At 41.3% G+C, this 52,520-nt stretch overlaps 2 protein-coding genes across 5 annotated transcripts; one reads left to right on the forward strand and one right to left on the reverse strand.

The window, feature by feature from the left end:
• Positions 1-8,113: 8,113 nt before the first annotated feature.
• On the reverse strand, positions 8,114-24,195 carry LOC122741059 (zinc finger protein 665-like). Of its 2 annotated transcripts, none has more exons than XM_043984119.1 (5): positions 24,145-24,195; positions 17,499-17,593; positions 14,164-14,290; positions 12,992-13,087; positions 8,114-11,692 (listed from the first exon to the last, which is right to left on the reverse strand). In XM_043984119.1, the coding sequence occupies exons 2-5, from the start codon at positions 17,529-17,531 to the stop codon at positions 9,498-9,500; spliced, it is 2,451 nt and encodes an 816-aa protein (XP_043840054.1). In that variant the 5' UTR covers positions 17,532-17,593; positions 24,145-24,195; the 3' UTR covers positions 8,114-9,497. The 2 variants fall into 2 exon arrangements, with proteins under 2 accessions (XP_043840054.1, XP_043840055.1); XM_043984120.1 differs by lacking the exon at positions 24,145-24,195 and adding an exon at positions 22,308-22,354.
• Positions 24,196-28,522: 4,327 nt separating this feature from the next.
• Positions 28,523-43,441, forward strand: LOC122741060 (zinc finger protein 665-like). 3 transcript variants are annotated; one of them, XM_043984121.1, is made up of 5 exons: positions 28,523-28,658; positions 35,885-35,979; positions 38,100-38,226; positions 39,300-39,392; positions 40,520-43,441. In XM_043984121.1, exons 2-5 carry the CDS (start codon positions 35,947-35,949, stop codon positions 42,688-42,690), a joined length of 2,424 nt encoding a protein of 807 aa, XP_043840056.1. In that variant the 5' UTR covers positions 28,523-28,658; positions 35,885-35,946; the 3' UTR covers positions 42,691-43,441. The 3 variants fall into 3 exon arrangements, with proteins under 3 accessions (XP_043840056.1, XP_043840059.1, XP_043840058.1); XM_043984123.1 differs by lacking the exon at positions 28,523-28,658 and adding an exon at positions 29,397-30,338; XM_043984124.1 differs by lacking the exon at positions 35,885-35,979 and having other exon boundaries at positions 28,614-28,658.
• Positions 43,442-52,520: the final 9,079 nt, after the last annotated feature.

Raw genomic sequence — 52,520 nt, forward strand, 5'->3', positions numbered from 1 at the left:
AAGAGTTTCTCAGAAGTCTGGTCAAGACCATTAAGAATAGGTTCTCAACACCATATGAAATAGTCTAAGCAGCCATGAAGACAGGCCTGGACTGTCTTTCTTTTTCTTATTTGAATCTCTAGCCCGGTGTCTAGCATGTAGTGGCATTTAATAAATGTTTGTTGACTAACTAAATGGATCTTTCTATAAAATGATAAACAGTATCTTTATAAAACCAAGGGTCAGCATTATTTGTAATGGGAATAAACTAGAAGCCTTTCCAGTAATATCAGGGGTAAAGCAAGGATGTCCATTGTCGCCATTATTCTGCAATATAGTGCTAGAAATGCTAGCTATAGTGATGTGATTTTTTAAAAATAAATTGAGGGAATAAACATAGGCAAGAGTAAATAAAACAATACACTTGTTGCAGGTGATATGATAGTTTACTTAGAGAACCCTAGAAAATTAACTTTTGTTTTTGTTTTGTTTTTGTTTTTGTTTTTTAGTGAGGCAATTGGGGTTAAGTGACTTGCCCAGGGTCACACAGCTAGTAAGTGTTAAGTGTCTGAGGCTAGATTTGAACTCAGGTTCTCCTGACTCCAGGGCCGCTCTATCCGCTGCGCCGCCTAGCTACCCGAAAATTAACTTTTAAAAATTGAAACAACTTCACCAACATTTTAGGTTATAGAATCAATTCACCTATATCATCAGCATTACTTCAGTGTATTACCAACAAAATCTACCAAGAAATAATAAAAAGAGAGATTTCATTAAAAGCAACTACAGAAAGTATTAAATACTTGGTAAACTATTTGTCTGATAGAAATTATATGAATGCAACTTCAAAACAATCTTTATAAAAATAGAGATCAAAATAATTGGAGAAATATTAGTTCTCATGGGTGGCAATATAATAAAAATGACAATTTTACTTAAATTAATTTACTTATTCAGTGTCATATGAATCACATTGCCAAAGTATTACTTTATACAGTTATGAAAAATAATAGCAAAACTCATCTGGAGAAACAAGAGGTCTAGAATCTCAAAGAAAATAATGAGGGGGAAAGTGGGAAAGAGGGGGCCCTAGCAGGACCAGATCTCAAACAATACTACAAAGCAGTAATCATCAAAATGTACTACTGGTTAAGAAACAAAGAGGTCAATCAATGAAACAGTTTAGGTATATGAGGAACAGAAGCAAACAAACACAGTAGCCTAGTGTTTTGCAAAACAAAAGATCCAGTTATTAAGGTAAGAGCTCAATATTCAAGAAAAGCTGTTGGGAAAACTGGAAAGCAGCCAGGAAAAAAACTAGGTATAGACCAACATCTAACAAAATTTCACCAAGAAAAGCTCCAAATAGACACATGACAAATATAAAAGATGACATTATAAACAAATTAAAGGAGCAAAAGAAAAATAATATCTTTTAGATTTATGGATTATGGAAGAGTTCATGATGAAACTAGAAACAGAATCACAGGAAGTAAAATATATGATTTTGATTAATTTTTTAAAAGGCTTTTGCACAAACAAAACCAATGCAGTCATAAATTAAAAGAGAAGGTAGACGGGGAGGTGGGGAACTTTGAAGCAAATTTCTCTGATAAAGATCTAATTTCTAAGATATATAGGGAACTGATTCAAATTTATAAAATTAAGAGCCATTTCCCAATAAGTACAAAGTCAAAGGATATGAATAGGCTGTTTTTCAGAGGAAGAAATACAAACTAACAGTCATAGAAAAAATGCTTTAACTCACTAATAATTAGAAAAATGCAAATTAAAACAACTCTAAAGTTCCACCTCATGACCATCAGACTGGCAGTTGACAAAAAAGGAAAATGACAAATGCTGGAGGTACATTAATGCATTGTTGGTGTTATTGTGTACTGGTACAGCCATTCTGAAAGCAATTTAGAACATGCCAAAAAATTATTTACCTGTGCATAACCTTTGCCACAACAATGTCAATATCAGTTCCATGCCTAAAAATACTGGTTCTACATCTAAAGAGACCCAAAAAATTTTTAAATTAAAAATAAAATAGAAACCAAATAAAGTGGAAAAGGATTCCTATAAACAAAAAAATTTTAATCTTTTTTTTTGGGGGGGGGGTAGTTCTATTTATGGAGTTAGGCTCAGGGCCATTTTTTCTCCAAATTTCCCACCAGTTACACTGTTTTTGAACTTCTTTGGTATTCTCCATCAAGCAAGGTACTCTTTCTCCCCCTCTTCCCTCTTCAGCTTCCTTTTCTATGTAGTCTTCCTATTAGAATGTAACCTCCCTGAAGGCAAGGGCTGTCTGGTTTTATTTGTTATCTGTATCCCCAGAGCTTGGCCCAGAGTGGGCGCTTCATAAATGTTCGCTGGCTGATTGTGGCATTCAAGGCCTGGAAGGGGAGGGGGTGCCCATCAATTGGGCAGATTGTGCGGGGTGGGCAGAACCTGGGGTCCAGTGGCAGCATGGCCACGAAGCAAAGCCAAAGCCCAACCACACTATGCATGGCCTCAGGAGCACAGGATCCAATGGGATGATCTCAGGCCTTTTTAGGGTATGTCCAAGAGGAGAATTCGGGTTGTTTGGGGTTTGTTTTGTTTTGTTTTATCTGTTGTAACAGTTTTGTTTTTCTTTCAGAAAGTGATGGGAAAGCGAAGGAAGCCCAGGTAGGGAGGGATAAGGGAGGAAGGGGAAGTAGGGTTTTCGTTGATTAAAAAATAAAATAAAAATTTAATTTAGAAAAGAAAAAACAAAAGAAGGAAAGGGGCTCAGAGGCTCCCGAGGTCAACCCCCATCACTTTAAAGAAGACCCCAGAAAGGTCTTGGGCAAAGTGACAGAGCTAGGAAACAAGGGAGGGAGGATTTGAACCCACTCTACCTTGCCAGTGGTTTTACATCATATGTCAATATTGTCCCTGCCCCTTTTCCTTTCATCTCCCTCCCCATCCACAGACCTAGGGGTCTGCAGTGCGGTAAAGCCCCCTCACACAATTACACACACTTACGTTCACACTCACCTAGACCACTAGGGACTCAGCAAGAATGAAAAGCGGAAACCCTTAGGCTGCACGCCAAGGACTGCGCTTGCGCAGATAAAAGGCTGAACTACGACTCCCAGAATCCAGCGGGCTCGGGACAATCCTGACCTGTGAACTAAACAAGGAAGGCCGCAGCACGTGCCTAGAGTGTTTACCTCAGGGCTGGGAAAGATTGTTGTCCCTCGGTCACATGGGAAATGTAGTCCAGGGGCTACTTCTGCGCAGGTGCACTACCCAGTTCCTTCAGCAATGGCTTGAGAGGCCTTTATTCTTTGCCTGCTGGGTACCTAGCCCAGCCCAGGGGTTTCCGGGCCTGGGCTGCCCCGGGCGGGGAGTGAGCCGTGCTAGCCTCCGCAGCCGCTTCCACCTTCCCAAGGCCTCCACCATCCTCTTTGCCGAGATGCGCGGGAGGGGTTCTCGGGCTTTCCCGCTCCCACCCACTTCCCCAGGGGTGCCTCCGGCAGTGGCTTAGCTCTGGGAGGTCGCAGCGCCAGAGCTCAGAAGGGGCTGAGGCTGCAGAGGAACCAAGACAACGGAAAGACTAGGGGTGCTTGTTACCCTCTAATAGGGAAAACAATCCGAGTGTGAGCAGGACCACTGCCCAGGGCGGGGAGCTGAGTGCCAGGGGATGATGCCAGAAGGCAGAGCTGCTCGGATCTTCCTTTGTCCCTGTTCCTCCGCCCGGGGGAAGTCAGAACAAAAATGGCCAATAGGAGATTCACACCCGCGGTGAATAGAAAGAAGAGCACGGAGCTGCTCTCATTGAGTTCTGGTCACCAAGCTCAGATGCATGGCCTGGTCCGCTCCTGAATCACCACTGGCAGCCTGGGATGGCGGAACCATGGTTAGTGGTTCGGAAAGATCACGAGAACAGGCATTTCTGCAGCCCAGATTAGCTTCCTGGCCCCTCTTTACCTTAAAAACTTCATTCAATCCTTCCGCATTCCTTACCAAGTAAATTTTTTTTTTTTTTTGCGGGGCACTGAGGGTTAAGTGACTTGCCCAGGGTCACACAGCTAGTGTCAAGTGTCTGAAGTCGAATTTGAACTCAGGTTCTGAATCCAGGGCCAGTGCTTTATCCACTGCGCCACCTAGCTGCCCCCAAGTAAAATTTAAACTCATTAAATTGGCATTCTATAGGAGCTTCATAATCTGGTTCCAATCCACCCTTCCAGCTCTATCTCACACTGTTCTTCATTTTCCCTGGACACTAGTCAAACTGACTCCCCCCACCCCCCACCCCGCCTTCTTTTATTGGTCCTTCTGCCTGGGGATTTCTTCTCAAGTTTCCTTTGCCAGAGAGTCCTTCTGCTCCCATAGGCCAAGTGTGGGCATCTGCCAAAGTTCTACCCTAGGTCCCACTCTCTTCTTGCTCTCCACTCTCTCCCTATGCTTATCTCAGTTGATCTCTTTTGTTCGATTATCATCCCTATGCAGATGGCTTCCAGACTGATAGATCTAGCGCTAATCTACTAAAATCTAGACCCTTGTTACCAAGGGTCTGCTGGGCATCGCCCATAAACATCTCAAACTCAGCATGTCCAAAATGCAACTCACTATGTTTTCTTCCAATCCTTTCCCACCTCCAAACTCATTTCTGTTGAAGGCACCACCATCCTTCTTATCACTAAAGTTCCCAATAAATTATCCTTTACCTATTTGCCTATGTCTGCCTCCTCTGGAATAATGAAATCTACCTAAAGGCAAGGGCCATTTTGTTTTTGGCCCTGTGACCTCAGTCCCCAGCACAGCAACTAGCATCCCTAACATTTAGGAAGTGCTTACTGAGTTGGTTTGATTGTAAGGAACAGTGGATTCTACCTCCACAAAATCTCACCTCTGTTCTATTCTTTTACTCACAAAGCCTCTATTCCGGTTTGTCACCTCTTGCCTGGATAGCAGTAGTCTCTTAGTGGTCTCCCTGCTATCATTCCCCACACCCCCACCTCTGTATTCCACATTGCTGCCAAACTGATATTCTTTAAAAAAAAAAAACAGATATGAATTAAAAGAATACCATGGCCCTATAAAGTCTAAGATGAACTAAGACCCATTGCAATAATTTTTCTTTGTGTGTGTGTGTGTGTGTGTGTGTGTGTGAGTCAATTGGGGTTAAATGACTTGCCCAGGGTCACACGGATAGTGTCAAGTGTCTGAGGCAGGATTTGAACTCAGGTCCTCCTGAATCCAGGGCTGGTACTCTATCCACTGCACCACCTAGCTGCCCCTGTTATGTTTTGGTTTGGTTTTGGTTTTGGTTTTGGTTTGGTTTTTTTGCAATAAATTTTAAAGACAACAACAAAAAATCTCTATTGATCTTCATGGTGAAAAATAGACTAGGTCTAGATACTGTCCACTATCAACGAAAATGAACAACATGGTAGTTAGTCACAATAATAATAGTTAACATTTATACCAGAGCCTACTATACGCCAGGCACTATATTAAGTGATTTAGAAATATTTCTTTTTTAAAGCCTTTATATTTTTAATGATATAATTTGTTTTTATGTCATCTTTGTTTCCAAATATATACTACCCTTTCCACTATCCATTAAGCCATCCCTTTCAAGAAAAAATAAAAAAGGAAAACAAGTTCAGAAAAATCAACACAAAAACTAAGTCTGACAGTATATGTAATATTTCATACCACAAATCTGCCACCAATGCAAGATAAGGAAGAAATCAAATTTTCTTCTCTCTTCTCCTGGGAATATTATTATATACTAAGGAAATATGGACATAAAGAACTGAGAAACATAGGAAGTTATTGTAGGCGCTTTTGGGAAAGGGACTGTCTTTTTCCCCTTTTTGTATCCTTAACACTTAGCACAGTGACTGGTGCTCAGTAAATGTTTACTGATTGATTAAAGTTATAGAATAGAAAAAAATTAAATAATGATGACAATATAAATGAAGAAAATGTCAAAAAGCAACAAAACTAAGGTTATAAGGTACAATGCTGGTCCTGAATTATCAACACTAAAGTACATATCCTTCTTTCTGTTAAACAGAAAGACGCAGAAAGTGGGTATTGCCTGTACAGTCACTTCCAATCATTGTATTTCATGCTTTTATTTAACCATAAAGGGTTTTTTTGTTGTTGTTTTGGTAATGGCCTATGGGAATAGGAGGGAAGGGAGTTCTCTTTTGGAAGTAGCTGGTGTCAAAACAAAATCTTCAGTGGCACCTGCTACCTCTGGAACAAAATGCAAAATTCTTAGCTTGTGTTTTAGAGCACTTCACGGTCTGGCTCTTGCCTTCCTTTCTATAATTTATTTCATATTAACCCTCTTTAATTCAGTCTGTATTCCAACCAAACTCACCAACTGGCTGTTCTCTGAACCCCATGTGGTCTCTGTTCTCCATGCCTTTGGGCAAGTTGTCCCTCATGGCTGGAATGCCCTCCTTATTTCCACTTTCTGAAATCCATGGTTTGCTTCAAAACCTAGCTCAATTGGCAGAAAAGGTTTTAACCTTAGCTCAATTGTCCTATGGGACAATCTTCTGCAATCTTTTTCCTGTCTTGCCCCATATTTGTTAGTGTCATCTCCCTGTATCTACCAGTAAAATATTGGCTCCTTGAGGAAGACTTACTCAGAAAGCACCAAGATTCACTAGGCACTGCAGTAAGTGTTAGGAGTGCCAAGAAAGGCAAAACCCATCTAAATAGTGCACATCTCCAAGGAGCTACCATTCTGAGATGGAAACAATAGGTGCATCAAAGATACATACAGATGTGATGGAAGGCAATCTTAAGAAGACAAGGCTTTAGAAGCTAGGAGGACAACAAAAAACTTCCTGCAGGAGGAACCATTTGAGCTGCTTCTTGAAGGAAGCCAGAGAAGGCTAGGGCTGAGGAAGAAGACTATTTCAGGTACAGGTGTCTAATGCAAAGACAATGATTTGAAGTGAATGTCACCCATGAGAAATGGCAAGTAGTCCAGTATAGATGGATTGTATAGTTCATGGAGAAATGTAAAGTATAAGAAAACTGGAAAAGATTAGGATGGTTGTAAAGAGCTTTCAACAACAGATTGTTTTGTGACAGTGCTCTGGCACAAGGAAATCTCTCCCAAGAGGACATACGAGTCCCCTGTTGATCCTCGATTTCTACATTGTTATATGATTAGACCTGCTGATCTTGAGACCACCATAAGTCACCCCTTAGGGGAAGCTGTAGCTTAGAGAAGCTAGTAATGAAGATTAGTGCACCTGTGTATGCAAAAAATAACATCTTACCAACTTCTGGACTGTTTCTCAATTCTATGTGACTCAAATGGGAACATGCAAATGGCCAGCTCTAGGTCCAGGCTGTAAGTATTCCACCCTCAAAAGGGCATAGAGGACCATACGTACCTGCTGGATCTCTCCTTTCCAAGTAAATGGATGTCTCTCTGTGTTCCCCAATTCAGTGTTGCCCTTAGATGAGTTATACTCTATGTTAGTATGTGTCCATGAGTTGTATATTGGATCCTTTTCTCCTTTTCACTCTTTCCATTTGCTGGCCAATTCCCTGCCAAGGAAAATTTGCCTTGAATTGACTCCATTGTTTTACATATAATTCTTGGCACCTGAACTCATCAAGGGGTTTAGTTTCCTGACATCTCAGGCTGACCCACTGGCCTTTTCTTAGGCATAAACCAGGCACAGGGACAAGGACCTATCCTGTTGACAGCTGCACCTATTCTGGGGAAGTATGATACAGTGAGCCCAGTTATAGAAAGCAAGGATCAATGGGAAACCTATGGCCTCTCAGGAGGAATTCCCTTATGTCAGGGGACTCTCACAAAACACACACCAAGGACTTTATATTTGTTCTATAGGCAATAGGGAGTTACTCAAGTTGCTTGAGCACACAGGTAATGGTCAGACATGTGCTTTAGGAGAATCACTTTGGTACTTGGTTGGTAGATCAAAGGGAGTGGGGAAGTCTTGAGATAGGGAGACTAATTAGCTTACTGCAATAAACTGAGAGATGGTATGGGCCTCAAATATGGTGGTGGCTATGAAAGTAGAGAGGAGACATATTGAGACATGCTGAGAAGGTAGAAACAAGCTTGGGCAAGAGACTGGATATATGGAGTGATTAGCACAGAAGGATTAAGGATGGCATTGAGGTTGTGAACTTGAGCAACTAGGACAGTGGTGGTGTCCTCAAGAGTAATAAGGAAGTTCAGAAGAGAGGAAGACTTACGGACAGGGGTGGAGATAAATGTTTTACTTTTTTTCTTTTTATTTCCAGTGATAAACAAAATGCATAAAGGTGCTTAATGTTTGTTGGGTTGAAATAATGCACCAAGTTTTTAAAAATGTAATTATGTGTGGATGATGTGATAAAAGAAAACTAAGGTGAATCAGGCTGGACTAGATGACCACTAGAGACTCTTCCAGACCTTGCCACAAGTTCAAATAGCCCTTACCCACTGGGCTGGACCACTACTGTTTCTTAGTGCTAGACTTATACACCAGACATTCTAAGGTCTCCATGGCAAAGATGAGGGAAATATGCCCTAACTGGAAAATTTCAAAGGCCAGGTTACCATTTGGCAATATTGTAGAAGGAATTTCTTTCCAAGTATATTTTGGATTACATGAGCTCCTAAGATTCCTTACAATCCTAGAATTCTGTGTACTTTTCTGAAACTTTTATCCAAAAACTACAACTGCACAAAAAATCTGCAATATGTAGTCTTTGATGAGCTCCAAAGTACATTAATAACATTTTTTTTTTGGTGTGGGGCAATGAGGGTTAAGTGACTTGCCCAAGGCCACACAGCTAGTAAGTATTAAGTGTCTGAGGTCAAATTTGAACTCAGGTCCTCCTGAATCCAAGGCCAGTGCTCTATCCACTGCACCACCTAGCTGCCCCAACATTAGTAACATTTAAGGAGATACTTAGTAGTATCCTGTAAGAGAATCCCTCTAGGCTTTCCCAAATATACTAAATATTAACGATCAAAATAAAATAAACACATTTTCTACTCTAAGAATTTTCTTATGTGTAATAAAGATTTGTCTAAGCCTGAAAGTATTCTCGCATTCATTACATTCAAGAAGGGCTTCTCCCAAGAATGCAATCTCTTAGGGTCTTTTATCTTTCTATCTTATTTGAAAGATTGCCCATTCACTGCTTTGAACATATTTCCCTTCAACATGAAAATTCTTTTTTTCCTAAAGGCTATACCAAATTTTTTACATCAAAAAGTTTCTTTCCAGCATGAATTCTAATATTCCTTAAAGCTTCCACACCATTTGGAAGTTTTCTCACGTTCATTACACTAGAAATATTTTTCTCAAGTAAAAGTTTTTGGTAAGGTTTCCCTTTTGGCTAAAGGCCAAGCCACATTCTTGAGGTTTCCCTTTAATGTGAATTCCATGATCTCTTGCAATGCAAATTTTCCTCAAGTTGCATATATTTAATGGGTATTTATGTCCTGTGAATTCTATTATGTGCAATAATTTGGTCTTTGTCTAGGCTGTTCCACTTTCATTACATTCAAAGTGTTTTTTTCCAGTATACATTTTCTTATGTGCATTAAAGTTTCCTTTATGCCTAAAGGCTTTCCCACATTCACTACATATGTATGGCTTCTCCCCAGTATGGATTCTCCCATGTATTTCAAGGTTTCCCTTCCGACTAAAGGCTTTCCCACATCCATCACATTTATAGGGTTTCTCTTCACTGTGGATTATCTCATGTTGCATAAGAAATGAGCTCCTCTTGAAGACTTTCCCGCATTCATTACATTTATAAGGTTTCTCTTCACTATGAGCCCTTTGATGTCGTATAAGGCCTGATCTGTATCTGAAGCCATTCCCACATTCACTACATATGTATGGTTTCTCCCCAGTATGGATTCTCCTGTGTATTTCAAGGTTTCCCTTCCGACTAAAGGCTTTTCCACATCCATCACATTTATAGGGTTTCTCTCCAGTGTGAATTATCTCATGTTGCATAAGAGATGAGCTCCGCTTGAAGACTTTCCCACATTCATTACATTTATAGGGTTTCTCTTCAGTATGAGTCCTTTGATGTCTTATAAGGCCCGATCTGTATCTAAAGCCTTTCCCACATTCATTGCATTCAAAATGTTTCTCGCCAGGGTGAACTAGCTTATGTGTTTGAAGGCGAGCAATTGTGCTGAAGGCTTTTCCACATTCATTACATTTATAAGGTTTCTCTCCAGTGTGAATTGTTTGATGTTGAGTTAGGTAGTGATTACTGCTAAAGGCTTTCCCACATTCATTACATTTATAAGGCTTCTCTCCAGTATGAATTGTTTGATGTTGATTTAGGTGGTGATTACTGCTGAAGGCTTTCCCACATTCATTACATCCAAAGGGCTTCTCTCCTGTATGAATTATCTTATGTGTTTCCAGATGTGCCTTCCGCCTGAAGGCTCTCCCACACTCATTACATTTGTAGGGTTTCTCTCCAGTATGAATTACTTGATGTGTATTAAGGTATACCTTGTTCCTGAAGGCTTTACCACATTCATTACATTTAAAGGGCTTCTCTCCGTTATGAATTCTCTTATGAATTTCAAGGTGTGCCTTTTGTCTGAAGGCTCTCTCACATTCATCACATTTATGGGGTTTCTCCCCTGTATGGATTTTTTGATGCTGCATAAGGGAAGAGTAGTGCCTAAATGCTTTCCCACATTCATTACATTCAAAAGGCTTCTCTCCAGTATGAATTACCTTATGTCTAATAAGATATACCTTCTTGCTGAAGGCTTTCCCACATTCCTTACATTCAAAGGGCTTCTCTCCAGTATGGACCCTCTTATGTACATAAAGGCTGGCATGCCAGCTGAAAGCTTTTTCACACTCATTACATTTATAAGGTTTCTCTCCTGTATGAGCTGTTTGATGTTCAATTAGGTACCGTTTGCTACTGAAAGCTTTACCACATTCATTACATTTAAATGGTTTTTTTCCAGTATGAACTATTTGATGTTGAGACAGGCTGTGATTATTGCTAAAGGCTTTTCCACATTCTTTACATCCAAAAGATTTCTCTCCAATATGAATTATCTTGTGTGTTTTTAGGTATTTCTTCTGCTTAAAGCCTTTCCCACATTCATTACACTTGTAAGGGGTTTCTCCTGTATTTGTTTTTTGATGTACAGTAGGGCATGAGGAGTTGATGCTGACACCTTTGCTACTTTGATTATACTTAGGGTCTTTTCCTCGTGTATGTAATCTATGGTAATGAATAAGGTTTGAATGGTAAATAAAAGGTTTCCTGCAATTATTATACTTAGGAAGTTTCTTCCCCAGGGAAATACTATTATGCTTAATTAAGTCTGAATACTGTTTGACATTGTTTCCAAGTATATCATATTTATGCAGACATTTTCCTGTAGTAACTTTCTGTTGTGAGATGAGGTTTGACCCTATATTGACCTTTTTTTCATCTGTAGTATATTCATTAGTATTTAATCTATTAAAAATATTCTTGTGAATGACTCTTAATTGTCTGGATGGTTTCTCTTGGTGGTTGTTCTGCCTCTCTAACCTGACATCAAAATCCCAAGCTTCTTCCAACTTAGAATTGCAGGGACCATCTTTTTTGAGTCTTTCCTTGGATGGTTTTCCCATAGAAATATGCTGCATTGGAGTTGACTCTGTGCTTTCACAATTTGGCTTCTGTACAAGGAAACCTGAAAATAACAGCAGAAGTGGTATCAACATCTATTGTTCTCCAAGGGCAAGTAATCAAAGATGAATCAAAAGAATACCATGGACCTCTAAGAACTGTGTCAAGAACAAAAAAGCCCAAGATGAACTAAGGCTCATTGCAATGAATTTTAAAGACAACAACAAAAAATCTCTATTGATCTCCATGTAGAAATATAGACTAGGTCTAGATACTGTCTACTTTATCAATGAAAATGATGATCAATATGGGATAGTTAATCACAATAAAAAGAGGTGACATTTATACAGAGCCTGCTATATGCCAGGCACTATGTTAAGTGCTTTAGAAATAAAATGAGATATTTCTTTTTTAAAACCCTTATATTTTTAATTATATAATTTGCTTTTATATCATCTTTGTTTCCAAATATATCCTACCCATTTCGCTATCCAATAAGCCATCCCCTGAAACAAAGTATAAAAAGGAAAACAAGTTCAGAAAAATAAACACATAAACTGAATCTGACAATATATGCAATATTTCACACCACACATCTGCCACCAATGTAAGAAAAGGAAGAAATCAAATTTTCTTCTCTCTATTCTTGGGCTGAGCCTGGTCACTATAATTATACATCATACAGCAAATATTTTTAACAAGCAAGTAAAGCCCAAGCTAAATAAAGAGAAAGTAAGAAAGCAACTAGTTGCTAAGACTTCATACATGTCTGAATTTTTATAGAGGGAAACAAGTTATTTTGAGGAAACTATAGGCTTCAAAAGCCTAAGCCAAGGGGCAGCTAGGTGGCACAGTAGATAAAGCACCAGTCCTGGATTCAGGAAGACTTAAGTTCAAATCCAGCCTCAGACATTTGACACTAGCTGTGTGACCCTGGGCAAGTCACTTAACCCTCATTTCCCCTCCAAAAAAAAAAGATCCTATTAGTAAATATTTACTTTCTGTCCACTTGGGGTGAAAAAGAGTTAATCCATATGAGGGGCAAAGACAGGAAGTAGGGTGAGAAGATGATGTTGTTAAAAGGTGATAAAAGTGGGGCAGCTAGGTGGCGCAGTGGATAGAGCACCGGCCCTGGAGTCAGGAGTACCTGAGTTCAAATCTGGCCTCAGACACTTAACACTTACTAGCTGTGTGACCCTGGGCAAGTCACTTAACCCCAATTGCCTCACTAAAAAAAAAAAAAAAAAAAAAAAAAAAAGGTGATAAAAGTATAAAGGCCTATAAAGTGAGTTCCCAACATCCTCACTGCCTAGCTCAGCTGCTGCTTTCAATGCCTCCATCTGCATGTTATTAATTTGCTCACCTGAGTAGGTACTTCCCAGGACTCCTCCTGTTGGTAGCCATGGTGTTTCTCTTTTCTCCAAATGGAAGAGCAGAGTTGGTTTAGGAACTGGAAGGCCTACCCATGGGGAAGTGAATGGAAGTGTTGAGGTCAGAAAGATGTCTCAGAATTCAATCGTAGCCTCTTTCTTTTTAGGAACTAGAGGGTATACTAGGAAGGGCCTCTGAAAAATGTTCTATTTTGCATTTCTAGGAAATATGGGGAATGGATAATAGGGTTTGATGTGGGCTCAAATGAGCTCATTTTAATGCATTTCCTGCTAAGTGGATAGAAACTGTTCATGTCTTTTAGACTTTAGTGGAGAACCTCTGACCTGGATGAAAAGAATAGTCTTGGTGACATCATAATAAAACTTCTCATTTCAAATTGTTCAAAAAACAAAGAACTTTTTTCCATGTGGAAAGAGGGAGCAACAACACTGTGTGTTTCTCTATACCAAAGGATTTAGGAATCTTTGCACATTATATTGTGAGAAATAATCATTAATAATCAATATCTTGGGGGACTCAGCTCACCCTCCCCTTCCAATCAAAAGGCCAGCTCTCCTTGAGAGAGTCTATCAAATCATATCTAGGTTAAACCCACTCCAAACCTAAGCTAACAGAAGGACCCTTAGGTGGAGATAGATTCTTCTGTCTAAATAAGCCAAAGGACTTTACTGATGAGATTTGGCCTGCATGAACCAGTTCTAGGTGGGAACCAATTTGTCAGTTTGGGTGGAGGTCTCTACATTTCTCCCTGATATCATCTTTCCTTGAGTCACGTATCTCCCAACTTTTTAATATAACCCACCTCCAAATGATGCTAACCAATTAGATTTGATTGCTGTGTAATGGTGCTCCTACAGTGGGAAAGATACATGATTCAGACCCAATCTTGAGAAAGGGGTCTTTGGTCTGAGAGAGATGGCCATAGACCTCATTTTATTAATAACCTGCCGGCCATATTAATAAAGTGATTAAATTACTGAGATACCATGTCTCTCAAATTTTCAGTCATCACAATATGCATTCCCTGTTCACCAAGTCAGAACTCAGCAAAGCACTTCAGGTAGCCCACAGCCCTGAAGATGGGAGAACAAAAACATATCCTAATGGACAGATGGTGATTTGTATGACAAAAGGCATCCTTACCAAGGGAGACAAAGTTCTCATAGTTCTCCAGCATCACATCCCTGTGCATGTCCTTCTGAGCAGGGTCCAGCAGCCCCCACTCCTCCTGGGTGAACTCCACAGCCACATCTTGGAAGGTCAGTGCTTTCTGAAATAGCAAAAGATGGTCCTGCTCATCAGGGGACCTTCTCCAATGGAGCATCATGGATACAGAAAGATGGCAGCAGGAGAGGGAGTGGCTTTCATGATATTAACTTACCCATTTCTTGAGCACCTTACTGTGTATCTCATCTTACATTCTGTATCACATTAATAATTTCATTTTACTGCCCAAAGTCAACTTTACCAATCCTCACCTACATTGAGCCCCCAGGAAGCAAGCACTTTACTCTTAAACAGCACATAATATTTTAGCTTTCGTATTCCCCAAACCTAGCACACTAATGGGCAAATAGTAGGAAATTGTAAAACATATTAAATTTATTTTACGAAATAAAACAAGAATGTCCATAACAGAGTAGAATTTATAAAATTAGATGATTGCATATTAAACTGCAAATCTATTGCATATAGCTTTTTACTTTAAAATAAATAATAAAGGTATCATATAACTCTTTTCTTCTTTCTCCTCCAACCCCCAACCCAGAGATGGCTACCATTAAAAACAAATATGTATATAGAGATACATATTTGCATATATACATATATTTGTAAAATCATTCTATATGTACTATTTATCAGTTCTTTCACTGAATGCAGATAGTGCCTTCCTTCACAGGTAGTTTGTAGTTAATTTAGGTATTTATAATAGACAAAATGACTTAGTTGCTCAGAGTTGTTCTTAAAACAATATTACGTTATTATCTACAATATTCTCTTGGTTCGGCTTGTTTCATTCTTAATTATTTCATGCAGGTCTATTCATGTTTTTCTAAAATAAATTATCTCATATTTCTTATAATACAGTAGTATTCCATCATGATCACATACCACAACTTGTAGGAACTTATTAAATGTATGTTGATTATTTTGTTCAGTTTTCTTTTTTTTATTATTCTGAATTTGACAAACAGAATTCAAAGAACAGAAAAGGGAGACTATATGTGAGGCCATGAATCTCTATTATATATACCTTGTTTTTCTAAAGTAGGTGTCAAATTTGACACAGCTATTCCAACACTGACCTGCTTGTCTGTGCCTTTTTCTGAATTTCTTTCTGCTCTCTTCTGTATTTTCAATGTTTTGCCAATTTCCTTTTCTTTTATCCTTTTTTGGGGTTATGATTATCATTACGTGACACTCTCCTTCATAGACTCTCCCATCCCAAACTCTCCCCACCAATCTGATTTGATTGCTGTCTATCAGGACCACCATGATCCATCTTCAACCTACAAGAGATGGCCAAATGACCATCCTTTATTAATTATTATTATTATTATTATTTTATTATATGGTTTCTTAATTTATTAACTACTTGCTAGCTATAATTAATAAAATTATTAATTACCCAGAAATTATGTCTCTCACACTTTTTCTATATCACAGGATACATGCAAAGAGGCATGGTTTAAAAAGAGATGGTAGGGGGCAGCTAGATGGCGCAGTGGATAGAGCACCGGGCCTGGATTCAGGAGTACCTGAGTTCAAATTTGGCCTCAGACACTTAACACTAACTAGCTGTGTGACTCTGGGCAAGTCACTTAACCCCAATTGCCCCGAAAAAAAAAAAAAAGAGAGAGAGATGGTAAGTGATATGAAGGTCTGGTTCCAGGCAAGATAAGGCAAAGTTCATCTACCAGGGCCCAGAGTCCTAGTTAAGTAAGACACATCCACACACTGGCCTTGTCTCAAGATGTACATTCTGCGTCTCTGGTCCCTTACAGCTTTCCCAAGATGTAGAAAATTTGATACATCTTCAGTCTTCTGGAGCTATGATTGGTCATTGCACTGAAAAGAATATTTAAGACTTTCACATTTACTTGATACTGGTATAGTCCTTGCCTAAGTAGCTCTCTGGTTATCAATATTTTTGCACATGTATCTCTTTATTTGGTCCCCTTTAGGGATATAATTAATAGTGGTATTGCTGAGTCAAAGACCCAGTTCACTGAGTCTTTTAAATTCAGGTACTTGAAGAATAGTTCCAGATTGCTTTCTGGAATGGCTAGACCATTTAGCAGTGCTATAAAAAAAGTCCAGCCCCTCTCACTGTCATTTCTCTTTTATATCACCTTTCCTAATCTGATGGATGGAAAGTGGAACCTCACAGTTGTTTCAATTTACATTTCTCTTATTAATAGTAATTTGGAGAATTTTTTTTCATGTCTGTTGATGATTTGGCTTTTTCTTTTGAGAACTGCCTATGGACATCCTGTAACCATTGATCTACTAGGGAATAGCTCTTGTTCCTTGATATTTGAATCAATTCATTAAATATCAATCCTTTATTGGTCACAAACAAATATATGAAATATAATTTCTTCTTTACTTCTCTATTTTATTTATGCTATTACCCTTTAGGTCTAAGTCAAGTATACATTTAGAGCTTATCTTGGTAAAAGGTGTGAAATGTTGGTCTAAACCTAGTTTCTGCCAGACTTCTTTCTAATTTTTGTCAAATAGTGAGTCCTTGCCCAATAACTAGAGTCTTTGGGCTTATCAAATTCTATGCTACAATATTCATTTGCTTCAAGAGCATTTTTCCCTAGGGTTTATTTATGAGAAAAAAACCACATGAATTCAAAACTACATCACTGAAAGGTTAATTAAAGGAAAAACACCTTGATCCAGACTTCTGGGCCTAAAGAGAATCATGATGGACCCTAATGGAAAGAGGAGTGGTTCAGGTGCCAAGGCTTCTGGTTCTAGTCTAGTCTCTGCAGCTGATGAGCTTGAGTAAGATTCCAGGATACCAGACTTAGAGGCAGACACCTTAGAAGTCATCTAGACCAACTCCCTCATTTTACAGAAGAAGAAACTGAGGACAAGAATTTACCCAAGGGCATGCAGGGAATAAATGACAGGGACAGGATTCAAGTCCAGGTCCTCTGACACCAAATTCCTCAAACTTTCCACTGTACCACATTCACCCTTTTTGACTTTACATTGTTCATGTATCAAATTAGGGAACTGGATCATGATTCCTGAAACTTTTTCCAGATGGAATAATCTATGGACTCTAGGAACCCCCCATAGCACCCATACCATCAGTCCAATCTTCTGAGAGAGAACAATAGATCTTCTAGTTCTTGGCTATGACTGGCTTGAACATAAAAATGGAAGGAAAGGGAAAGAAATGTGTCCACACTTTGAGTAATGAATTAGCATATCATGAGGGAAAAGAAATGCTGGCTCACCTGGGCAGTGGCTATCAGAAGCCCAGAAGTCATTTTCTCCTTCTGCTCCTTGATTCTCCTTTGGCAGGGAAGACAAGAGTCTTGAGAAGCCAGAACTGAGGAAGAAAAAATAAGTTATTAAAGAATGCAGCTCTGCCTTGTCACTCATAAACTCACCAGGATGAAATTGATTACACATTATCTGGGTGGAATTCCATGGTCCTTTATAGAGAGAGCAACAACCTGACATCATCCTAGAATAGAGAGAAGGACTGTGCATATTGCTCACTAAGACACCGATTCTATCATGCAACAAATTCCAAAGGCCAGAGTTTCCTTAGGGGAATTAAGAGACATGGGTTAAATACTTAGCACTTTCCACTATGTGCTATATGATAATGGGGATGAGATTCAGTTACACCCATGTTTAAGGGAGAAAAATATTACCAGTCCCCTATTTGGCTTGCTGCATATGTGAGACATCAATCTGCCAAATTATTTGGGGTTAAGCTTGATGAATGGACAGGAATAATGGTTAATAGCAAGTTGAAACTAAAGAGGAGATAGTAAGAAAACACCTAATTAGCTGCCTTAGCTAAGTTCAAGTCACAAGACCCTTAAAAACTACCCAGGCCAACCACTGATTGCTAATAATCTCCAAAAGATCCTAAAGAATGAGAGTACCAACAAAGGGCAAAGATTGGCCTGATTAAAAAAATAAATAAATAAAAGTGGGAAGAATCAAGAATAGCCTGCAAACGACAGGCCAATGAGCTCTACCTTGATACTTGGCAAAATTCTAGAATATCATTGAAGGGATGAAAAGAGAGCAGTGACAGCTTTTAAAAGAAATAAAATGCATTTTACTGTGTCAATTTTACTGAACTGTCTTTTAAAATTCTTAGTTACATGGAAGAGCTTTATGGCTGGGAGAGAGAAGGATTTATTGGGAAATGTGGGTTCTCAAACAAATATTTATGTAAAATGAAGTACAGGCTATCAACAACATAAGACAATAAAACAAATCACTAATAAGACATGAAAACACCTACAGTTTCATCTTACACTCCGTAAAGCACCAAAGAAAAGTTACAGATAAGCAGCATCAACCCCAACCCAGAACACGCTGTGGGGAGAGATATTAGGTTTTCATCTTTTTGTCCCCAGAGCCTAACACAGACCTGGGACCATAGGAGATGCTTAATCAATGTTAAATGAATGAAATGAAATGAATGAATGCCAGAGATGTGAGAAAACAGAAATAATAATGCCCTGGTGCTGTTGCTGTAACTTCAGCCACGTGTTCTAACCAAGAGTTTGGAATCATATGAGAAAAGTAAAGGAATTGTTCATACCCTTTGAGCCACCAATATGACACTTGGGAATATAAACCAAGGAAGACAGAATCAAGTTCCTAGAGCTACCAGAAAACCAATTAAGTGTATTACTTGTAGTAGCCAAACAGTGGAGAGAAAAATGGATGTCTTTCCATCATCCTGAAAATGGCCAAGCAAATTTTGGCAGAATATTGTCAAAGAACATGAAGAATTTGAGAAACGCAAGATGCATATGAGCAGATGCAGGAAAAAAAACCAATGACTATAATAATGTCAAGAAAACACCTTTAAAACACAACTGATCTATAATTAGATTCAATGACCAATCTTGGTCCTGAAGAACAGATCATGAAGCATCCTTCCCAGTTCTTTTATTAGAGATCTGAGAGACTTATTATTTCGTAACCTGGCAGGAGCGGTTGCTGTACTACCTAATTTTGCTTAACTGTTTTCCCTTGTTACAGGGAAAGGTTCTGTGGAAGCTCCAAGATTGGGGGGGAAGGGGAAGGGGAATCGATTTGGAAGGTCTCCAGTGGGATGCCCTAGGAAGTTAGCTTTTGGCCACCTAACATTTTCATCAATAACTTAAAGACATAGATAGATGGCTTATTTAATATTCGGGTGGCACAAGTCTGAGAGGGATTGCTAAGGCTTTGGATGATAGGCTCATGATGCAAAAAGACCCTGACAGATTGAATACTGGGCTGATTTTAAAAAGATTAAATGTAATAGGGATTAGAATAAAATTTTATGCTTGGGTTCAAATATCAAATTTGGAAGTATAACAAATGTTAATTATAGCTAGACAGCAATTACAAAAAAATTGGCAATTTTAGTGCACCACAAGCTCCTTAGGGGTCAACTGTGTGGCATGGCTGGCACCCCATGCCCCAAATAATTGAAGCTCAGGTTGGCCATACTACCCAGAATGAGGGAAGCAAAAGTCCTGCTGTATTCTGCCCTTAGATAAGTATATTTAAGTTAGAGTATCAGCTTCAATTCTGGACACCATGTTAGGAACAATATCAATGAGTTGGAGACTATCCAAAGGAGATCACTTCCTTTTAGATAACAGGTTGTATGAGGAGGTTGCTGAGGCCCCTTAAAATCAGAGACTCTGATATGGCGAAGGGCCTCCAGATCACGCTACACAAGGATTTTTAAAAAAAGAGACTTCAGGCGGAAGGGGAGGAATGAACAGCTTTCTTTCAAGTATTCAAAGGCCTGTCACATAGAACAGACTGGACTTTCCTTGCTGGTCTCCAAAGGCAAAACCAGGAACAAGTCAGTGATGCAAAGAGGAAGATTAAATTGGATACACTAGATGAGACAATGTGTAGACTCAAAAGATTTAGGCAGCCTACAACACAAGGCCAAATCGAGGGAAATGAAATTATATAGAAATAAATGTAAATCTCTCCTTTAGGGTTCAAAAATACAACTATGTAAGTTGGGGAAGAATGACAAGTTCAAAGTAAAAAAAAAAAACCCTTTTCGTTTCAGGGGATGGCTAATAGGTTAAGAACTGTGAATGGTCAACTTAAAAGTTTCTCTGTCCACTTCTGTATTTGGGAGTATATGCATTTTTATTTTTATGCTTCTCTTTCTTGGTAAAAATTCTTGAAACAAAATCCACACCACCATCCTGGACATTGGAGAGCGGCTTTTTCTCTATCATGGGCAGTGCCCCTTTAGTCCAGGATGGTGGTAACTAGGGGACTGAGTAGAGTAGAGCCCAGAAGGTGGAATGGGACCAGAGAAGGGGGGAGGGTGCTTGGGGCAGGCCATGGCACTATGGGGCATCAGGCCATTCTCTCACAAACCCTCCCTGAGCCACAGTTCTCTTTCCCCCACTGACTCCTCCCACCCAAACCTTCTCATCTCTAAGGTCTCTCTGAAAGCTTCAGTTCCAAACACTGGAGAGCACTCCATTGTCCATGTTCTCCTTGATGTTCTCACAAAAGTCAGAAGGCTGATATACTCAGCAAGGACCAGAAAATTGCCTTAAAACCAGGAAGACATTCTCTCTGGTCTCTGCACTGAAGCTCTGGGATAAGTAAGCTCTCAGGCAAGGTCCCTTTCTTTGATCTTAATTCAGTTGAGCATTTCAGTGGCTACCATGTCTGGGGGCTCTTGTTCTCTAGGGTTGTCCCCTAATGCCTTCACCTCCCTGAAGAGTTGGTGCCCAGGTGCCCCAAGGTGGGGCTGCCTAGACTGCTGGAGGCAGAGACTAGACTGGGCCACTCAGTCAGTGATGATGGCCAGACTCCCTGGAGCTTAGGAATGGGCATCTGTGTTGTTTCACTGACCCCACATGGTGATATGAGGACTTCCCTTCTAGGGTGAGGATCAGCAAATAGCTGCTCCAGAGGGACACATGCTTCCCTGTCACAGTAAACTCCCCTGGGGTTCAGCACACATCTTGGGGTTGTTTCTGTGAGTCCCTGAACACCAGCCAGCCCAATCTGGTCCATGTTGGACTTATCTTCAGCCTGCTAGGATGTTCCAGAACTGGTGCCCAATTAGCACAATCTTCAAGAGCCCACAAGAAGACACTGGGACAGGACCCAGGCAGGAGATATTAGAAACCAAAGAGTGCCTTTTGACATGTGAATAACAGATGGAGAGGCAGTGCAGCATGGTGGATGGTGAGCCAGTATCAGGCAAGAAGCTCTGCTCTTGCCTCAAACACATCCTGTCTGAGTGACCCTGGGCAAGTCAATTAACTTCACACTGCCACAAGCAACTCTCAAAGATTGTTAAGTTTTGGAGCAGGGGTACCCCAGCCTCCACACACAAAGGACACAGGGGATAAATAAGTTGCCAATGGTCATATGGCTTGTATTTGTGAGAAGCAGACATAGTTAGGTCTTTCTGACTCCATGGCCAGCATCTATCCACTATAACACACACACACACACACACACACACGCACGCGCGCGGGATGTGGCCAACCTCATCTTCAAGGACCTGAAGGAGAAAGACAAAAAGAGAGAATGTTAGTTGGAGAAAGAGGCAGAAAGTTGCACAGGTGGATAAAAAAAGAGTGTGGTCTGAGACCAAATGGGACGGAAAGGAGAAATGGTCTTATCTGACCCTGTTATTTTAGAACTAGGGCAATGTAATCCAGAAAAGGAAATGACTAGTTCCAGATCACACAAGGATTCAAAGGCCAAGGAAATAATAAGAAGCAGAACCGATTCCGAATCCAAGGCTTGCTCTGCTAGACGATGGTGAAGAGCATAAAGATTAAAATAACTAGGAGGAATAAGGGTCTGAGTCACAGAAACCTTTCTCAGGATCACGGGTGACATTTAAACAGTATGTGAAGGTGGTAGGTGTGAAATGGATAAAGCTCAGGCCCTGTATTCAGGAGGACCTGTATTCAAATCAGGCCTCAGACACTTGACACTTACTAGCTGTGTGACCTTGGGCAAGCCACTTAACCCTCACTGCATTGCAAAAATAAATAGATAAATAAAATAAACAGTACCTGAAGCTCTTCAGGGAACTTTACACACTTCATCCAATTTAAGAGGCAAGGTGGTGCAGTGGATAGAACAGGCCTCCAGGCCTGCCTGGGTTCAAGTCCAGCCTCTGACACATACTCTCTAAGTGCCCCAGGCAATTCTCTAAGACTATTTAAGTTGTGAAACAATGGCTGATCCCTATCAGTAGACTTTCCTCACTAACCTATTAAATCACTTCAATGCAGACAAAAATCTCCTTTGATCTAACAACCCTGTAAGCTACTTGGTCCTAATAGATAATGAGAATTCATATTATTGAGAATTTTCCCACAAGGATGAAAGATATCACAGGTCTGGTCCAAGTATTTATGGAGTATTTTCAAGTTTGCAAAATGCTTCCCTTTCAGGACCTGGTGAGGGCAGGTGGTGCCCCTATGATTATTCCCATGTTAGAGATCAAAGAAAATGAAGCTCAGAGAGAAGGGGCTTAACTATAATCATTTAGCTAGTTGAGTCTGAGCTGGGATTTGAAGTTGCTGGCAAGGCCTTCACTTTTTTCAACAGACCACTTTCTCAGCATAAGATCCTGAGAGGCCAAAGATGGCAAACAAGGCTCTGGTGACAGTCCCACCCAAGTGGGCTGGGGGTTGGGTGGCTGGAGGGACATCTGCCTGCAGGAAGGGTAATTAGTGCTCCCTGTCCCATTCTCCCTTCCACTCTGACCCCAGAGCCCTGTCCTTGCCCCTCCATCAGAACCCACCCTCTCTGCCTTCTGTCCTACCTTTTGCTGGGAGCCTTTCTTTCCCCAGATGCTGAGGAGCATCTGCCCTCTGCTCTGTCTATAGCTTGTATGTCCCTAGTCATTGACACCTTTGCCTCCTCCATTGGAATGGAAACTCCTGGAGGGCGGGGACCATTTAAAAAACAAACAAACAACTTTCTTTGTTTCGCCCCCTCCCCTCCTCCTTTTAGTACAAAGTTTAGGGGCAGCTAGGTGGCACAGTGCATAGAGCACTGGCCCTGAAGTTGGGAGGATCTGAGGTCAAAACTGACCTCAGACACTTACTAGTTATGTGACCCTGGGCAAGTCACTTAACCCCAATTGCCTTCAACATCTGGGGCCATCTGCAGTCGTCCTGATATATGTTTTTTTTTGTTTTTTTTAAGTGAGGCAATTGGGGTTAAGCGACTTGCCCAGGGTCACATAATTAGTAAGTGTTAAGTGTCTGAGGCCGGATTTGAACTCAGGTACTCCTGACTCCAGGGCCGGTGCTCTATCCACTGCGCCACCTAGCTGCCCCCCTGATATATGTTTTAATACTGGACCAGATGGCTCTGGAGGAGAATGTGATCCTGGTGATTTTGCACAGCCCTCCCTCCCTTAAAGCTAATTCATTGCAAATCCTGATATATGTCACAGTTCTCTTCCAGAATGAACAACAATGCCTAGCACATGGCAGGTGCTTAATAAGCGGCGGTTGCCTGGCTCACAGTATACCCCTCCTGTACCCTGTACACCTAAGAGGGCACTGCGGGTCCCTTTCCTCTTTGGAGGCCCAGCTGAATGCCCCACCCATTGACCCCAGGGTATTCCTTAGGTGCAGACGCTGCCAGGGTCCTGCTATCCCAGGATCAAAGAGCCCTTGATTATCATCTCGTCCAACCCGCTCACTTTATGCCTTCTTTTACAGAGCAGGAAACTGAGGCATAGGGGCACAGAGCTAGGAAACAGAATGCGAGGGATTCAAACCCACAGCCACTACATCCGGGCTCTGAGGTCAGGCCCCCCGCCCCCACCCAGCAGGAAGTGAAGGAACAGAGGAATCCCTCCCCCACGCATTCACCCTCAACCGCACTCACCTGCTGCCCGCCCAACCCAGATCTACGCACTAGGAGGAAGGAGAAATCCCGCCCCACCTGGGACCACGCATGCGCAGTATCTCTTAACTACGATACCCAGAATGCTTTGGGAATTCGGCGAAGCACGCCAGCACCAATTTAATTGGATGCAGGCTGTGCCTTTGACTTGCTGATGGATTCTGGGAAAGAAGTCACAGAGAAGCACAAGGTCCGTCACCCTTAGGATTCTGGGACATGTAGTCTGAGGTTTCACTGCGCAAGTGCACTAAACAATTAATCAAGTCAGTACACTACCATTATTAAGCTTCCACTAAGGGGACCTAAGGAGAAACGTCCCTTAAAGTCCCTCCCCCTCCTCATACAGAAGGGGACAACTGAGGCCTAGAGAGGGCAAATCACTTGCTCTGGTCGCATCCCCTAAGAGGCAGAGCTGGATTCGATCTAGGGACCGGACACCGCCCCCGGTCCAGAGGCCAGGGCGGGCTGAGACCCCGAGAGGAAACTCTATGACTAGGGCAGGACTCGTCTACCTTCCCCCCACCCCCCGCCCTTCCTTCCTCCATCTCCTCTCCTCCTCTTTCCCTCTCTGTCTCTTCTCTTTGTCCTTTCTCCCTCCCCCCCCCCCCGTCTCTCTCTCTCCTCCCTCTCCCTCTTTCTCTCCCTCTTTCCCTGTCTTTTCTCTCTTTGTCCTTTCTCCCCCTCCTCCCCTCTCCCTCTTTCCCTCTGTCTCTTCTCCCTTTGTCCTTTCTCCCTCTCTCTCTCCCTCCTCCCTTTCCCCAGGGGTTTGTAGGAAAGGTTCAGAACTCCTCAGGAGCCTTGGTCTCTCCTGTAGGGAGGATATGGGCAGAGAAGTAACACAGGTGGGCTGTTCTCTTCTCCTCAGGTGACACGTCCCATTCAAAGACGTGGGTCCTGTCGAGTCCAGCGACTCCGGAATGGGTGCTCACCACCAACTTGGTCTTGATGCCAATTTCTCCTCCGTGGTTCATGCATCCTCACTGATGTCAAAGTCCTCTGATTTTTATTATCCATTTAGTTTCTCCTGGTGTTTAGTGTGCATCAGGGAGCCACATAATCCTGAGGAAGACTGATCTTGGAGCCCTAGAAAGGGTGAGGAGACTGAAGGTGGGGGGGGGGGAGGGAGGGAGGGAGAATGGTAATCAAATGGATATTTAAGGAGAGACAATGTAGAAGGTGTTTGCAAGAAAAAATCCCAAAAGCAAAGCAAACTTTTTTTAAACGAATCAGCATTTCTTAGGTGCCTATAGTGTTCAAAGAACTACAGACACATAGAGGAGTAAAACAGGTTACTAAATGGATGGATTATGGAAATGCTATAATAATTATGATAAACATATAACTAATAAACTCACATTTAGTATAATAGAGGGTTGCATGTTTGCCTCCATCATAGACTATCTGGCATGTATCCAACCCCTGTAATACTAGTAAAGCATTTAATAGTTTTTGCTCTGACCTGCACTAGATGGTTGTGGAAGGGGCTTCTGTTTCAGAGGTCCTCTGAACACCCTCCCCTTGTGGATCCTACTACTCTTTTTTTTTTTTCCTGGTAACATATTGTTTGCTCTTCTACCCCTTCAACCACTCCCATTTTTATATGTCTTTGCCCTCTTATGAACCTGTAAGTTAGATATTTCCTGGGACATCTTCCCTCCTCTCTACATTTGACAATCTGGATTGTCCTGATAGCTTTAGCTCTCACTTCAATATGGATGACTCATGATCTTTATTTCTAGCCTTTCCCTCTTCCCAGAACTTAGGCCAACATCTCCAAATACTTGTAGTCCAGGACTATTAGGAGTGACCCTCTGACACTTCATTCCACAGGTCCCCAATTAGGTTTATCCACTTTCTTTCCAAAGTTGCTCTTCCTGACTTCATTTGTCTCACCAACTACACTATCATTTATTCACTTATTCTCCCATTTTCAGATGTTTTGGTTTCATTGATTTTTTCCACGTTTTCTTCTACCCCTTGTGATTATTATTGATCACTTCTTCATGTTGTTTGAACCTCACTTTTGATATGGGGGGGGAAACCGATAGGAGAAAGCACGTGGGTCCTTAGGATTCCTCTCTAAAGAATTACACTCTCACACAAGACCTAATTAGGAATAAGAGAACAGGTTTATTGGGGTACAAGAGAAACCGGCCGGGAGGAAGGTTTTGCCAGAACAAAACGATTTCCCACCCCCCCCACCCCACCCCACCCCCCGGCTAACTTGTGGGGTGCCATTTTATAGGGTTTAGATGGGGGTGGGTAAGAGTCTCTTATTGCATGAAGGGCTGGTGGTTGGTGGTCTTCCCGCGTTGCGCTGGGGTTGGAAGAATCCCTCGTGAGAGATCTGGTGGTGGGTGTCACCTTTGTCCTGATGGGTCTAAGCAGTCTGCTGATGGGCGGTTCCAGGTGGTCTTCTCCTGGATTACTTCATCCAGATGCTTAGAATGACTGGAATGTAGGGTGATGGTCCTGGAGCATGCTCAGTTCGATCTGTGCCGCTTATCTCCGTTAGGTGAGTGTGTGAGTCCTTGATTATGTTCAAGGAGAGGCCTACTTGATTTCAAGGGAAAATCCCTGAGGTTTCAAGGAAAAAGTTCCTTGAACCCCCCCAGAGAATTGTTGGAGTGATCGGGGCCCATAATCCTCCCATGACACTTTGTAATTAGAGATTGCTGGAATCCTGAATGTCACCTTGGCTTCAGTAACTCTCCAGGAAGGCTAGAGATGGCTACAAGGTATTTTGGGCACCTCCGGGTCTTTGATCTACTCAAAACATTCTCGTTTGGGGTTCCTTTGTGTTTGGCTTTGAAGTTGCACTATCAGCAAAAGTGCTTAACTGTGAATGTAGGGTTTGTCTTTTGGGAGCCTTGTCTAAATCCTATACAATATAAACCTCCCAGAGCCTTTAGGAGGGAGCCACCCCTTCTTTCCTGTTCCCTCTCCTCTACCAAATCACCCAGTAAATTTCCTTTTCTTTTTGTGGGGCAATTGGGGTTAAGTGACTTGCCCAGTGTCACACAGTAAGTGTCAAGTGTCTGCGGCTGGATTTGAACTCAATTCCTCCTGACTCCAGGGCGGGTGCTCTATCCACTTCGCCACCTAGCTGCCCCACCCAATAAATTTCTTTCTAAAAGCTCATTCAGATTTGGGGATTTTTTTCTTGCAAACACCTTCTACATTGTCTCTCCTTAAATATCCATTTGATTACCATTCTCCCTCCCTCCCTCCCCCCCCCCCCCACCTTCAGTCTCTCTCCTCACCCTTTCTAGGGCTCCAAGATCAGTCTTCCTCTGGATTATGTGGCTCCCTGATGCACACTAAACACCAGGAGAAACTAAATGGATAATAAAAATCAGAGGACTTTGACATCAGTGAGGATGCATGAACCACGGAGGAGAAATTGGCATCAAGACCAAGTTGGTGGTGAGCACCCATTCCGGAGTCGCTGGACTCGACAGGACCCACGTCTTTGAATGGGACGTGTCACCTGAGGAGAAGAGAACAGCCCACCTGTGTTACTTCTCTGCCCATAAGGGAGGAGGGAGAGAGAGAGGGAGAAAGGACAGAGGGAGAAGAGACAGAGGGAAAGAGGGAGAGGGGAGGAGGGAGAGAAAGAGGGAGGAGAGAGAGACAGAGAGGCAGACAGAGACAGAGACACAGAGACAGGGAGGGAAAGGGAGAAGGGAGGAGAAAAAGAAAGAAGGGAGAAAGGACAAAGAGAAGAGACAGAGAGGGAGAGGGAAGAGGAAAGAGGGAGCGAGGAGAAAAAAGAAAAAGGAGACAGGGAGAGCGAGATGGGGAGAGCGAGATGGATAAAGAGAGATAAGGGGGAGAGATACAGAGGGCAGGAAAGGGAGGGAGGAAGGGAGTGACAGAGTGGGAAAGAGGAGGGGAGGAGATGGAGGAAGGAAGGGGGTGGGGGGAGGTGAGGCAGGAGAGTCCCGCCCTAGTCATAGAGTTTCCTCCCCGGGTCTCAGCCTGCCCTGGCTCTGGGCCGGGGGCGGTGTCCGGTCCCTAGATCGAATCCAGCTCTGCCTCTTAGGGGATGTGACCAGAGCAAGTGATTCGCCCTCTCTAGGCCTCAGTTGCCCCCTTCTGTATGAGGAGGGGGAAGGACTTTAAGGGCCATTTCTCTTTACTTATGAACTGTCCCCATTAGGCACTTAGTGAAACCTTAATAATGGTAGTCTACTCACTTGAGTAACTGTTTAGTGCACCTGCGCAGTGAAACCTCAGACTACATGTCCCAGAATCCTAAGGGTGACGGACCTTGTGCTTCTCTGTGACTTCATTTCCCAGAGTCATCAGCAAGTCAAGGACATCATGTGTAAGGGCTCTGTCCAATCAAATTAGGGCTGGCGTGCTTCTCCGAATTCCGGAAGGATTCCTGGAATCCTAGTTCAGAGCTTTTGCACTGGTGTGTCACCACGTGGAGCGGGGTTTCTCCCTCCTAGTGCATAGATCTGCTTTGGGGGGGCAGCAGGTGAACGCAGGTGAGGGTGAATGCGTGGGGGAGGGATTCCTCTGTTCCTTCACTTCCTGCTGGGTGGGGGCGGGGAGCCTGACCTCAGAGCCCGGATGTAGTGACTATGGGTTCGAATCCCTCCCTTTCTGTTTCCTAGCTCTGTGCCCCTATGACTCAGTTTCCTGCTCTGTAAAAGAAGGCATAAAGTGAGCAAGGGCTCTTTGATCCTGGGATAGCAGGACCCTGGCAGCGTCTGCACCTAAGAAATACACTGGGGTCAGTGGGTGGGGCATTCAGCTGGGCCTCCAAAGAGGAAAGGGACCCGCAGTGCCCTCTTAGGTGTACAGGGTACAGGAGGGGTATACTGTGAGCCAGGCAACCGCCACTTATTAAGCACGTGCTATGTGCTAGGCATTGTTGTTCATTCTGGAAGAGAACTGTGACATATATCAGGATTTGCAATGAATTAGATTTAAGGGAGGGAGGGCTGTGCAAAATCACCAGGCTCACATTCTCCTCCAGAGCCATCTGGTCCAGTATTAAAACATATATCAGGACGACTGCAGATGGCCCCAGAAGTCGAAGGCAATTGGGGTTAAGTGACTTGCCCAGGGTCACACAGCTAGTAAGTGTCTGAGGTCAGTTTTGACCTCAGGTCCTCCCAACTTCAGGGCCAGTGCTCTATGCACTGTGCCACCTAGCTGCCCTTAAACTTTGTACTAAAAGGAGGAGGGGAGGGGGCGAAACAAAGAAAGTTGTTTGTTTTTTAAATGGTCCCCACCCTCCAGGAGTTTCCATTCTAATGGAGGAGGCAAAGGTGTCAATGACTAGGGACCTACAAGCTATAGACAGAGCAGAGGGCAGGTGCTCCTCAGCATCTGGGGAAAGAAAGGCTCCCTGCAAAAGGTAGGACAGAAGGCAGAGAGGGTGGGTTCTGGGGAGAAACAGTGGGGACGAGATGGGTGAAGATCAGGGTAGAGGATGGAGGGGCAAGGACAGGGCTCTGGGGTCAGAGTGGAAGGGAGAATGGGACAAGGAGCACTAATTACCCTTCCTGCAGGCAGATGTCCCTCCAGCCACCCAACCCCCAGCCCACTTGGGTGGGACCGTCACCAGAGCCTTGTTTGCCATCTTTGGCCTCTCAGGATCTTATGCTGAGAAAGTGGTCTGTTGAAAAAAGTGAAGGCCTTGCCAGCAACTTCAAATCCCAGCTCAGACTCAACTAGCTAAATGATTATAGTTAAGCCCCTTCTCTCTGAGCTTCATTTTCTTTGATCTCTAACATGGGAATAATCATAGGGGCACCACCTGCCCTCACCAGGTCCTGAAAGGGAAGCATTTTGCAAACTTGAAAATACTCCATAAATACTTGGACCAGACCTGTGATATCTTTCATCCTTGTGGGAAAATTCTCAATAATATGAATTCTTATTATCTATTAGGACCAACTAGCTTACAGGGTTGTTAGATCAAAGGAGATTTTTGTCTGCATTGAAGTGATTTAATAGGTTGGTGAGGAAAGTCTACTGATAGGGATCAACCATTGTTTCACAACTTAAATAGTCTTAGAGAATTGCCTGGGGCACTTAGAGAGTATGTGTCAGAGGCTGGACTTGAACCCAGGCAGGCCTGGAGGCCTGTTCTATCCACTGCACCACCTTGCCTCTTAAATTGGATGAAGTGTGTAAAGTTCCCTGAAGAGCTTCAGGTACTGTTTATTTTATTTATTTATTTATTTTTGCAATTCAGTGAGGGTTAAGTGGCTTGCCCAAGGTCACACAGCTAGTAAGTGTCAAGTGTCTGAGGCCTGATTTGAATACAGGTCCTCCTGAATACAGGGCCTGAGCTTTATCCATTTCACACCTACCACCTTCACATACTGTTTAAATGTCACCCATGATCCTGAGAAAGGTTTCTGTAACTCAGACCCTTCTTCCTCCTAATTATTCTAGTCTTTTCACTCTTCACCATGGTCCAGCAGAGCAAACCCTGGATTCGTGAATCAGTTCTGCTTCTTATTATTTGTTGGTCTTTGAATCCATTGTGTGTTTTGGAACTAGTCATTTCCTTTTCTGGATCACGTTTTCCTCATCTCCAAAATAAGAGTCAGATAAGACCATTTCTCCTTTCCTTTTCATCCTATTTGTTCTCAGATCAAGCTCTTTTCTCCACCTCTGACTCGTTCTGCCTCTTTCTCCAACTAAGTCTCTCTTTTTTGTCTTTCTCCTTCAGGTTCCTAAAAATGAGGTTGACTGCATTTTGTGTGTGTATGTGTTATCGTGGTTAGATGCTGGCCATGGAGTCAGGAAGACCTAACTATGTCTGCTTCTCACAAATACAAGCCATATGACCATTGGCAACTTATTTATCCCCTGTGTCCTTTGTGTGTGGAGGCTGGGGTACCCCTGCTCCAAAACTTAACAATCTTTGAGAGTTGCCTGTGGCAGTGTGAAGTTAATTGACTTGCCCAGGGTCACTCAGACAGGATGTGTTTGAGGCAAGAGCAGAGCTTCTTGCCTGATACTGGCTCACCATCCACCATGCTGCACTGCCTCTCCATCTGTTATTCACATGTCAAAAGGCACTCTTTGGTTTCTAATATCTCCTGCCTGGGTCCTGTCCCAGTGTCTTCTTATGGGCTCTTGAAGATTGTGCTAATTGGGCACCAGTTCTGGAACATCCTAGCAGGCTGAAGATAAGTCCAACATGGACCAGATTGGGCTGGCTGGTGTTCAGGGACTCACAGAAACAACCCCAAGATGTGTGCTGAACCCCAGGGGAGTTTACTGTGACAGGGAAGCATGTGTCCCTCTGGAGCAGCTATTTGCTGATCCTCACCCTAGAAGGGAAGTCCTCATATCACCATGTGGGGTCAGTGAAACAACACAGATGCCCATTCCTAAGCTCCAGGGAGTCTGGCCATCATCACTGACTGAGTGGCTCAGTCTAGTCTCTGCCTCCAGCAGTCTAGGCAGCCCCACCTTGGGGCACCCTGGGCACCAACTCTTCAGGGAGGTGAAGGCATTAGGGGACAACCTAGAGAACAAGAGCCCCCAGACATGGTAGCCACTGAAATGCTCAACTGAATTAAGATCAAAGAAAGGGACCTTGCCTGAGAGCTTACTTATCCCAGAGCTTCAGTGCAGAGACCAGAGAGAATGTCTTCCTGGTTTTAAGGCAATTTCTGGTCCTTGCTGAGTATATCAGCCTTCTGACTTTTGTGAGAACATCAAGGAGAACATGGACAATGGAGTGCTCTCCAGTGTTTGGAACTGAAGCTTTCAGAGAGACCTTAGAGATGAGAAGGTTTGGGTGGGAGGAGTCAGTGGGGGAAAGAGAACTGTGGCTCAGGGAGGGTTTGTGAGAGAATGGCCTGATGCCCCATAGTGCCATGGCCTGCCCCAAGCACCCTCCCCCCTTCTCTGGTCCCATTCCACCTTCTGGGCTCTACTCTACTCAGTCCCCTAGCTACCACCATCCTGGACTAAAGGGGCACTGCCCATGATAGAGAAAAAGCCCCTCTCCAATGTCCAGGATGGTGGTGTGGATTTTGTTTGTTTCAAGCATTTTTACCAAGAAAGAGGAGCATAAAAATAAAAATGCATATACTCCCAAATACAGAAGTGGACAGAGAAACTTTTAAGTTGACCATTCACAGTTCTTAACCTATTAGCCATCCCCTGAAACGAAAAGGGTTTTTTTTTTTACTTTGAACTTGTCATTCTTCCCCAACTTACATAGTTGTATTTTTGAACCCTAAAGGAGAGATTTGCATTTATTTCTATATAATTTCATTTCCCTCGATTTGGCCTTGTGTTGTAGGCTGCCTAAATCTTTTGAGTCTACACATTGTCTCATCTAGTGTATCCAATTTAATCTTCTCTTTGCATCACTGACTTGTTCCTGGTTTTGTCTTTGGAGACCAGCAAGGAAAGTCCAGTCTGTTCCATGTGATAGGCCTTTGAATACTTGAAAGAAAGCTGTTCATTCCTCCCCTTCCCCCTGAAGTCTCTTTTAAAAAAATCCTTGTGTAGTGTGATCTGGAGGCCCTTCGCCATATCAAAGTCTCTGATTTTAAGGGGCCTCAGCAACCTCCTCATACAACCTGTTATCTAAAAGGAAGTGATCTCCTTTGGATAGTCTCCAACTCATTGATATTGTTCCTAACATGGTGTCCAGAATTGAAGCTGATACTCTAATTTAAATATACTTATCTAAGGGTAGAATACAGCAGGGACTTTTGCTTCCCTCAATTCTGGGTAGTATGGCCAACCTGAGCTTCAATTATTTGGGGCATGGGGTGCAGCCATGCCACACAGTTGACCCTTAAGGAGCTTGTGGCTCACTAAAATACCCATTTTTTTTTTATATATCTGCTGTCTAGCTATACTTACTATTTGTTACACTTTTTTTTTTTTGGCAGGGTAATGAGGGTTAAGTGACTTGCCCAGGGTCACACATCTAGTAAAGTGTCAAGTGTCTGAGGACAGATTTGAACTCGAGTCTTCCTGAATCCAGGGCCAGTGCTTTATCCACTGCACCACCTAGCTGCCCTTTATTTGTTACACTTCTAAATTTGATATTTGAACCCAAGCATAAAATTTTATTCTAATCCCTATTACATTTAATCTTTTTAAAATCAGCCCAGTATTCAATCTGTCAGGGTCTTTTTGCATCATGATCCTATCATCCAAAGCCTTAGCAATCCCTCTCAGACTTGTGCCACCCGAATATTAAATAAGCCATCTATCTGTGTCTTTAAGTTATTGATGAAAATGTTAGGTGGCCAAAAGCTAACTTCCTAGGGCATCCCACTGGAGACCTTCCAAATCGATTCCCCCTCCCCTTCCCCCCCAATCTTGGAGCTTCCACAGAACCTTTCCCAGGTAACAAGGGAAAACAGTTAAGCAAATTAGGTAGTACAGCAACCGCTCCTGCCAGGTTACGAAATAATAAGTCTCTCAGATCTCTAATAAAAGAACTGGGAAGGATGCTTCATGATCTGTTCTTCAGGACCAAGATTGGTCATTGAATCTAATTATAGATCAGTTGTGTTTTAAAGGTGTTTTCTTGACATTGTTATAGTCATTGGTTTTTTTTCTGCATCTGCTCATATGCATCTTGCCTTTCTCAAATTCTTCATGTTCTTCATTGTTCTTTGACAATATTCTGCCAAAATTTGCTTGGCCATTTTCAGGATGATGGAAAGACATCCATTTTTCTCTCCACTGTTTGTCTACCACAAGTAATACACTGAATTGATATTCTTGTATCTATTAATTTGATTCTGTCTTCGTTGGTTTATATTCCCAAGTGTCATTTTAGTGGCTCAAAGGGTATGAACAGTTCCCTTACTTTTCTCACATGATTCCAAACTCTTGGTTAGAACATGTGGCTGAAGTTACAGCAACAGCACCAGGGCATTATTATTCCTGTTTTCTCACATCTCTGGCATTCATTCATTTCATTTCATTCATTTAACATTGATTAAGCATCTCCTATGGTCCCAGGTCTGTGTTAGGCTCTGGGAACAAAAAGATGAAAATCCAGTATCCCTCCCCCCAGCCTGTTCTGGGTTGGGGCTGATGCTGCTTATCTGTAACTTTTCTTTGGTGCTTTACTGAGTGTAAAATGAAACTGTAGGTGTTTTCATGTCTTATTAGTGATTTGTTTTATTGTCTTATGTTGTTGGTAGTTTGTACTTCTTTTTACATAAATGTTTGTTTGAGAACCCACATTTCCCAATATACCCTTCTCTCTCCCAGCCATAAAGCTCTCCCCTGTAACAAAGAATTTTAAAAGAGAGTATTTTCATTCTTTTAAAAGCTGTCACTGCTCCCTTTTTCTCTCCTCAATGAAGTTCTAGAATCTGGTATCAAGGTAGAGCTCATTGGCTTATAGTTTGCAGGGTGTTGTTGACACCTCCCACTTAAAAAAAACTTTTTTTTCAAATTTTTTGCCATTCTCTCATACTGGGGACCTTCCTATTCTTCAGGGTCTTTCAGAGATTAATAGCAATCAGTTATTGGCCTGGGTAGTTTTTATGGGCCTTGTCTCTTGAGCTAATTAGGTATTTTCTTACTATCTCCTTACTTCTCTTCAGTTTCAACTTGCTATTAACCATTATTCTGTCCATTCATCAAGCTTACCCCAAATAATTTGGCATATTGATATCTCACATAAGCAGCAAGCCAAGTAGAGGACTTAAACTATTTTTCTCCCTTAAATGTTAGAAACAGATAAACTGAGGTATGACTCCCCATCTAATACAAAAAAGGAAGGCCATTTTATTATAATCTTGCAAAAAAGGGCACACACTCTTGAGGATTGGCATGCTTTGCCACAGCAAACTTCCCTTTCTATCCTAGATTTAATTCAAAGTCCCTCTCCTGTTTAACCATTGGCTTGCTACTCAGCATTCACACTCTTCGAACCACTCCTATTTCATATTAACTCCTAAACATGTACCTCCCACCCTGATGCATATCTAATTATAATGTTAGGTCTCCACCCAGGGGTGTGTTAGATTATATGCATGAGGCTTATTAAACAAGCACAGTGTGATTTGGGGTTAATTGGGGGGCACAGAGGGACTGGTTTGGTTTAGAATCCTAATCTCCCTGATTCTGAGGAGAAATCATCATTGTGGAACAACTTCTGATTGGATGAGGATTTTATAGCTTTCTTATTATCTGCCCTAGGCAACTGTAACTGCTAGCTCAGCAAAGAAAGGAAGGGAATGCAGATCAGGGGAGAAGAAGCTCCCAGGACTTGGATAATGTAACCTGCCTACTGAGTCACATTCTCCATTATCATACAGCACATAGTAGGAAGGACTAAGTATTCAACCCACTTCTCTTAATTCTCCTAAGGAAGATCTTGCCTTTGGAACTTCCTTCTTAAGAGATAGAATCAGTGGGGCAGCTAGGTGTCGCAGTAGATAGAGCACCAGCCCTGGAGTCAGGAGGACCTGAGTTCAAATCCAGTCTCTGACACTTAACACTTACTAGCTGTGTGACCCTGGGCAAGTCACTTAACCCCAATTGCCTCACTAAAAAAAAAAAAAGATAGAATCAGTGTCTTAGTGAGTAATATGTATAGTTCTCTCTATTCTAGGATGATATCAGATTGTTGCTCTCTCTATAAAGGACCATGGAATTCCACCCAGATAATGTGTAATCAATTTCATCCTGGTGAGTTTATGAGTGACAAGGCAGAGCTGCATTCTTTAAAAACTTATTTTTTCTTCCTCAGTTCTGGCTTCTCAAGACTCTTGTCTTCTCTGCCAAAGGAGAGTCAAGGAGAAGAAGGAGAAAATGACTTCTGGGCTTCTGATAGCCACTGCCCAGGTGAGCCAGCATTTCTTTTTCCTCCTGATATACTAATTCATTACTCAAAGCATGGACACATTTCTTTCCCAAGCTAGTCATAGCCAAGAACTAGAAGATCTATTGTTCCTCTCCTGAAGATTGGACTGATGGTATGGGTGCTATGGGGGGGTTCCTAGAGTCCATAGATTATTCCATCTGGAAAAAGTTTCAGGAATCATGATCCAGTCCCCTAATTTGATACATGAACAATGTCAAGTCAAAAAGGGTGAATGTGGTACAGTGGAAAGTTTGAGGAATTTGGTGTCAGAGGACCTGGACTTGAATCTTGTCCCTGTCATTTATTCCCTGCATGCCCTTGGGTAAATTCTTGTCCTCAGTTTCTTCTTCAGTAAAATGAGGGAGTTGGTCTAGATGACTCTAAGGTGTCTGCCTCTAAGTCTGGTATCCTGGAATCTTACTCAAGCTCATCAGCTGCCGGGCCTGGACTCTAGTCCAGAAGCCAGAAGCCTTGGCACCTGAACCACTCCTCTTTCCATTAGGGTCCATCATAATTCTCTTTAGGCCCAGAAGTCTGGATCAAGGTGTTTTTCCTTTAATTAACCTTTCAGTTATGTAGTTTTGAATTCATGTGTTTTTTTCTCATAAATAAACCCTAGGGAAAAATGCTCTTGAAGCAAATGAATATTGTAGCATAGAATTTGATAAGCCCAAAGACTCTAGTTATTGGGCAAGGACTCACTATTTAACAAAAATTAGAAAGAAGTCTGGCAGAAACTCGGTTTAGACCAACATTTCACACCTTTTACCAAGATAAGCTCTAAATGTATACTTGACTTAGACCTAAAGGGTAATAGCATAAATAAATTAGAGAAGTAAGGAAGAAATTATATTTCATATATTTGTTTGTGACCAATAAAGGATTGATATTTAATGAATTGATTCAAATATCAAGGAACGAGCTGTTTCCTAGTAGATCAATGGTTACAGGATGTGCATAGGCAATTCTCAAAAGAAAAGGTTTTGCAGTTTAATGTGCAATCATCTAATTTTATCAATTCTACTCTTATGAAAATGCTTGTTTTATTTCATAAAATAAACTTAATATGTTTTAAAAGTTCCTACTATTTGCCAGTTAGTGTGCTAGGTTCTGGGATTACAAAAGCCAAAACATTATGTGATGTTGAAGAGTAAAGTGCTTGGGGCAGCTAGGTGGCACAGTGACACTTAACACTTACTAGCTGTGTGATCCTGGGCAAGTCACTTAACCCCAATTGCCTCAACCAAAAAAAAAAAAAAAGAGTAAAAGTGCTTGCTTTCTGGGGGCTCAATGTAGGTGAGGATTGCTCATGTTGACCTTGGACAGTAAAATGAAATTATTAATGTGATACAGAATCTAAGATGAGATACAGACTGAGGTGCTCAAGAAATGGGTAAATTAATATTATGAGAGCCACTCCCCCTTGTAAAGAATTAATTTTGATGTAGAAGCCCCAGCGCATGTGCCAGCCAGGGCTCAGGCATTGAGCCTCTCTGAAGTCACAGTGTTCCACCCACCTCGCGCCAGCGCCAATGTGGGCCTGGCCAAATTATACTGATGGGAAGCCTGGTGAGGGCAGTCAGGCGACCTTTCATGTGTGGAAGCTGGGAGGCTGGCTGTTCTATAAGCATCTGTTAATTCTGTCAATCAGGGCTGCCAGCCAATTAGCTTCAGGCTCTTTGTGTGTGTCCGCCCTGTTTCATGGGAGAGAGAGGGCTGCTGGTAAGGAGAAGGGAGGAGATTCGCCATTCTGGCATTTGAGCTGGAAAGAAACAGGATGCAGCTATATGTTCTGCTGAGCCCCAGGCGGTGGTGTAATTCAGGGTGTATTATTTTCCTTCCCCCATTCCCTTTTTTCCCTTTCCCCCAGTTCTACTAATCTTACTTGTTTTTTTAAGTTCGTTCTTGTTAATAAACTCTGTTCTGTTTTTGAAAGAGTCTGTCAATCTCCTTCCTTGCCCCAATACTGTGGCAAGCCGCCTAACTAACACTCCTCAATTAAAATTTGGCCCCTATGCTCTCCTGCTGCCATCTTCACGTATGCCTGCTGCTCCATTGGAAAACATCCCCTGATAAGCAGGACCATCTTTTGCTATTTCAGAAAGCACTGACCTTCCAAGATGTGGCTGTGGAGTTCACCCAGGAGGAGTGGGGGCTGCTGGACCCTGCTCAGAAGGACATGCACAGGAACGTGATGCTGGAGAACTATGAGAACTTTGTCTCCCTTGGTAAGGATGTCTTTTGTCATACAAATCACCATCTGTCCATTAGGATATGTTTTTGTTCTCCCATCTTCAGGGCTGTGGGCTACCTGAAGTGCTTTGCTGAGTTCTGACTTGGTGAGCAGGGAATGCATATTGTGATGACTGAAAATTTGAGAGACATGGTATCTCAGTAATTTAATCACTTTATTAATATGGCCGGCAGGTTATTAATAAAATGAGGTCTATGGCCATCTCTCTCAGACCAAAGACCCCTTTCTCAAGATTGGGTCTGAGTCATATATCTTTCCCACTGTAGGAGCACCATTACACAGCAATCAAATCTAATTGGTTAGCATCATTTGGAGGTGGGTTATATTAAAAAGTTGGGGGATACATGACTCAAGGAAAGATGATATCAGGGAAAAATGTAGAGACCTCCACCCAAACTGACAAATTGGTTCCCACCTAGAACTGGTTCATGCAGGCCAAATCTCATCAGTAAAGTCCTTTGGCTTATTTAGACAGAAGAATCTATCTCCACCTAAGGCTCCTTCTGTTAGCTTAGGATTGGAGTGGGTTTGACCTATATATGATTTGATAGACTCTCTCAAGGAGAGCTGGCCTTTTGATTGGAGGGGGAGGGTGAGCTGAGTCCCCCAAGATATTGATTATTAATGATTATTTCTCACAATATAATGTGCAAAGTTTCCTAAATCCTTTGGTATAGAGAAACACACAGTGTTGTTGCTTCTTCTTTCCACAACACGTTCTTTTTTTTTTTTTGAACAATTTGAAATGAGAAGTTTTATTATGATGTCACCAAGATTATTCTACTCATCCAGGTCAGAGATTCTCCACTAAAGTCTAAAAGATATGAATTATTTCTATCCACTTAGCAGGAAATGAATTAAAATGAGCTCATTTGAACCCACATCAAACCCTATTATCCATTCCCCATATTTCCTAGAAACACAAAATAGAACATTTTTCAGAGGTCCTTCCTAGTATACCTTCTAGTTCCTAAAAGAAAGAGACTATGATTGAATTCTGAGACATCTTTCTGACCTCAACACTTCCATTCACTTCCCCATGGGTAGGCCTTCCAGTTCCTAAACCAGCTCTGCTTTTCCATTTGGAGAGAAGAGAAACACCATGGCTACCAACAGGAGTCCTGGGAAGTACCTACTCAGGTGAGCAAATTAATAACATGCAGATGGAGGCATTGAAAGCAGCAGCTGAGCTGGGCAGTGAGGATGTTGGAAACTCACCTTATAGGCCTTTATACTTTTATCACCTTTTAAACAACATTATCTCCTCACCCTACTTCCTGTCTTTACCCCTCATATGGATCAACTCTTTTTCACCCCAAGTGGACAGAAAGTAAATATTTATTAATAGGATCTTTTTTTTTTGGAGGGGAAGTGAGGGTTAAGTGACTTGCTCAGGGTCACACAGCTAGTAAGTGTCAAATGTCTGAGGCTGGATTTGAACTTAAGTCTTCCTGAATCCAGGACTGGTGCTTTATCCACTGTGCCACCTAGCTGCCCCTTGGCTTAGGCTTTTGAAGCCTATAGTTTCCAAAATTAACTTGTTTCCCTCTATAAAAATTCAGACATGTATGAAGTCTTAGCAACTAGTTGCTTTCTTACTTTCTCTTTATTTAGCTTGGGCTTTACTTGCTTGTTAAAAATATTTGCTGTATGATGTATAATTATAGTGACCAGGCTCAGCCCAAGAATAGAGAGAAGAAAATTTGATTTCTTCCTTTTCTTACATTGGTGGCAGATGTGTGGTGTGAAATATTGCATATACTGTCAGATTCAGTTTATGTGTTTATTTTTCTGAACTTGTTTTCCTTTTTACACTTTGTTGCAGGGGATGGCTTATTGGATAGTGAAAGGGGTAGGATATATTTGGAAACAAAGATGATATAAAAGCAAATTATATAATTAAAAATATAAGGGTTTTAAAAAAGAAATATCTCATTTTATTTCTAAAGCACTTAACATAGTGCCTGGCATATAGCAGGCTCTGTATAAATGTCACCTCTTTTTATTGTGATTAACTATCCCATATTGATCATCATTTTCATTGATAAAGTAGACAGTATCTATACCTAGTCTATATTTCTACATGGAGATCAATAGAGATTTTTTGTTGTTGTCTTTAAAATTCATTGCAATGAGCCTTAGTTCATCTTGGGCTTTTTTGTTCTTGACACAGTTCTTAGAGGTCCATGGTATTCTTTTGATTCATCTTTGATTACTTGCCCTTGGAGAACAATAGATGTTGATACCACTTCTGCTGTTATTTTCAGGTTTCCTTGTACAGAAGCCAAATTGTGAAAGCACAGAGTCAACTCCAATGCAGCATATTTCTATGGGAAAACCATCCAAGGAAAGACTCAAAAAAGATGGTCCCTGCAATTCTAAGTTGGAAGAAGCTTGGGATTTTGATGTCAGGTTAGAGAGGCAGAACAACCACCAAGAAAAACCATCCAGACAATTAAGAGTCATTCACAAGAATATTTTTAATAGATTAAATACTAATGAATATACAACAGATGAAAAAAAGGTCAATCTAGGGTCAAATCTCATCTCACAACAGAAAGTTACTACAGGAAAATGTCTGCATAAATATGATATACTTGGAAACAGTGTCAAACAGTATTCAGACTTAATTAAGCATAATAGGATTTCCCTGGGGAAGAAACTTCCTAAGTATAATAATGACAGGAAACCTTTTATTTACCATTCAAACCTTATTCATTACCATAGATTACATACACGAGGAAAAGACCCTAAGTATAATCAAAGTGGCAAAGATATCAGCATCAACTCCTCATGCCCTACTGTACATCAAAAAACAAATACAGGAGAAACCCCTTACAAGTGTAATGAATGTGGGAAAGGCTTTAAGCAAAAGAAATACCTAAAAACACACAAGATAATTCATATTAGAGAGAAATCCTTTGGTTGTAAAGAATGTGGGAAGGCCTTTAGCAATAATTACAGCCTGTCTCAACATCAAATAGTTCATACTGGAAAAAAACCATTTAAATGTAATGAATGTGGTAAAGCTTTCAGTAGCAAACGGTACCTAATTGAACATCAAACAGCTCATACAGGAGAGAAATCTTATGAATGTAATGAGTGTGAAAAAGCTTTCAGCTGGCATGCCAGCCTTTATGTACATAAGAGGGTCCATACTGGAGAGAAGCCCTTTGAATGTAAGGAATGTGGGAAAGCCTTCAGCAAGAAGATATATCTTATTAGACATAAGGTAATTCATACTGGAGAGAAGCCTTTTGAATGTAATGAATGTGGGAAAGCATTTAGGTACTACTCTTCCCTTATGAAGCATCAAAAAATCCACACAGGGGAGAAACCCCATAAATGTAATGAATGTGAGAGAGCCTTCAGACAAAAGGTACACCTTGAAGTTCATAAGAGAATTCATAACGGAGAGAAGCCCTTTAAATGTAATGAATGTGGTAAAGCCTTCAGGCGGGGCTCATCTCTTATGCAACATGAGATAATTCACACTGGAGAGAAGCCCTATAAATGTGATGGATGTGGGAAAGCCTTTAGCCACAAGGCCTACCTTGAAATACACAAGAGAATCCATACTGGGGAGGAACCAGACATATGTAGTGAATGTGGGAAAGGCTTCAGATACAGTTCAGACCTTATACGACATCAAAGGACTCATACTGAAGAAAAACCCTATAAATGTAATGAATGTGGGAAAGTCTTCAAGTGGAGCTCAATTCTTATGCAACATGAGATAATTCACACTGGAGAGAAGCCCTATAAATGTGATGGATGTGGGAAAGCATTTAACCGGAAGGGAAACCTTGAAATACACAGGAGAATCCATACTGGGATGAAACCATACATATGTAGTGAATGTGGGAAAGGCTTCCGATACAGATCAGGCCTTATACAACATCAAAGTACTCATACTGAAGAGAAACCCTATAAATGTAATGAATGTGGGAAAGTCTTCAAGCGGAGCTCATCTCTTAAGCAACATGAGATTGTTCACACAGGAGAGAAGCCCTATAAATGTGATGGATGTGGGAAAGCCTTTACCTGGAAGGGACCCTTTGAAATACACAGGAGACTCCATACTGGGGAGAAACCATACATATGTAGTGAATGTGGAAACGGCTTCAGATACAGATCAGCCCTTATAAGACATCAAAGGGCTCATAGTGAAGAGAAACCTTATAAATGTAATGAATGTGGGAAAGTCTTCAAGAGGAGCTCATTTCTTATGCAACATGAGATAATCCACAGTGAAGAGAAACCCTATAAATGTGATGGATGTGGGAAAGCCTTTAGTCGGAAGGGAAACCTTGAAATACATGGGAGAATCCATACTGGGGAGAAGCCATACATATGTAGTGAATGTGGGAAAGCCTTTAGGCATAAAGGAAACTTTAATGCACATAAGAAAATGTATACTGGAAAAAAAACACTTTGAATATAATGAAAGTGGAACAGCGTAGACAAAGACCAGATTGCTGCACATAATAGAATTCACAGGACATAAATACCCATTAAATATATGCAACTTGAGGAAAATTTGCATTGTAAGAGATCATGGAATTCACATTAAAGGGAAACCTCAAGAATGTGGCTTGGCCTTTAGCTCCAAGGGAAACCTTACTGTAAGGAATTAATTGTGATTTGGGTTTTTCATAACCCTATCTTTGCTTTACTATGGTCAGACTGAAAAAGAATGTGGGCTTGAAAAGTCTAAAAGAAGCTTGGGTGTGTACTTTGGGAGATAATTGAACAAACAAGAGGAACTCTGACCACAGGGAACATTTATTGAGCCTGTAACTAAGCCTCCTCCCCCATGCCCACGTGGGTCTGGCTAGATTATAATGGGGACAGCCCATGTGGGTGTGCTTAGCCAATCTGAATCAGCATGGCTAAGAATTGACCCTCCCCTTCCTGTGGAAAAGTCAGTTGAGATTCGGTTAGGGGGAGGGAGAAGAAGTTAAAAGGCAGTTAGAGAGGGTTCTGAGGGAAACAGGGAAGAAAGGCATACATTTTAGAGGAGCTATGGGTGTTTGCCCTTCAGACAAAAACAGAAGAGACTGCACAGTTTATTCTCCTTAGAACTACAGATTTGGGGTGTGGTGAGTTTGGGTTTTTTTAGGCAAAGCTCTTTGGAGCTAGCTGGGCAGGAGGCAGGTTCTGGTGACTGGGGCCTTTTTACTACAGAGATTTACACATTGTTTCTAGTTATATTAATCTCACTTGTGTGATTCAGTTATAGTGTTTTAAACTTGTTCCTATTAATAAACCTGTTTTTTTTTAAAGAGGCTGTTTCTTTTCTTACCCCAATATTAAGGCAAGCCACCCAATTAACTCTTCCATTATTAAGTTTGGCCCTTACATTACTAAAAACTTACTTGAGAGAAATATTTCTAGTGTAATGAATGTGAGAAAGCTTCCAAATGGTGTAGAAACTTTAAGGAAATTTGGAATTCATGCTGGAAAGAAACTTTTTGATGTAAGAAATTTGGAATAGCCTTTAAGAAAAAGAAAAAGTTTCATGTTGAAGGGAAACACGTTCAAAGTAGTGAATGGGCAATCTTTCAAATAAAATAGAAAGATAAAAGACCCTAAGAGATTGCATTCTAGAGAGAAGCCCATCTTGAATGTAATGAATGTGAGAACACTTTCAGGCTTAGACAAATCTTTATTACACATAAAAAAATTCTTAGAGTAGAAAATGTTTATTTTATTTTGACTGTTGTGATTTAGTATGTTTGGGAAACCCTTCTAGAGGGAACCTCTTACAGGATACTACTAAGTATCTCCATAAATGTTATTAATGTACTTTGTAGTTTTTGGTTAAAAGTTTCAGAAAATTTCACCGAATTCCAGGATTTTAAGGAATCTTAGGAGCTCATGTAATCCAAACTATACTTGGAAAGAAATTCCTTCTACAATATTGCCAAATGGTAACCTGGCCTTTGAAACTTTCCAGTTAGGGCATATTTCCCTCATCTTTGCCATGGAGACCTTAGAATATGTGTTGTACAATTCTAGCATTAAGAAACACTAGTGATCCAGCCCAGTGGTTGAGGGCTATTTGAACTTATGGCAAGGTCTGGAAGAGACTTTAGTGGTCATCTAGTCTGGCCTGATTCACCTTAGTTTTCTTTTATCACATCATCCACACATAATTACATTTTTAAAAACTTGGTGCATTATTTCAACCCAACAAACATTAAGCACCTTTATGCATTTTGTTTATCACTGGAAATAAAAAGAAAAAAAGTAAAACATTTATCTCCACCTCTGTCCGTAAGTCTTTCTCTCTTCTGTTAAGGGCTAAAATTCTAGCTAAACTGTCTAAAATATCTAATGAGTTGTTGCCAATAAATTATAAGCTTTAGCAAGAGTTAGACTTTTAAGCATTTATTAAGGAGAATAAGAATTTGGTAAAGAGAGAGAGAAAGGCCTAGATTCCTATCTATTAAAGGGAGAGCACTTTTCTAGCTCCGCTCTCCACCAGAGTCCAGAGGAAAGAGAGTGAGACTGAGTGCCAGTCTCTTCCTTCCTCCTCCCACTAGCCCTTGTCACTTCCTGATGCCTAAGAAAAGACTCCTGGTCTTGCCCTCAAAGACCTTCACTTCATGGGCGGAACTCTTCTACAGTAAGTCTCCAGCAGGTGGCGTCATTCCAATCGTTACACTTCTGAACTTCCTTATTACTGTTGAGGACACCATGACTGTCCTAGTTGCTCAAGTTCACAACCTCAATGCCATCCTTAATCCTTCTGTGCTAATCACTCCATATATCCAGTTTCTTGCCCAAGCTTATTTCTACCTTCTCAGCATGTCTCAATATGTCTCCTCTCTACTTTCATAGCCACCACCATATTTGAGGCCCATACCATCTCTCAGTTTATTGCAGTAAGCTAATTAGTCTCCCTATCTCAAGACTTCCCCACTCCCTTTGATCTACCAACCAAGTACCAAAGTGATTCTCCTAAAGCACATGTCTGACCATTACCTGTGTGCTCAAGCAACTGGAGTAACTCCCTATTGCCTATAGAACAAATATAAAGTCCTTGGTGTGTGTTTTGTGAGAGTCCCCTGACATAAGGGAATTCCTCCTGAGAGGCCATAGGTTTCCCATTGATCCTTGCTTTCTATAACTGGGCTCACTGTATCATACTTCCCCAGAATAGGTGCAGCTGTCAACAGGATAGGTCCTTGTCCCTGTGCCTGGTTTATGCCTAAGAAAAGGCCAGTGGGTCAGCCTGAGATGTCAGGAAACTAAACCCCTTGATGAGTTCAGGTGCCAAGAATTATATGTAAAACAATGGAGTCAATTCAAGGCAAATTTTCCTTGGCAGGGAATTGGCCAGCAAATGGAAAGAGTGAAAAGGAGAAAAGGATCCAATATACAACTCATGGACACATACTAACATAGAGTATAACTCATCTAAGGGCAACACTGAATTGGGGAACACAGAGAGACATCCATTTACTTGGAAAGGAGAGATCCAGCAGGTACGTATGGTCCTCTATGCCCTTCTGAGGGTGGAATACTTACAGCCTGGACCTAGAGCTGGCCATTTGCATGTTCCCATTTGAGTCACATAGAATTGAGAAACAGTCCAGAAGTTGGTAAGATGTTATTTTTTGCATACACAGGTGCACTAATCTTCATTACTAGCTTCTCTAAGCTACAGCTTCCCCTAAGGGGTGACTTATGGTGGTCTCAAGATCAGCAGGTCTAATCATATAACAATGTAGAAATCGAGGATCAACAGGGGACTCGTATGTCCTCTTGGGAGAGATTTCCTTGTGCCAGAGCACTGTCACAAAACAATCTGTTGTTGAAAGCTCTTTACAACCATCCTAATCTTTTCCAGTTTTCTTATACTTTACATTTCTCCATGAACTATACAATCCATCTATACTGGACTACTTGCCATTTCTCATGGGTGACATTCACTTCAAATCATTGTCTTTGCATTAGACACCTGTACCTGAAATAGTCTTCTTCCTCAGCCCTAGCCTTCTCTGGCTTCCTTCAAGAAGCAGCTCAAATGGTTCCTCCTGCAGGAAGTTTTTTGTTGTCCTCCTAGCTTCTGAAGCCTTGTCTTCTTAAGATTGCCTTCCATCACATCTGTATGTATCTTTGATGCACCTATTGTTTCCATCTCAGAATGGTAGCTCCTTGGAGATGTGCACTATTTAGATGGGCTTTGCCTTTCTTGGCACTCCTGACAGTGCTGTGCCTAGTAAATCTTGGTGCTTTCTGAGTAAGTCTCCCTCAAGGAGCCAACATTTTACTGGTAGATACAGGGAGATGACACTAACAAATATGGGGCAAGACAGGAAAAAGATTGCAGAAGATTGTCCCATAGGACAATTGAGCTAAGGTTAAAACCTTTTCTGCCAATTGAGCTAAGTTTTGAAGGAAACCATGGATTTTAGAAAGTGGAAATAGGGGCAGCTAGGTGCGCAGTGGATAGAGCACTGGCCCTGGAGTCAGGAGGACCTGAGTTTAAATCCGGTCTCGGACACTTGACACTTACTAGCTGTGTGACCCTGGGCAAGTCACTTAACCCCAATTGCCTCACTAAAACAACAAAAAAAGGTGGAAATAAGGAGGGCATTCCAGCCATGAGGGAAAACTTGCCCAAAGGCATGGAGAACAGAGACCACATGGGGTTCAGAGAACAGCCAGTTGGTGAGTTTGGTTGGAATACAGACTGAATTAAAGAGGGTTGATATGAAATAAATTCTAGAAAGGTAGGCGAGAGCCAAATTGTGAAGTGCTCTAAAACATAGGCTAAGAAGTTTGCATTTTGTTTCAGACGTAGCAGGTGCCACGGAAGATTTTGTTTTGAAATCAGCTACTTCCAAAAGAAAACTCCCCCTTCCCTCTACTCCCATAGGCCATTACGAAAACAACAGAAAAAAAAATCACCCTTTATGGTTAAATAAAAGCATGAAATACAATGATTGGAAGTGATTTTACAGGCAAAACCCACTTTCTGCATCTTTCTGTTTAACAGAAAGTAGGATAAGTAACCTAGTGTTGATAATTCAAGACCAGCATTGTACCTTATGACTTTAGTTTTTGTTGCTTTTTTACATTGTCTTCATTTATACTGTAGTCATGATTGCATTCTTTTGGTTTTTTCCACTCTATAATTTTAATCAATCAGTAAACACTTACTGAGCACCAAGTGCTAAGGATACAAAAAGGGACAAAAGACATTCCCTGCCCCAAAAGCACTCATGATAACTTCCCATGTTTCTCAGTCCTTCATGTCCATATTTCCTTATTATACAATAATATTCCTCTACATTCATATAGTGCAGCTTATTTCAGACAATCCCGAATCATTAGGCCCATTAGGTCTCCTCAGCTTTTGGTTACTAAAATGATTAATTCCCATATAGATGTTTTTTAGATATAGATGTATTGGGTATCCCAGAAGCTTTAATGCAATTTTAAGTTAATAAACAAAAAAACTTATAAGCTTAAAACTACATTAAGACTTTTTCAATATAAATATTTTATTATTTTCCAGTTACATGTAGAGATAGTTTACCACATTTGTTTTTATAAGATTTCTTGTTTCAAATTTTTCTTCCTCCCTCCCCCTCCCCAAGACAGCTCGTAATCTCATATAGGTTATATATGTACGATCACATTAAATATATTTTTTCATTAGTCATGCAATGAGAGATGAATTAGAGCAAAAAGGAAAAACCTCAAAAAAGAAAAACAACAACAAACACAATAGAAATAATATAGTTCGATCTGCATCCAGATTCAAGAGTTCTTTTTTTCTGGATTTGGAGAGCATTTTCCATCATGAGTCCTTTGGAACCATCTTGGACCATTGTATTGCTGAGAAGAATCAAGTCTATCAGTTGATCAACACACAATGTTGTTGATACTGTGTACAGTGTTCTCCTGGTTCTGCTCATCTCACACATCATCAGTTCATGCAAGTCTTTCCAGGTATCTCTGAAATCCACCTGCTCATCATTTCTTATAGCAACAATAGTATTCCATTACATTCATATACCACAACTTGTTCAGCCATTCCCCAATTGATGGGCATCCCCTCAATTTCCAATTCCTTGCCACCATAAAAAGAGCAGCTATATAGACTTTGGCACACATAGGATTCTTCTTTCCATTTTTGACTTTGTCAGGCCAGCAGCTCAATAGTGGGGTCAGGTGGATAGAAAGATATGAACAATTTCCTAACTTTTCTTGCACCATTCCACATTGATTTTCCAAAATGATTGAACCAATCCCTAACACAAGTGATTTAGTTTGTCTGGCTTCCTATGGTTCCTCCAAAACTGATTTTTTCAATAATTTAAATTTTTTTTGAAAACTATTAGTTCATACCTTTTGACTACTTTTCTCATGGGAAATGGTTCATAATTACAAAAATTTTGTGTCAATTTCCTACAAATTTTGGATATCCAACTTGTATCAGATATTTGGTTCAAAGGTTTTATCATAGTCTGTTCCTTGTCTCCTTTTGATTTTATTTATGCAAAAAGCTTTAAAAATTTGTAGGATAACAATTATCTGTCTCCAACTTTAGGACTTGGGTAGGATAATATAGTGGACTTGAGTCAGTTCAGACTCTGAGGCTGTGGTCAAGAAAGTACCCAGCCCCCAGGCCCTGTTATTGCTAGACCATTGTTAGGGCCAAATTCAGTATGGGGAGAGTTAATTGGGTGGCTTGCCGTAATATTGGGGTTCAGAAAATAATCGGAGACCTCTAGGTCCAGAGTTTCCTCTTGTCCAAACTGCCTCTTTTTCAGTTATGTCTCCCAGACTAATAAGAAAGGAGATTACGAGCCTCTTTTTCATAAACAAATCAGGTTTTATTAATGGTAACAAAATTTACAACAAAAACTCATCACCACCTAGAATCTGTAGTTCTAAGTAGAATCAGCTTTGCAGTCTCTCCTAGTTAGGTCCCAAGATCAAACACCACCAGTTCCTCTCTCTCTCACAATCTTCCTTCCCTGTCCCTCTCTGAGAGTACTCCCGCCCCCCTCCCCCTTCCTGCGTCTCTCACAGGAAGGGTGGTTGTATAGCCAGGCTGAGTGTCCAGTTGATTTAACATACCCCCTGGGCTGTCCCCATTATAATTTGGACAGGCCCATGTGGGTGTAGGGGAACTCCTAGGTGGGGGTTAGGTACTTTAGTTTCATACTTTGACTCAATAGATGTTCTTTGTGTTGTTTGTTCTATAATCTCTTAAAGTACACACCCATCTTCTCTTAGGCTTTTAAGCTTGCATCTTTTCAGTCTGACCATGATGAATCAAAGATGGGGTTATAATAACTCCAAATCACAATTAATTCCTTACACCATTCTGTCCATATTCCATCCCATTGCTAAAACACACCTTCCCCCCTTTGTTCTGTGGCCAAGCAGGAGAGCTGTCTCCTGTCAGCACAACCCCACACTGGTACCATCCCTCCTTTCTTGCATTCCTAAGCCCCAGCTCCTGGTACCACCCCACCACCTCTCCCTTCTTCCCCCTTCCCCCCTCCTTACATGGGTGAAATGGTTTCACCCTTTCCCCCTCCCCTTCCCCCAGCTCTAGGACCTAGCTGAGCATGTATCCATACCCTGATCACGAGCTCAACACATGCATCAATGTGCATCAGGTGGGACAGGATGGGATGTTAGATTGTGAGCCTACTCCGTGCACAAGGGGACTGCCCCCTCAAATTTCTATAAAAACCCAACTCATGAGCTCATTGGCACACTCCTAACCCCTTGCATGAACTTGCCCCTTCTCATGAGAATGAAATAAATCTGTCTCTGCTTGACTTGGTGGTCTCTTTAGAGTATTTGTGTAAATTGAGACAATTGCCCAATACAGCACTCAAGTTCATTGGGGGCAAAAATTAACTTGGCTTTTATATTTATGTTTAGCATATGCTTAGCATAGTGCTCACCTCTTAGTAAGAACTTAAAAAACACTTTTTCATTCACTTACTCTTTTTTCTGTCCTGTATCTGATTGGTTTCCTATCCACAGTTGGGAATAATATAATTAATCTTCTAATCTCTTCTGTTTTATGGTTTGATATCTTCTACTTGGGTCATTTATTTATTTGAAATTTATTGTGATATGTGGTATAAAGATATCAGGATCTCAGAGTGGGAAAGCACTTCAGAAGCCATATCATCCAAAAGATATCTGAAAAAGATAATGTATAGCATTACTTTGTTGAAAATTAAATATAGTTTAATCCACCTGTCTCCTACAAAAACTTAATAAACAGGTCAGAGAAATTAATCTTATATCTCCTACAATTTGTTTCCATACCTGTCCTCCAAAAAACCAAACCAAACCAAACAAACAAACAAAAACAGATCAGAGAACATGTCTTCTACCAAAAGACCAGATCAGAGAACATGGTTAAAAACCAGATCAGAGAACATAACATCTCCTACAGGATAAACCAGATCAAATACAGACAAGAAAACAACACCAATTTAATCTTGTCCCAAGAAGAAATATAACATGATCATGCTGGAGACTCCTTCCAAGGGAGCTCAAAGACTCCCTCTTTCTAAGGGTTTTTAAGGTTTCTTTGCTCACAGTTTACAGAATAACTTCCTTAGCATGATACAAATCAACCCAAAGGAAATACTACAAATGTAAATCAGTTAAACAATACACATCAGTTTAACAGCTCAATTTAAAGCAGATGCTATGGTCAAATTATGTGGAAACCGGAAGGATATTATTAAAGACAAGGAGGTCTAGAACAATAAGATCTATTTACTTTCTTGGGAATGAAGATAGTGAATAAAGATTTCGAAGGGGCATTTAAATTTGTTTATTCTCTTGGGGAAAGTAAATAGGGATTATCTGGCTTCATTTTGAAGTCTTTGAGCAAAAGGTATTTTGCTACTATTAATCCAGGGTCTCATAAAATCCATTTGATAATAAGGTAGCTCCATCAAATCTAGGTGATCTATACATTCATTTTAACACCTTCATGATGTATTTCACCTGTGGAAGATCCTAGTTAAAACCTTTTATGCCAATTCTGTCCTGGATATTGAAGTATATAGATACAAAGCCTTGCTCGCACTCAATTGATCTAATCATAAGATTTCTAGAAACTATATCAAATTAAAAAGTGGACAGAATTTATAGAGCATGCATGTGATTAAACTTTTCAGCATGCTGGGTCTTGGTATTTTTTCTATTTTTATTTATTCAGCCATTTCCCAATTGATGGGCATCTCCAAAATTTGAATTCTTTGCACCCAAAAAGGGCTGCCATAAATCTTTTGTACATATAGGCTCTTTAAATTTTGGTTTTTGTTATGGGGTTGGGAATTTGGGACTATTAAAGTTTAAACTGGCCCCTAAACTAAAGAACACCAGTCTGGGGTAACTCTCCTTGAGAAGCTAAACTGAAGGACAAAGACACCTTGAGAAGCAAGAGAGATAAGCCCATTAGGCATGGCTACTGCCTGAGTGGAGCCAAGGGGACAGAGATAGCTCCAGAAATCAGAATGGCCTCTCACCTGACTTCTCCCAACCCACCTCCAATAAGGGCTCAGGTGATCACCCCCTCCCCCCACCCATACCATCTATAAAAGCTATGGCCTTTCTCTTGATCAAGGAGATAGTTATTGAGAGAAGTTTGACTTCTCTCTTGGTCTTTCTCTAAGGCCTAAAGAAAAGATTATTTTATTCTAATTGGGTGTGTGCAAGAGGGTGTGATTATTTTATTTATTTACTTATTTAGCCTGTGGCAATGGGGGTTAAGTGCCTAGCCCAGGGTCACACAGCTAAGTATCAAGTGTGAGAAGGGATTTGAACTCAGGTCTTCCTGAATCCAGGGCTACTGCTTTATCCACTGTGCCACCGAGCTGCCCCGGTGTAATTCTTTAAAGAGGAATACCTAAGGACCCCCACCAACCAATTTCCCTGGTGATTTTTTTATCTCTTTTTGGATACTGACCTAATAGTGGTATTGCCAGTTCAAAGAGTATGCATGAGTCTATAGCCTTTTGACCATAGTTCCAAATTGCTCTACAGAATGTTTAAATTAGTTTTTGTTTCTTTTTTTAAGAGGTGAACCAGTATCTGCAATGGTCCCAGGTCAGGTGGGCAAGACCAAACTTACCAGTTATGTCTGGCTACTCAATTCACAATGAGATTTCAATGTATGTTCCAGATTCTGCTCTCCTTTGGAATAATGTGATGTCCATTCAGTAAAATTTCTTGTCATGAATTAATATCTCTATTTCATAT

This window comes from Dromiciops gliroides, chromosome 2 (genome assembly GCF_019393635.1).
Source record: "Dromiciops gliroides isolate mDroGli1 chromosome 2, mDroGli1.pri, whole genome shotgun sequence".
NCBI lineage: Eukaryota > Metazoa > Chordata > Mammalia > Microbiotheria > Microbiotheriidae > Dromiciops > Dromiciops gliroides.

Bases quoted from the DNA above. Each gene is read 5' to 3' on its own strand.
- LOC122741059 (XM_043984119.1), bottom strand. From the start codon at position 17,531: ATGACTTCTGGGCTTCTGATAGCCACTGCCCAG. The intron at 13,088-14,163 runs GTAAGGATGCCT...CCCCATGGGTAG, and splicing joins TGAGAACTTTGTCTCCCTTG to GCCTTCCAGTTCCTAAACCA. The intron at 11,693-12,991 runs GTGAGCAAATTA...TGTTATTTTCAG, and splicing joins CCTGGGAAGTACCTACTCAG to GTTTCCTTGTACAGAAGCCA.
- LOC122741060 (XM_043984121.1), top strand. From the start codon at position 35,947: ATGACTTCTGGGCTTCTGATAGCCACTGCCCAG. The intron at 35,980-38,099 runs GTGAGCCAGCAT...TTGCTATTTCAG, and splicing joins TTCTGATAGCCACTGCCCAG to AAAGCACTGACCTTCCAAGA. The intron at 38,227-39,299 runs GTAAGGATGTCT...CCCCATGGGTAG, and splicing joins TGAGAACTTTGTCTCCCTTG to GCCTTCCAGTTCCTAAACCA.